The sequence below is a fragment of the Homo sapiens genome, chromosome 6, assembly GCF_000001405.40.
Source record: "Homo sapiens chromosome 6, GRCh38.p14 Primary Assembly".
NCBI classification, from domain to species: domain Eukaryota; kingdom Metazoa; phylum Chordata; class Mammalia; order Primates; family Hominidae; genus Homo; species Homo sapiens.
In genome coordinates this window covers 15,931,093-16,003,181 of record NC_000006.12, presented here as the reverse complement: position 1 = coordinate 16,003,181, position 72,089 = coordinate 15,931,093, and the positions used below count along the sequence as shown (strand labels likewise).

General features: G+C 42.7%; 2 long non-coding RNA genes and 1 pseudogene across 3 annotated transcripts, besides 3 other annotated features; 1 reads left to right on the top strand and 2 right to left on the bottom strand.

Annotated features, from left to right (window-relative positions):
- Positions 1–2,690: 2,690 nt before the first annotated feature.
- On the bottom strand, positions 2,691–8,238 carry LINC02543 (long intergenic non-protein coding RNA 2543). Its single transcript, NR_183311.1, has 2 exons — positions 8,031–8,238; positions 2,691–4,021 (listed from the first exon to the last, which is right to left on the bottom strand). It is a non-coding gene; the product is annotated as a long intergenic non-protein coding RNA 2543 (long non-coding RNA).
- Positions 15,310–15,604: a silencer, noted in NCBI's record as "tiled region #12955; HepG2 Repressive non-DNase unmatched - State 21:Repr". NCBI's record gives its function as "represses a minimal TATA promoter and a strong SV40 promoter by Sharpr-MPRA in HepG2 cells {active_cell/tissue: HepG2}" and the evidence as "EXISTENCE:reporter gene assay evidence [ECO:0000049][PMID:27701403]".
- On the top strand, positions 22,246–46,687 carry LOC105374949 (uncharacterized). Of its 2 annotated transcripts, XR_926532.3 has the most exons (4): positions 22,246–22,329; positions 39,245–39,393; positions 42,163–42,246; positions 46,510–46,687. It is a non-coding gene; the product is annotated as an uncharacterized LOC105374949 (long non-coding RNA). The 2 variants fall into 2 exon arrangements; XR_007059479.1 differs by lacking the exons at positions 22,246–22,329; positions 39,245–39,393; positions 46,510–46,687 and adding an exon at positions 41,685–41,998 and having other exon boundaries at positions 42,163–44,391.
- Positions 40,416–40,485: an enhancer, noted in NCBI's record as "active region_24095". NCBI's record gives its function as "activates an Ori minimal core promoter by ATAC-STARR-seq in GM12878 lymphoblastoid cells {active_cell/tissue: GM12878}" and the evidence as "EXISTENCE:reporter gene assay evidence [ECO:0000049][PMID:35858748]".
- Positions 41,550–41,844: an enhancer, noted in NCBI's record as "tiled region #8871; HepG2 Activating non-DNase unmatched - State 21:Repr, and K562 Activating non-DNase unmatched - State 14:Gen5'". NCBI's record gives its function as "activates a minimal TATA promoter and a strong SV40 promoter by Sharpr-MPRA in HepG2 and K562 cells {active_cell/tissue: HepG2 | K562}" and the evidence as "EXISTENCE:reporter gene assay evidence [ECO:0000049][PMID:27701403]".
- Positions 46,688–67,667: 20,980 nt separating the features above from the next.
- ARPC3P5 (actin related protein 2/3 complex subunit 3 pseudogene 5) lies at positions 67,668–68,439 on the bottom strand (annotated as a pseudogene).

Below are 72,089 nucleotides of genomic sequence, written 5' to 3'. Positions count from 1 at the left end.
TTCACTATCAGCCGGGTGCAGTGGTTCATGCCTGTAATCCCAGGACTTTGGGAGGCTGAGGTGGGCGGATCATGAGGTCAGGAGATCGAGACCAACCTGGCTAACACGGTGAAACCCTATTCTCTACTAAAAATACAAAAAATTAGCTGGGTGTGATGGTGGGCACCTGCAGTCCCAGCTATTCAGGAGGCTGAGGCAGGAGAATCACTTGAACTCGGGAGGCAGAGGATGCAGTGAGCTGAGATCGCGCCTTCCATGCTCTGCCACAATATGGTACTAAGATCGCGCCACTGCACAGAGCAAGTCTCCATCTCAAAAAAAGAGAAAATTTACTATCTGGCCCTTATTCACAAAAAGTTTGCCAACTCATACTATTTCTCGGTAGGGCGTGATCTTTCCCTGGAATCTATTTAAAATATATCAGCGAGACTCCCAGAACATGGCTTGACTTTGGGTTGGGTAGCTTTGGGGATTCTGAATATCTGCTGAACAAGCATGTTTCTCTGTGCTATTCTAGCTGAGCCCAGGGATTGGTCAAACATCCAAATGCTGAGCCTGTGGCTCGTTCTTCTCCTGGCCACCAATCAAATGGTCTATGACTATTTCTCCTTTTCACCACCTGATTGTATTTCTAAGAGATAAGAGGTGTCCCTTTCCCACTAACAAGTATACAACACCAGCCATGCTTTAAAAAGTGGGTTAGGCCTGAAGGGAGCTTCTGCCAGAGATGTAATCATATGGGAGAGGAACTTGACTAATTCCGTGAAGGCAAGAGAGGTCTCATCTTATTTTAGATGATTCAATGGGAACATTTTGGTTAGTTTGATAGAGTTGTTAAGTTACATGTTTGTTTGGGAGTTTCTGAGTCTACGGCCACTTCTGCTGGGCCTGCACCATGTGGTGTGAAAGCTTTGGCTTTCCACATTTACACACAGGTATCGAAAGCACCTTTGCAGCCATTCACATTAAAGGCACCCATTGGCTGTCCTAGGCCATCAAAAAAATATTGTTATGCACCATTTATACCAGTTTGCCAATTTGGATTTTTTTTTCTTTCTTACAAGAAACCATAGTGACACTGTAAATCATTGAGGGTGTTGATATCTTTTAAGACACACTTTGATAACATTCTGGAATATGCCATTTTATAAAGCAAAGGGAAAGGTGCCACTTGGAGTGTATCCAGGAGGCAGGAAGGCCCTGCAGGGTCAACTTTTCCTTTTCAGCTATGTTCATAGTAACTGTTTATATATTCTAGATTTACAGACAAGGTCTTCAGATAGTGTAATGAGTACTTGTTAATCAAAACTCCCATACCTCAAGAAGGTTTTTGCAGGTCAAATAGGTTGGGGTAAAACTATACATATACGTAACTCTTTACAATACCTGAGAACAAAATTCATCCAAATATGCTCCTAACTGTCTTGCCCCAGCTCAACTACAATTTCATATAGGTCATTTAGGAAACTCGGTGCCTTCCAATTGTCCCCCAAATATCTGGCAATTGTATGTGCCTTCTCAACTTTCAACCATAATAAATTGATGACGAAGAATCACCAGTTCAAACAAACAAATCATTTATGGGGAGGTCTCTATTTAGTGGACTGTGTCTAAGAAACAACGTGTTATCCGAAGACCCAAAACTTGGTTACCATTTGATAAAATATTTGGGTTTATAAAATTTTGTCATCTATTGCTTGAGCTTGCTGGGAATTGGTTGGAAGCAAATCTTCCTAGAGAATATACTATTGGTCAATCAAAGGACCCGGACGTCCCTCCTTTGGGGAAGTTTTGGTGGTAACCATGACTAAGACTAATGTCAATCATTGAGTGACAGGTTCCGGGAATCATTACCTGCCACCCTTCCCAGTGGGAGTGTGTTCCTTCAGAAGCTGCCTGGAAGGTGCAAATGATATGCTAGTCACAAAGTTTTGGATTGTTTTGGACCTGCAGGAGAGCTGGTCACACGGGTGAGCCCTTGTGGGGACAGTAATTCTCAGTGTAGGGGTGGAGAAGAAAAGGGAAGGCAGAGGGAAGGAGTATGACCAAATCACTGGGGCTTTTTCGAACAAAACAAGGCCCCTTCCTCCTCATCATCTCCCCTGGATTCCAATACAAAGGCCTGGGGCTTACGTGACACAATTCTTTTTTTTTTTTTTTTTTGACACCTATATGCGTGTGCGGTCTTTTTTTTTTTTTTTTCTTTTGAGACAGAGTCTCACTCTGTTGCCCAGGCTGGAGTGCAGTTGTACCATCTCGGCTCACCACAACCCCTGCCTCCCGGATTCAAGCAATTCTCCTGCCTCAGCCTCCCGAGTAGCTGGGACTACAGGCATGCGCCACCATGTCCGACTAATTTTTGTATTTTTAGTAGAGACGGGACTTCACTATGTTGGCCAGGCTGGTCTCAAACTCCTGAGCTCGTGATCTGCCTGCCTCGGCCTCCCAAAGTGCTGGGATTACAGGAGTGAGCCACCATGCCTGGCCATGTGACTGCAATTCTACTGCTCTTCACCGTGCCCTGCTCAGTCTAGAACACGCTGTACAGACCTGGGCATGGCTGCTCTTTCTGCGGGATGCTGGCAGCCTGTGGCTGGAGCTTGTCAATCATCTGCAAGAACTGAAATCCCTCAGGTATCCTAGATACTTACTGGGCCCGAGTATCAAAAAGACAGGATTTACACACCAGCTTTCCTTCCTCCATTTTTATTCCAACTCCACAGAGGCTTCCCCAGTGACCCTCTTCTTCTTTTCTCTGCTTTGCTTTCTGCCCTAGTTCTTCCAGCTCTTCCCCTTGTTACATTATTCATGGCTTTTATTTCTCACTTAGTAATTTATTTTAATTTTTATTCATGTTTTTATGCTCACTTAACCCAGGTCCTTATCTTGAAAAATGACTACTCTGGAGTGACCAGAGAAGGAAGAAATAGCAAGCTATTAGTCCTTTTTAAAACAAGAGAATTCCAAGATTATTGCATTTAAAAAACTTTTCAACAGCTGCAACTGAGTTTGCCATTAAACAGTGGTTCTTAATCTGGGCTACACATTGGAACCATTTGGGCAGTTTTGGAAAAAAAACCCCGATGCCTGGGTCTCCCCTCCAGAGATTCTGTTTTAATTGGCCCGAGGTAAGTTTTAAAAGCTGCCCAGGTGATTCTAATGTGCAGCCAGGGTGGTGTGTCCTTACCACAGACAACGCTGCAGAAGCGAGGCTGCCTCAGAAGTTCAGACCCCCTCCCACTCCTCTTTCAGCACAATGATCGTCCTTGCAGATTTCCTCTAAGTGAGAGAAGCTGGGCTCATGTCCTTGCCCCACCACTGTGTAACCCTGGGTCGGGGCCTTTATCCTTCTGAGTCTCAGTTTCTTCATCAATAAGAGTAACAAACTCAACCGTGATGAGGCTGCAAGGTGGGCCCACCCACGATGCTGCGGGTTAGAATTCCTGGTCAGCAGTGCATAGGGTCAGGGTGAGCTCAGGAGAAATGGAAGAAAACTGAACCAATTAATGGTGCCTGTAGCCATGCAGAGACCCTGTTTCTATCACCAATATGCCCCTGATGTTGGCACTGAAGAGAAGATACCTTTTAGGACCCCAGACTGACTCTTTCCAGCTTCCAGCTCTCAGAGCCTCTGTGGGCACCAGGTAAGTGTTCAGAAAGCCTTCCTTGACCACCAACATATACATCAGCAAAGCTTTCAACTCCGTCACACAGAGCTTGAGGTGGTCCAGCTGAATTCTTTCCTCTGCTGGTCATGATGTGCACCACAGAATTGGAGGGAAACCAGCATGTGCCAGGGAAGCCAGCTAGGGAGGGGACAGAGGCTCCCCTTCCTTCGCTGCTTAGGGGCCTTCAAGTCAGCGCCCTTCTGCCATGAAGCAGAGGGTCTATGAACATGGACAAGGCACTAATGCAGATTTCCTATAAAGACCTTCATTGGAGAAAATAGAGCCAGATCTTCTAACCAGACCCCAGCGATGTCTCCCCTTGCAGTAAGATGATGCCTTGCTTTACACAGATCCTTTGCCGAGAAGCAGATGTGTTTAATATAAAAGAAAGAAGAGGAGAGAGAAGACATTGTCATGCATGAATTTACCATTCCGTGACACTCAAAATTCAGTGCCTCTCAGGGCATTTGTCCTTGCTTTTCTCCTCCTGGGATATTCATAGTTCATTCCTTCTGTGCTCAAGTATCATCTCCTTACTATCCCCCACCCACCCCCCACCCCCGTCCCTTCTTATCTCCTTCCTCTGCTATTTTTCTCTATCACAATGACCACTACCACTACTTATCATGATATTATTTATTTGTTACTTGCTTACTCGACCCTGAGCTCCATGAGGAATAGATTTTGCTCATCTTGTTTATAGCTCTGCCCCAGTGCCTGGCAAAATAAATATAAGCAAAGAGCATGAATGAATGAATGAGCATGTGCATGAAACCTTGGGAGGCAGAGTGTCTGCTTTCACAGTCCCAGACAACACGGCTTCTGTGCCACTGCCGGTACCCTTGCTCCCCGGCTGAGCTGTATTCTTCTCCATAGGATTTACCACTTTCTGACTGACTTTGTTATTTGTTTACTTCCTATCTTCCCCACTGAAATGTAAACTCCACGAAGGAAGGGACTTTTGTTTTCATCTTTACTAGCCTTTGTTTTATTCCCAAAGTCAGGATGGCACCTGGCAATGTAGTGGGAATTTAATAAATATCTATTGTCAAAGAAATGATTACTTCATTCAGGAGAAGGTGATGCCAATCAATCCCTGGCAAAAGTGGTGTTTTTCAAGTGCCTCCTTTGTCATCAGCCTCTGTTTTTGTTTTGTTTTGTTTTTGTTTGTTTGTTTTTACTGTTTTACTCTTCTTGAGAACACTGCCTCCATCCATAGTTCCCAGTGGCTGTTAGCCCCTCCCTCTCCTCCCAAGTACATGCAGCAGGTCTCCACATCAGTCTTTGACAACACCTCTGCGTTCCCTCTGTACTTTGCTCTCGCTGTTTCATCTTTGAATGCTTTTCTTTCCCCATCCACTAAAAGCCTCCTTATCCCTCCGAGCCAGCTCTTTCCTGGAGCCTTTTCCTGACCCACAGCCAGAAGTGCACTTTTCCTCCTCTGAATCTCTACAGGACTTGGTACCTCTCAAGTGGTTCTTAGGACACATTAGAAGACATGATCAGATCTTTGGAGATTATGTCAGTGACACCGTAACCCAAGACTGTAACCCTAAGACAAGAAGGAGCAGGCTCAGTGGCAGGGAATTAGCTGCCAGCTTACTCTCATGCTCACACAAGAACCTTCAGGCATCACCAACATATTTCTGCCTACATAGCTGAGGCCACTTCAGACTCTGGGCCGCACTGTCTCATCTATCCTGAAGCTTTGGAAAATCCCAATGGCTTGCTGTGTGCAGGGATAGAAGCAGAAGATCCCAGAACTTCCCCAAACTGCAGCTCTCACTTCTCCCTCCAGCCCCTAACCTCTACCCCAGCCTCTCAATCCCTGGCGGAAGGTCTCAGGACCAGAGGACTTTGTTTTTCTCTTTCAGACTGCTCCAATCTTCTCTCCCTCCTCCAGAAGCCCAAATTCTGGCACTCTCTCACAACCTGCAGACAACTCTATGAGCAAACATCCTCCCTCCTCTACTCATCAAATTAGTATTTCATCCCTTCATTTCCTGGTAGCCAACAGCTTACATTGTGAGCTGCAGATTTCTACAGATTCAAAAGCCTAAGGCTTCTGAAGACAGAGTTGCCCACTTAAAACTGACTGTGGAATTAGGGGTCACTAATATGAGTTATTTCAACACTTCCCTGATGCTTTTTCTCCCGTCTCTCCACCCGCAATGTTTGCAGGAAGCGTGATGCAGTCAAGAATGTGGGTGCACATTTCTATCTTCTCAAGAAAAGTGTTATTGGGAGTGGGAACTAGTGACACGTGACAGGATTTTGATAGATGAAGTGTTTTCAGACTTAAAGATTATTCAAGGCAAGCAGATTTCCTTTATGCTTCTTCAGAGGCAAATTTCATGTCTGTATATTGTTATTTCTACTTTTGATGCCCTAGCCCTTTTTAACCCTTTTATGTAGTCTCTTGCCCATTCACAAGTTGCATTCTCAGGGGGCATATTTTTCAGAGAAACAACAGTAATAAGGTTTGTGTGCTGTCCTGTAATATCCCATTTTGCTAATATAGCTAAATTCATATTATTCATTTATTCATGAATTCACTTCTCATTCATTCATTCACTTAATAAATATGCATTGAGCCAGTGCAATGGCTCATGTCTATAATCCCAGTACTTTGGGAGGCTGAGTTGGGAGGATCCCTTGAGGCCTGGAGTTCAAGACTAGCCTGGGCATCACAGCGAGACCCTGTCTCTACAAATAAATAATAATAATAATTATAATAAGCCAGGTGTGGCAGTGCACATCTGTAGTCTCAGCTATTCAGGAGGCTGAGGCAAGAGGATTTGTCGAGCCCAGGAGGTCAAGGCTGCAGTGAGCTATGATCATGCCACTTCACTCCAGCCAGGGCAGCAGAGTGAGACGCTGTCTCTAAATATATATATATATATATATATGTATATATAAAATATAATATGTATGTATATGTGTGTGTGTATATATACACACACACACACATACATACACACACACGTGCATTGAGCAACAACTATATGTCAAGTGGACCCCACTGGTGAACAAGAGGGACACAGGGCCTGCTGTCATGGATCTTACATGGAGGTGAAGGGAGCCAGATAATAATGACCTGCAATAACATACAATTGTAGACTAGAATAGACGCCCTAACTTGAGAAAGTCTACTTTAGATAAGACAGTCAGGGGAAAAAAAATCTTGATTTTTGAGCTAAGAAAAAAAAAGAGCAGAGTTCAAGGAGCCTTCCAGGCAGAATGTACATAGATACAAAGGCCCCAATGCAAAAGATGAGTCATGTGTTGGACGAACAGAAAGAGGCCAGTGTGACAGAAGCTTGGTGAGCTGGCTGCCCTGGGAAGAGGAAGGGGTCTGCAATTGCCTTCTGGTCTCCAGGCCCATGAGAAGCCTTCCCATTTGCAACACAACTCCCTGACTTGCTTGAATGGGTGGTATATTCATTAATTCCAGAATGCCTGTACTTCAGATATTCCAAGCATTGATATGAACCTCTCCTGGAAAAAAAAACAAAACACAAAATTTTGTTCAGGGAGACTAAAAATCTTTGCCTCTTGAAACCTCCTTACAGCCAAAGTCACATTTTTCTCAACATAGGAGACTCGAGTTTCTTGCTGGTACATTATTGGGTTCCACAAAGTACAAAGTAGAATCTGAATTGATAACAAACACAGCTGCTGTCCTTGGATCATGCGGACTCTAAATGTGGTCTTGGAGGAGTAACGAGCATGTTCTCAAAAGTGATCTTGCCCTTCACATAATTACCAGTAGAACAGCAATGCCACATGCTGTATTCAGAGATAACCTTATTTTTCTTTCTTTTATATCTCTTGAATCTTTTATCATACAACAAAAGCAACATAAAATTTGGCTCACCACTACTGTGCTGTGTTTCTGATTAGTAAGAGATAATTCATTGGCATAGTCCTTGGCAAATGCTCAGTTAACATTAGTTGTAGTCATTATCAGACAAAAAAGACAAATCACAACTTAACTCTGAAGATTTTAGGTGCTCAAAGGACAAAGCTCTCTTAAATTTTACCCAAGTGAAATCTCCAATCATTTTTCTTTGAGACGGAAACTACAACCTTCAAATTGTGCGTAAGCACATTTCCTTTTGAAGCTCAAAATAATCCTGTATTTTCAAAACAAAGCAAATAGGCCTCCATCATTAAATGTGGCTTTGTTTACTTGTGTAGTTTCCTTTCATTCTTGTAGGTCAAATGTTATTATCATCATAGTTGACTCAACTTTTGTTTCAAGCTTAATTCGGTTTTAAAAACCTAATCTGTTCCATTCCAGATCTTTCTCAATGAAGTCTCAACCTCATTTACAGTGGAAAGTTTGTAGGTGTAACAAACCTTTTGTTTGGTGGAAGGGAAAACAAAAATACCACGGCCACCTCTGAGGTCTGGCTCAGAGGAAAACTGCTCTGCCCTGCTTCCTCTCTGACCTCTTGTGTGTAACGGGGATGTGGCATGAGTCGGCATTAGCTTGCTCTGTGCTAAGATGCATCAGATATCGTGGGGCCCTTGGGAGCCTTGGACTAGAGGCTGCAGATAGGATAGGAGGATAAGCAATGTAATGAACCCATGAGTCTTCAATCATGCAATAAGCTGTTATATCACAAAGAACTATGACATAGGAGGTCAAACATACCATGAGGTGTTTAGCGAGATTGAGAATCTTGTCATGCTATGTTCATGTCGTGTTTGGAACAGGAGAGAAAGGGCAGGGTAAGTGTCCCCTTATGAAGGTCAGAATTGTGCGGGGCTTTCATCACATCAGATGGTGACTGTTTGTGTACCCAGCCATCTCCCTCCCAAGCCCACTGGAGGAAGAGTCTTATGTTATTCAACCTGTGTCTCCAGAGTTTATTACATTGTCTGTGCTCAAGAAATACGTGTCCAATGAATGAATTTAACTTTTTTTTTTTTTTTTGAGACAGAGTCTCTCTGTCACCCAGGCTGGAGTGCAGTGGGGCGATCTTGGCTAACTGCAGCCTCCGCCTCCTGGGCTCAAGCTCAGGCTCCTGCCTCAGCCTACCTCTTGCCTCAGCATCTCGAGTAGCTGGGATTACAGGCATGCGCCACCACGCCTGGCTAATTTTTGTATTTTTAGTAAAGACAGGGTTTCACCATGTTGGCCAGGCTAGTCTTGAACTCCTGACCTCAGGTGATTTGCCCACCTCCATCTCCCAAAGTGCTGGGATTACAGGCATTAACCACTATGCCCAGCCTGAATGAATTTAACTATTAAAACACTTTCATATATTAGGACCAGCCTGGTTGTCTCACAGAGAACTAAATCAGTAGCTTAATGAGAGTGAACTCTCAAATATAGATGTCTCTGTTTACTGTGACAAGGACAAAAAATGCATTTGCAGCAAAGCCTGCCAAGCAGGGTAGAGGACACGCCATCCATAACCTTCAATGCAACAACTTGCAACTCAGTATAACCACCTAACATCCGGCCTTCTCAGCATTTTTCACACCATGACATACACAGCGCATGAAATCTGTACAGCAAACTGAGATAAACCACTAAGGCTGCTCTCAGCAGGAGGAGACTGCCCTGAGGGTTCCAGGTGCCCCAGGCCCCACCAGCCTCCAGGGAAATTACAGAGTTCCACCTGGACACCCGCCCCAATGCTTCCAGCAAGCCTGGGGCCTGGAATAGCATAGTGGCCAGGATGCTCAGTCGAACTTGTTGCAAAAATGAGCCAACTGTGACTCCTGAACATAAAATCCAAGATCCTGGTACAATCTATTTCTACACTACTGGCACCATCTCAATCTATTTGCCCAGTCACTTAATAAAGATAACCAGTAGGTGGATAAGTGCCTTCAGTTCAGGGCCTAGAAGGGGTGGGCATGGCTGGCTAGCTGGGAAATGCAGGTTGCACAAAAATCAGTAAAGATACTCACACTACTTTATAGCTGTATTAATGCTTTATGGTTTATAAAAAGCTTTTATTGCATTATACATCAATTGATAATAAGATATAATCTGGAACAGGCAGAGCGAAAAATAAAAAATAAAAAGGCTCATATCCATTCCTCTTAAACTGTCAGATGTTCACCAGAATGAATATATTTTTAGTTAACAAATAAAAAATTTTCACAAACTTGGACCCAACTTTCCAATCACTAACAGAGATAAGGGGTATGAAAGGTAGACATATGGCTGCAGGGAGAAGTCACAGCCAGGCAAAGAGAGAAGATGCAGACAAACACGCAGAAATCTGGGACTAAAAAAGAGGCAAGCACCTGTGGTCCCAGCCACTTGAGGGGCTGAGGCAGGAGGATTGCTTGAGCCCAGGAGGTGGAGGCTGTAGTAAGCTATGATCACACCATTGCACTCCAGATTAGACAACTGAGTGAGACCCTGTCTCCAAAAAAAGAGAAAAGAAAAGAAATGGAGACAAACAGCTCTATGCACTTAAGCTGATATTGAGGACATTGTTGTATTAACACAGGACTCTAGAATAATAGAGATTAATATGAATTAATTGAGACCCTGTGGTAGTCTGTTTTGCATTGCTATAAAGGAATACCAGAGACTGGATAATTTATAAAGGAAAGAGGTTTATTCAGCACACAGTTCTGCAGGCTCTACAAACATGGCACCAGTATCTTGCTGCGCTTCTGATGAAGGCTTCGGGAAGGTAGTCCTGGTGGAAGGTGAAGGGGAGCCAGCATGTCACATGGCAAGAGAGGGAGCAAGAGACAGGGGAGGAGGTCCCAGGCTCTTTTAAACAGCCGGCTCTGGCATGAATTAATAGCGTGACAGCTCACTCATTATTGTAAGGACAGCACCAAGCTATTCATGAGAGATCTTCCCCTTTCACTCAGACACCTCTCACTAGGCCCATCTCTCACATTGGAGGTCACATTTCAAGATGAGATTTGGAGGAGCGCACATCCGAACCATATCAGGAAGAGGTTAGATTGTGTTCTTCATACTATGTTTAAGAATGCTTGGAAGCATGGGGTCCATTTTAGAGAGCTTTCCATTCGAAGTCTTTAAAAAAATCACTTCTTAAAGATATAAACCCTGAGCCATACAGAAAAGTCAATGATCAGCTCCTTTCTAAAGAGCTCCAGTAATCAAAATTTTGCAGTATATGGTTTTATTTTTCACTGTATTTGTTTAGTAGAGTTTTATGTTCTGTTGTTTATCTTAATAGCCAATATAGAACATGATTTCTATTTTTCCTCTATTTTTGTATAAATGCTCTACATTTAATTGCTATTTATTTAAATAAACCTTGATTGACTATGAATGGCCCTTAACTAGACATTTTTAAAGTCTCCTCGCCCCTGTTCAGATAAGGAAACCACAGTATCCTACCTATTTTTAGCATCCACTGGGAACTTAGCAACAGTTCTCAGGTCTTTGTCTAACATAATTAAATACTTACCATAGAAAGAGTGGGCTCATGTATGTCAGGTAGATTTCCTATTGTTTGGACACACTTATCCAACTGACAAAATCACTTTTCCCTTTGAGAAAATCAAGTTTTCCCAGTATTCCTACTAAATAGATGTTCAGATCTGTTAAAAATAAAGAGTGAAGTATGAGTACACGGTTTTGTAGATGGCCTCAAAATGTGGCACTGGTTACAGAAGACGTTCAGCAAATTCTATTCAAACATTCCAATACAAGCTGGGTGTGAAGAAATGCTCAGACATTCTTCACTCCAGAAAAGGTATCAAGAAAGGGAAGAACCTGGATGCAGCAGCTCACTCCTATAATCCCAGCACTTTGGGAGGCTGAGGAGGGAGGATCGCTTGAGCCTAGGAGTTCAAGACCAGCCTGGGCAACATAGTAAGATGCTGTCTCTACGAAAAATAAAAAAGAAGATGTAGACAAACACACAGAAATCTGGAAATCATAAGGAGGTGACTACTTGTCATTCTAGCTACTCAGGAGGCTGAGGCAGGAGGATCACTTGAGGCCAAGAGTTCAAGGCTACAGTGAGCTATGATCATGCCACTGCACTCCAGCCTAGGTGACAGAGTGAGACCCTGTTTCAAAAAAAAAGAAAGGGAAGAAACACTAATGAGCACCCACTATGTGCCAGGCAAAGAGATTGATATTGACTCCTAAACATTTCTGTGTGGAAAGTGAATATCCAAGTTATATGCATGAGAAAGTCGAAGTTAAGAGAGGTGATATAATGAGCCCAAACTTGACAGCCAGAAGGGAATCATTCCCAATGAAGTGACCAGAGACAGGAACCTAACAGACCCAGGGGAGACCATCTGGTCATGTCCACTGAAGGCATTCACAGATAGCTTCTTTTTCATGGCTAAAGAATGAAATTCAATGAAGGGAGGAGGTGATAAAACACACATGCAAGAGCACCACTGCTAAGACTCTCCATCCAGTACTTTGCGCGTAATTATCCTAGAGCAATGGCACCCAGCTTCCCCAGAGAATGTCATGAAGGGCGAGGCAGAATAAAATTGTGGGAGCTTCTGGGAGCTGCTGAGCAGAGAAGAAGCAGAGCAGAACCTGTCTTGGAGAACAACCCCTGAGATTTTAGGGTTTGCTGGAAGATAGTGAAGGTCTAGCAGTGAAGGACCTCTCCTCTTGGGCAGTCCTTGATAAGTCAACTATTTCCTCCTTAGAGGATCCTTGTTTCATTAGGTTTTTATGCAATTGTTTATTTGTAAATATGAATAATACCTGATTGAATAGTGTTTGACCCTGTCAGAAATAATAGCATCTTCCTTTTACTGTTTCATTCAGATAGATGTAAAGCCCAGTGTTTTTTAATAAGCTAGATGATATACAATTCTGTAGCAAATTCAAATTTCTCGTGCTCTTAACTCAGGAGTACCAAATATGGGGCATTCTTTGTTTTGTCCTGAATTGAGTGTTTGTCTTGAGCCTGTATGTTTTCTGATGGCAGAAATGACTCGATCTGATTAATTCAGTATTCTTGGCCCTTTTAGCTTTAAATTCTGTCCATTCAGAAATTGTTCCTCCCACTCCTCAGGGTACCATCTAAATTCTGAGAAGTTGATGAAAAATCAAGGCAGTGTGGGCTTGTGTAAATGCCATCGTGTGCTAGTCTACCCACATTTGCTGACTGTGATGTGTCCCTTTGCCCCGCTGCACTGTGCTCACACACTCTGTCACTCAACCTCTTGCTTTTACCAATCTCTAGGACCTTTGAGAAAACAACTGCTGCCCTTGTTCCTATAGGGGAGGGGAAACCTGTTTCCTTTACCCTCTTATGTTCAGTGACTGGGGCCCTGCAAATTAAACTGGCAAAAGACAGATCAACAGAAAAAAAAGCATACATATTTAATTTGACATTAGTATTTTAATTTTTGTTATGTGTTCATAGCACTCTCACAGAAAAGAAAGTGAAAACCCAAAGAAGCTGTGAGGCCTCAGAGCTTATAGACCATTTTAACAAAGAGCAGTACATTTGTGGAGAAGTGACAAGACAAAGGGAGAGGTCTAGGGCTTCAGGGTGACAAATTGTGGGAAGGCAAACATATGAGAGGAAACAAATGGAAGATCCGGGTTATTTCAGTAAGGTTTGTTTATGCAGATTTGAGCTGGCACCATCCCCTGTGATAAGAGTTCTCTTTCTTTATGGGAGAGGAGAGTGGCAACACCTTGACAGAGGGAAATTTATGCTCTGCTTTTAGGCAGAAAGGGGAAGGGTAGAGAGCTTTTCCTGCATCTGCCATTTTCCATTTTCCTTCAACTCGAAATAATCCTTATGCCAACATGGCATATTTTCGGGTGGCATATTCTGATCTCCATCAGCACAATTGGTGGTTTGCATAGGGTTCATGTAACACCACCTCAAACCCATCTCCCATGCTGTCATCTCTTCTTTCTTTGCCTATGTCACAGTGGAGCAGGAGACATTAGGTGTTCTTAGTTCCACTCAGAGCCCCAAGGGAAATTCAGAGCACAAAATCCCCAACCAGTCTGGGGCTTCCCTGACACCTTTCCTTCCAGACTGAGACTGAGGCAGCAGAATACAGATCCCCATCACTGTGTTTCTCTGTTGTTCTCTTCCCTGACTCTTCTTCCTGTCCCCAGATAGACTCAAAACTTATGGGCTGAGACAAATTGGCTCTTACATCCTTATAATCAAGGATTTTCCCCAAATCTGTCACTTATGGCAGAAATATTTGCTTTTAATACCCAAGAGCCAGGCCTTCAGACACAAAATCCCTTTCTGACAACTCATTATATCTTCTGGGAGTTTGAAAGTTTCTTTTGAACCTCAGAAGTGAAAAAGTGATATTCTGAATCTAAATTGTTCTGTTATGGCCTTCCTTCATTGAAGCAATAAGTCCAGGCTCCCTGAAAATATGACCCTCTATAATCCTGGAAAGAGACAAGTGAGGTTTTCCCATAAATAACTCAGCAGAAAACGCTATGCCTGAATCCAACCTCTCATGCACCTGAGGCTCTGTGGCTGCTGAGGCCCCCAGGTGCTGGCTCCAGCTTTCTCAGCCTCCCTCCACCCCATAGCTTGCACCCAAGCTTGGACTTTTAGCAGTCATTGTGTCCACAAGGGTGGAGATGACATCTCTCTGCTTCATATTATGTCCAGTTATTCCCCAGCCTGACCATGCTTCTCTTCAAAATGCTGAGCTCAGGAGCCCACATCCTCCAGGGAACATGTCCCCCCACAAGGTCCAGCCAGCACCAAGCCAGGCCATAGAGGCCTCCATATCCCTCTGCCTGATAACTTCATTATATAACTTCTTCTACACCAAGGGGTAACACCTCCACAAATATTGCAACCTTAGGATCATTGGCCCATAATTACAACAAGACCATTTCAACCAATGGGCTTATGGACTAGAGCTGGGAGCCAAAATTGAGCTATAGTTTGAACCAAGAGGCATCAAGGGGTTAGTTCAGGTCTTCAAGGGTACTAGGACTGTGGGCTACCTAAGTATCTATGTATCTATGACCCCTTCCATCCTTCCATCCTTACAATAGAACCCCTGCTTTTTAAAGAACCACAAGACTATCAGGAATAAAAACTGTATTTCTCTACCTCTTCCGAAACCATGTATAACAAAGTAATTTAAGTACTCGTCAATGAGCTGTATGGCAACTTCAGTAAAACCTCTTTAAAAGAGAGCATACACACATTGCTCCTTCTTCATCATCCCTCCCTTCTCTCTACCTGAAATGAGGCTGTGATGGCTTTGGGACCATGAGGAAGAGAGTGGAGTCGTTTCCTGGAAGGATTCTTGTTTTTTTAAAGGCTTTGTTGAAAGCCATAGGTGCACTGGGCTGCCTTCCTCTCGACTTTCTGTGTGAAGGAATACAACCTTGTAGGTTTCAGCCACTGTTCATTTAGCTCGTCTGTCTTATGCAGCCAAATCAATTTCTCATATATGTAAATTATAACTAGGTCCAACTCTGCAAGTGTTTGGGGTCAGGGTAGTTGAGGAGACTATCAGAGAGCAAGTTGAAGTTGTCACTTGTTAAGTAGCGATATTCATGAATGACTCTTGAACTCAGCAACAGCTTAAACAATCAGGCTGGGTGCAGAAAGGTTTTGATTCTGCAGCTCTGGAATGCGTGTTTGATGGTGGCTTCTCCCTTTATTCTACCTTCTAGCAGTGAGAGGAATGGCTGTGATATAAAGGGTCTGTCTGTTGTGCTTCAAGATGTCAAGTGCCCTTTTCCTGTGACTTGTGGGGATTTGCTGTGGTTGCCATAGAGACAAAGTGAATCCAAGTTCAGCCGCGATAGCGAGGCCCTTTTATTCAAAGGCACATATTTTGAAGAGCAAACCAGTATGTAAGATAGTAAGGTGACTCATCCTCCATCAGCACAGCGAAGCCTTCCTTCAGGATCTTAATGGATGTTATCCCAAGAAGCCCATAATTGTGAGTGAATTATGAAACGATTAATTAAATACATTTTCCCTACCTGCCCAGCACCCGCCCTCCAGGAATTCTCTTCCAGAATTTTGAGGAGGAAAATTAAGTCATCAACTCACCAAATAAATAAATAAATAAATAAATATTTTACCAACTAAATATTTTCTAGGCTTTTTTCTCTCTTTCATGCACTTGCTAGTTGTTCTCTGAACCAGCAGCTTGTGATGAAGATTGTGCTGGACTTGGAGTTAGGAGATTCTGCCCTTAATTAACTGGATGGTTTTGGGTGGGACTGCCCTGGGTCCCAGTTTCTTGATCTGCAACATGAAGGGTAATGTGAGATGACCTCTAAGATTCCTTCCAAACCCAAGAACCCATCCTGATTTTTGTTTTAGTTCTCCTCTCAACCACAGCAGCTATCTTAATCAGGTCTCGTGGGCTCTACCTTCCCCAGCTAGAATGCATGCTGGTGTAACAGGTACTCAATATATGTTTATATAACAAATAGAATGAATGAATGAATGAATATGATTTTAAGACTGGTTTACCTAAACATTATAGTTTTGTTATTTTTTCACCTTAATCAGTCAGACTTAGAAATAAAGTGTCACACACCCAGATCAGTATCTATTGGAAGTGAGTTTGGAACCCAGACCCAAGGGCTACCTCTTGCTTCCTGCCGTGTCCCCGCCCATTCCTTGTTGTACTTCAATTGCAGACATCTTTGACAGTCTCAGGAACCCAGAGGTGCCTCTGTGTCTCTGCTTCTTCCGGAGACAAAATTACATTAATGAAAAAAATAATTCCAGTTCTGGTCCCCAATAACAGCCACACTGAGCTCAAATATTTAACAATCTCCTGCAGGCATTTTTCAAAGCTCATTTCTTCATGGAATCATTTTTCTTTGACAAAAATAAAAAGAAAACAAAGTAATTTAAATTCCTTCACCGCAGTTTCTAGAGAATTCTGGAGAAGAAGGGAAACCATACTGAAAAGGAAAAGGAAGCAGACAGTGGTTTAAATTCTGGGTCCTAGGCAAATGTTTGTGGGGCCCACTGCACAGCACACCCCTTGGAAATGCCCGTCCATGCCCTCTCTGGGACCTCTCTGTTTCTACTGCCCTCAAGTCTAGGAGAACCTAAAGAGCTAGATACGCCACAAAGAAAAGTGTGCTTCCTGCCTGAGCCCCTCTCCTTCCCGAAGTCTAGGTCACCTGACATGGTCACCTCTTGTTCCTGGAATTGGTAGGTCCTTCTACAACAAGGTTGGATGAGACTAATTTTCCACAGGCCAGGTACTAGACTATGTACTATTTCATTTCAGCTTTATAGTACCTAGCATGGAAGGTGTTACTGTGCTCCTTTACAGAGGAGGAAACAGGCCCAGAGAGGTCTAGTTGCTTTCTTAAGCTCACCTCTCAGGGAGGTGAGTGGCCAGTTTAACCCAAGTCTGCCTGTCTCTGGAGCCTGCAATCTTTACCATCCTGCTTCTCAGGCGATCCCCAGAGCTGGCTGTGAGCCTGTCGTTGGGCACCCAGGCTTAGCTCTCATTCTCCATTTTTATCAATCTTTCCAGAATTTGCTGGGTGCCACAGGGGTTGGGTGGTGGTAATAAGTTTTTGGAGAAAAGTTTGACTCAGAAATCTCCCTGATTTCTGATGGTTGTCTAAAGATCTAGTTAGCATGGTCATTTTCTTCTTCTTTTATGCTTCATTATTTTTTTAAGGTATAGTACATTTTTGTGGTTCAAAATCAAAACTATATAAAAAAGTTTTCTCAGAGATGTCTCACTTTTGTTCCTATTACCTCAGCCCCACATCTCCCACATCTGTTATAGGTGACTACAGTTTCTGGTTTATTCTTCCAGTGTTTCTTTCTACAAAAGAACCACAACATATACATAGAAACATATTCATATATGCATGCATAAGTAATATATTTATATGTGCATATTTACATGCTTATTTTCTCTGCTTTCATATGCAAATACAGCACACCGTATCACTGTTTCCCACCTTTTTCCACTTAGCGGTGTATCCTGGAGAACACTCTGTTTACCCAACTCTTCCTCATTCTTTTCATGTGGCTGAGGACTCCATTGTGTACTAGTGCCTTAGTATTTGCTTATGCCTCACTGATAGGCATTTGTATTTCCAATCCTTTGCTATTTCAAATAATTCTGCAATTAATGGAGTCGAGCAAACTTGTTTTGTACTGGCAGAGATGTATTTTAGGGGGCTTCCTAGAAGCTGCATCAAAGGATAAATATGTATGTAATTCTGGTAATTGTTGCTAAATTCCCCTCCACAGAGGTTGCAGCATTTTGCTCTCCCACCTGCAATGCGTGAAGTGCCAGAGGCTCCAAGTCCAGCCAGCAGAACGCATTGTTCAACTCTTGGAGTATTCACCAATCTGTAGGTGAATAATATCTCAGTATATTTTAGTCTGAATCTCTCTTGTAAGCCTGGTTGATTATTTTTTTCATGTTTAAAAGCCATTTCCTTTTTTATCCTGTGAATTCTCTATTCATGCATTTTGCCCGTATTTTTTAATTAGTTTTGTTGTTCTTCTTGATTTTTTTAGAGTGCTTCAACCATTAGGGAGCTTAGTCCTTACTGATATAAGTTCAAAAATTTCTCCCAGTCTTTCATTTCTCTTTTGACTCTGCTTGTGGTCTATTTTGTCACAAAAAAAGGTTTTATTTATACTTGGACAGGTATATTGATTTATTTATTTATTTCTTCTGAATACTGAGTCACAGAAAGGCTTTCCAACTGCTAGGTTGGAAATTCACCCAAGTTTTCTTGGAAAAATGAACAAGTTCAATTGTACATCAAGACTGCTAATCCATTTGGGGTTTTTCTTGGTATTATGTGAAGTTTGGATACAATTTTATATTTTTCCAAATGACTTTTTAGTTGTCCCAATACATTTTGTTAAGAAGTCTAACTTTCCCCAGTTATTTGAGATATCATCTTTATTGTGCAAAGGTGTTCTTGTGTCACTTTGTGGACTTTTAATTTTGTTCTATTTGTCTTCCTATTCATTCTTATGACATTCTTAATGTAAGGTCAATAATTATTATTAATGTAAGGTCAATAGCACCAGTCTTCATCCACATAGATAATCCAATATCCACATAGATATTGGATATCCAATATCTATGTGGATCCAATATCCACATACTGGATCCAATATCTATGTGGATCCAATATCCACATATTGGATCCACGTATTGGATCCACATATTGGATCCACGTATTGGATCCACGTATTGGATCCAATATCCACATAGATACTGGATTATCCAATATCCACATAGATACTGGATAATCCAATATCCACATAGATACTGGATAATCCAATATCCACATAGATACTGGATTATCCAATATCCACATAGATACTGGATTATCCAATATCCACATAGATACTGGATTATCCAATATCCACATAGATACTGGATTATCCAATATCCACATAGATACTGGATAATCCAATATCCACATAGATACTGGATTATCCAATATCCACATAGATACTGGATTATCCAATATCCACATAGATACTGGATTATCCAATATCCACATAGATACTGGATTATCCAATATCCACATAGATACTGGATTATCCAATATCCACATAGATACTGGATTATCCAATATCCACATAGATACTGGATTATCCAATATCCACATAGATACTGGATTATCCAATATCCACATAGATACTGGATTATCCAATATCCACATAGATACTGGATTATCCAATATCCACATAGATATTGGATTATCCAATATCCACATAGATAATCCAATATCTATCCAATATCTATCTTCATCCACATAGATAATCCAATAACTATCTATGTTTGTGGATGAAGCACCAGGCATAGCATTTTCTGCTGAGTAAAAAATTAGTAAACTAATTTTTCTTATTTTGTTGCCTTTCTGCATACACTCTGCTTTATTTTTATTGAAGTTAGAGTTCATGTATTTGACAAGCAATAAGGACCTATCATGCTCCAAATACCATGGCAGGCAAAGCAGAGATGCTTGAGGAGCTCAGTGCCCAGGGGCTGAGACATACAGGTTGTCTTTCACAGGCTCATTTCTGCATAGCAATTATGGGACCTTCCCACAAAGACCCTCTAATATTTCTAAAAACTATTATTGTATGCCTTAAGTGAGTTCATGTTTTTTATCCACTAGAAATTTTTGACCAGGACGCATATCTGCAGATGTTCAGGATAATTTTCTTACTAAGCTCTTTTGATGAACACCCTGATAATAAGGCATCGTTCTGTCAGGACTGATTTTGCTTCTTTCCCTTTGGATTCAAGTTGACCCAGCTTCAGAAAATGTCATCTAGTATTGTGGCAGAAGTCTGTTACTCTTACTCCAAGTGAAAGTGAAATTTTTTCAAATATTCTCCTTCTTATGAATTGAATTGTGTACTCTTTCCAGCTTCTTCCCAATTTCCTGGGCCAGATCTTATGAGGCTTCAAGTGATATGGGATTGGAGTCTGCCTAAAGTCTCCATCTTGCTCTGTGGCCACAGAGTCCTACTAGTGACACTCTTGAGTATCCTCCAAACAAGCGCTCCTAGCTTCTTGAAAGTTGCTTCTCTCCTCTTCTCTCCCTTCTCCCTTCCTCTCTTTCTCCCAGCTTTTATGCTTCATTCATTGACTCATGACCCCAAAGTTTCACAGAAATTTGTGAGGAAATCATTCATAGTTTCACTTGAAAAACACTCTTCAAGAGGTCAAACAGAAGTTCATAGGGGCAAGAGGGGGCATCCAGAAGACCAGTCTCTAAGGTAGATGCTAACTGGTCTTCAAAATCTCACTGCCCTCTCCTCCCCAGCCAAAACCCTCCTCCTCAGGTCCTGTAATCATCCTATTTATTCCTGTGATGGGTTGACTAGCATCCCCCTGTATTAGTCCATTTTGAGTTGCTATAAAGAAACACCTGAGGCTGGGTAACTTATAAAGAAAAGGTATTATTTGGCTAACGGTTCTGCAGACTGTACAGGAAGCATGGTGCCTCATTTGCTTCTGGTGAGGCCTCAGGAAGCTTACACTTGTGGCACAAGGTAAAGGAGAAGCAGGCATGTCACATGATGAAAGAGGGAGCGAGAGAGAGGAGCTGTGCTCCTTTAAACATCCCACTCTCACATGAACTAACAGAGTGAGAACTCACGCATTGCTGCAAGAACGGCACCAAATCATTCATGAGGGATCTACCTTCATCACCCAAATGCCTCCCACTGGGCTGACCTTCAACAATGCAGATCACATGTTAACATGAGATTTGGAGGTGACAAATACTCAAACTATATCACCCTACAAAAGATGCGTTGAAGTCCTAATGCTCTGTACCTCAGAACGTGACCTCATTTGGAAGCAGGGTCATTGCAGACGTAACTAGCTGGGTCCATCCTGGAGCAGGGTAGACTCCTAATCCAATGGGACTGGTGTTATTGTAAGAAGTGGAGAGAGACTGGCTGGGCGCGGTGGTTCACGCCTGTAATCCTAGCACTTTGGGAGGCCGAGGCAGGTGGATCGACTGAGCTCAGGAGTTCAAGACCAGCCTGGGCAACATGGCAAAACCCCGTCTCTCCAAAAAAAAAAAAAATTAGCCAGGCATGGTGGTTCATGTCTGTAATCCCAGCTACTCAGGAGGCTGAGACATGAGAATCGCTTGAACCCAGGAGGCGGAGGTTGCAGTGAGCCAAGATTACACCACTGTACTCCAGCCTGGGTGATAGAGCAAGACTCTGTCTCAAAAAAAAAAAAAAAAAAAAGAAGAAGTGGAGAGAGACACACAGGGAGAGGACAGCCATGGGTCCACAAAGGCAGCAATTGGAGTGCTGTAGATGCAAAGACAAGGAATGCCAAGGTCTGCCAGTAAGACACCAGAGCCAGAGGACACAAGGAAGGATTCTCCCCTGCCGGTGACAGAGGGAGTGTGGCCCTGCCAACACCCTGATTTCAGACATCTAGACTCCAGACTGTGAGAGAATAAATGTCTGTTGTTTTAAGCCACCCAGTTTGTGGTACTTTGCTATGACCACCCCAGAAAACTAATACAATCCTGACCCAGAGTTTTATTTCATAAGGATTTAGATCTACAGAATTCCTGCCCCAAGGTGCTGACACAAGGGAAGACATATGTAGAAGTGATATCTTCTCCCTTTTGATGAGACACTATTTTTATTTTTTCAGACTCAGGATTAGCTCATATGGAATAAGTTGCTTTTACTGGGCCTATTTTCCTGTGGTGAAGTGGGGTGGACAGAAAGAGTCTTCGGTATTGCTAATAGATAACGGTGCTGGCAGACGTAAGCCCTCTTCTCCAGCCAAATCATTCTACCCATTGCCTGTTTCTCTATCTGGAATTAACCTCACCTCTCCTCTCTTACTTGAAGTTCCATCTATCCTGGAGCCTCAGTTCAAGCTCTTCTTCCTCCCCAAAGCCTTTCCTAACTGGACAAGAGCACAGTGACCACTCCCACATCTGCATTCGAGAATACTCTTTTCTGTGATTCTCACTGACATGTGCAGTATGACTTCCTTGTTATCTTCCCAAATATGTCTCTCTTGTTCTAACCTGTGTATACCTGCCTTAAGGGCGGGGATTCTGCCTCTGGCACTTAGTGCAGTACGATGCACGTAGTGAGAGACCAGGAAATTCAGCAACAGAATCACTGACAGAACAGGTCTAGAAGGAGATCATCACAAACTAAACAGGACCCCAATGGCCATGAACAGCAGAGTAAGTAACCAGGGTTTCTATTGAGAATGATGGAACCAAGCAAAACTACCTGGGAGGGAAGCATCTAAAAAAATATTTCTCTCTACAATAAATTTAGAAAGAGCCAATGATTTTAGAAAATGGACTAGTCAAAAGCCATCCCTGGCTGCACTCAAATTTTCTTTCTCAATCTCTCTTTTTTTTTTTTTTTTTTTTTTGTTAGTAGATTCCCTTCTCTATCTCAGTTTTGGCTCAGTGTGTATGGTTTTTGTTTTGTTTTGTTTTGTTTTTGAGATGGAGTCTCACTCTGTCACCCAGGCTGGAGTGCAATAGTATGATCTCGGCTCACTGTAACTCTCTGTCTCCCAGGTTCAAGCAATTCTCCCTGCCTCAGCCCCATGAGTAGCTGGGATTACCAGCACCTGCCACTACGCCCGCTAGCTTTTGTATTTTTAGTAGAGATGGGGTTTCACCATGTTGGCCAGGCTGGTCTTGTACTCCTGACCTCAGGTGATCCTCCCACCTCAGCCTCCCAAAGTGCTGGGATTACAGGCATGAGCTGCTGCGTCTGGAAGTGTGTATGTTTTGATCAATGCTTTATAGTCCTCTCTTTAAAAAGTACTTTGAAATTGTAGAACTGTATTGCCAGAAAGGAGCTTAGAGATTTTCTCATTCATTTTGAGGCAATAGAAAGACAAAGAATTTGGAGTCAGACATATGTGAGTGAAAAGCCCAATCCTCTGTTTATGAGCTGTGGAACTTTGGGTAAGATACCCACCTCTTTGAACTATGATTTCTTTACATTATACTAAACAGAATAGTAATGTCTTCCAGGAGTGGTAATTAGGAAGATTAAAGCTATTGTAGGGCCGGGTACAGTGGCTCACACCTGTAATCCCAGCACTTTGAGAGGCCAGGGCAGGCGGATCACGAGGTCAGGAGATCAAGACCGTCCTGGCCAACATGGTGAAGCCCCATCTCTACTAAAAATACAAAAATTAGCCAGGTGTGGTGGCGCATGCCTATAGTCCCAGCTACTCAGGAGGCTGAGGCAAGAGAATCGCTTGAACCCGGTAGACAAAGATTGCGGTGAACCGAGATCGTGCCACTGCACTCCAGCCTGGCCACAGGATGAGACTCCGTCTCAAAAAAAAAAGAAAACTATTGTAGACATTCGTCTGGCACATAAAGAAGACACTTAAATCTAGTAGCTTTTTGATGGAAACTGGAGAACTCGTCCTTGGAATAAGTCAGATCAATGGTTTTCAAATGCTGCTCCTCAGAACTCTAGAGCAGTGGTCCCCAACTTTTTTGTCCCTAGGGGCCAGTTTCATGGAAGACAATTTTTCCATATGGGGGGTGGTTTGGGGATGAAACTGTTCCACCTATGATCATAAGCCATTATTAGTTAGATTCTCATAAGGAGAGCACAGCCTAGATCCCTTGGATGCAGAGTTCACAATAGGGTTTGCACTCCTATGAGAATCTAATGCCGCCGCTGATCTGAGAGGAGGCAGAGCTCAGGGAGTAATGCCCACCCGTGTGCCACTCACCTCCTGCTGTGAGGCCCGGTTCTGGTCCATGGCCGGGGCTTGGGGATCACTGCTCTAGAGGGATAAAGATGTGGTTCTGCAGCCTTCCCACTGGCAGCTGCTGAAGGGAAAGGGGATACCCAGTGGGCAGATTCCAGGTCCCCAAACCCCCTTTTCAACCAGAGCAGCCCCTCCTTTGTCTATTTTATATATCGAAATTCTGTGTTGGACTGCCCCATTTTTAAAAGAAAGAGATTGTTGAAAAGAAACTCTTAGCTTAGGGCAGTGCTTTTCAACTCTCCGGTTTCCAAGGCACACCTGCCAGCTCTTAAAACTGAGTATCTCTATCATTTAGAACATGGGCCCCTGTATTGTCAGAAATATATTTGATTTAAATGTGTCTTTTAAAAATCCTGTGTTAATTGGGAAAACAATTGCTCTCCCCTACAACAACAGGTGCCCAGAAAGTTAACTTGCTCAAAAAAGTTTATTGGATAAATGTCCAGTAAATACCTAAACTACATACATCATAATATTTTGCAAGAACAAGTGAGAAAAATGCTGGAAAATCTTTGCTGTTTAACACTGGGCATTATTATTATATTTATGCTGTTCCATCATCTGTATTTAATTTGTACTCCTTTATCTTTGCCATACTTTCTGCAATCTGGAAATTAAAGCAGAGGCTGGGATTGAAGGTCATCCAAACAAAACTGAAACCCATAAAGGTCTTATAGCTCTGGTGAATTAGAACAATAATATCAAGGAGAAGGTAGAATAATTACAGGGAGAATGTCTCATAACTGGGATGATAGTGCTAGTATTGCAGCAGCTGCTGCTACTGCTACTATTAGATTATTTCATGCCAGGTACTCTGTTGAGTACTCTGATCTTTATAACACCCTGCAAGGAAGGTATCATAATCTCTATTTTACATATGAGAAAACTGAGGCCAAGAGAGTTCAAGTAATTGCCCATTGTCACCTAGCTAGTAAGTAAAGTAACCAAGAATCTATTCTAGGTTGTCTGACTCAAAGACCAAGCCTTAAATAACTATGCTACTCTAATTGTTAGAAAGATGATTTTTGTAATAGTTCGTTCTCTCATTGCTGTAAAGAACTACCTGAGACTGGTTAATTTATCAAGGAAAAAAAAGGGGTTTAACTGACTCACAGTTCTGTAGGCTGTACAGGAAGTATGGCTGGGGAGGCCTCAGGAACCTTACAATCATGATGGAAGACAAAAGGGAAGCAGGCACATCCTACATGTCTGAAGCAGGAGGAAGAGAGCAAAGAGGGAGGTGCCACACACTTTTAAACAACCAGATTTTGTAAGAACTCACTCACTATCATGAGAACAGCAAGGGAGAAATCCACCTCCCTGATCCAATCACCTCCCACCGGGCCCCTCCTGCAACATTGGGGAATTACAATTCGACATGAGATTTGGATGGGGACACAAGTCCAAACCATATCAATAGTGGACAAGATGATTCTTCTGATTTTTGAATCCACAATTTTTCCATTAGAAACAGTAACATAATTCTGTCTTCTCTGATTTAGGGAAATGTAGAAATGCTTTATTGCCTAAATAAAATATTTTTAGGTAATTTAAAAATTGAGGACTTTTTTGGACTATCCCAGCTCAACAAGGCACACAGAGCATGCATATTTGCCTACTCTTTCTTCCAAGATCCTATTGAAATGAGAATAAAGATATCTAAAGGATGAATAAGTCTATTAGAATGCTGAAACAGAGTGTCATGAGCAGAAATTTTAATAACTTGGATAAATTTCCGGGAGTCAGAAAGCATATGATCCATATCGATATAACAAAGCAGAGTGATATACAAGCCATCAACATGCAAGTGAGGTGGCTTCACTCATAGTCCTTGCCTAGAGAGGCTCGAAGCTTGGAGCCAATGAGTAAAAAAGAACAAACATGGACCTGGAGCAGTGATCAGGGTAGGTAACCACAGAAGAGATAAACCACAGAACAGCTGGGCCAGCCAGGCCCACCCTCCCCACTCCATGTATAGAGAAGCTATTTACCCACAGCTGGAGCACCAATGAGTATATTCTGTAGAAAGTAGACTCTCTATAGGAGGGACTTGGGGCTTGAGTGGCGACAGAAGTATTGTCCAGCCTGAAAGGCTTTAGAGCCTCTACAATAAACAGAAACCCAGCTCCAGTCCAAAGTGTAGTTCCACCCTGCATATAGATAAAGTCCTTCCCCTTTGGGCAATTGTAATAGCACTGAACTTGCTGGCTAGATAAAGCTTGACTGTGGCAGAGCCATCCACTTACACAGAATCATGATCAGCCTTCCCATTCAGAAAATGGCCTTTCAAATAAACACAGCTCTTCATGCAATACATCTTATATGACCTATGTAATCAACAGAATTCTTCAATTATACATATGAACGATTGAGAAAGGATCTCCAGGCATTTGATGAATGAGAGGCAAGAGAAATATGGAGCTGAACACCGATCATTTCTGAAGAAACAGAAAAAACAATAAGATTAAACTGATGTTTATCCTCAGAGAGATTTGAGAGGCTATTGCATCTATAAAACAAGCACTGGCTGCTTTGAAGGCAAAGGGGATCAATTAGAGAACAAGAAAAATTTATTGCAAATTTAAAATGATGGTCAAATTCTTTTTAAAATCAATGATAAATCTAAATAGAATGAAAGCTGAAGACCAAATTAGGGACATGGTTGATAAAAGGCATTTCCCAGAAGGCCAGATATAAAAAGAAAAAGGCAAAAAAATATAAAAGAAAAATTACGTCAGTGAAAATAGACAGAGGCCCAGTGTTTATCTTAAGGGAGTTCTAGAAGCAATGCAAGGGAGAATGTAATCCAAGACACAATAAAGAAAATTGCTTTGCTCTGAAAAAAGACTCAGGTCTTCAGATTGAAAAAGCCCAACAAATGTCAAGCATTTGAATAAAATGACAGTCGCCCATACTTAGACATGTCTGTATAAATTTTAGAACACTAAGGCTAAAGAGAAAATCCCAGAGTTTTTCAGAGAGAAAAATAAATTACCTCCAAAGAACAAATATAAGATAGACAATAGACCTTGTCCTGCAACACTGAAAGCTAGTAGACAGTGTAGTCATGTCTTTAAAATATTGAGGGAGAATGACTGGGGACTAGATGATTGGAGGCTAAGCAATGAAAAGTGAGGGCAAAATTGAGAAGATTACAAGATATGCAATGATTCAGAAACTTTATGATTCATGCATCCTTAAAAATTAGTGTTATTTTTTATTTATTTTTATTTTTAAATTTAAAAAATTATTTTTAGAAATAAGGTCTTGCTCTGTTGCTCAGGCTGGAGTGCACTGGTGCAATGATGGCTCCCTGCAGCCTCCAATTTTTGGGCACAAGTGATCCTCTCACCTCAGCCTCCTGAGTAGCTAGGACAAGTGTGCACCACTATGCCCAGCGAATTTTATTTTATTTTTTTACAGACAGGGTCTTGCTATGTTGCCCAGGCTGGTCTCAAACTCCTGGCCTCAAGAAATCCTCCAGCCTCAGCCTCCCAAGGTGCTGAGATTACAGGCATGAGCCACCAAGCCCAGCCCTTAGTGTATGTTCTAATAGAACAAAGGAATCCAAGAAAGAGACCCAAAAATACTAGGTGCTAATCTAGAGAGTACTGAAATGAAATCCCAGTTTGATAGCAGCTATGTAGCAGTCAGTATGAACAGGTCAGAGAACTCTGTGAAGAATGCCTTCAAGAAGAAGGTAGAATCTAATACAAAATATAAAGCAACTATCTTTCCTGTTTACAAAGAAAAAGAAAGCCAGATAAAAACTGAAAAAAAAAATTTTTTAAGCTGTACAAAGCAATTGTTTTCGGATATGAAATAAATGAAAATGTGGCATAGTTTTGAGTAGAGTAAGAAGAGAGCATTAATTTGATTTTGATGTTTAAAATATTTTTCTGTGAGTGGCACAAGTTTAATAAAATAGAACAATATTCATTTTCCTCTATGGGTTCAACCATGCTAACTGGTTTTACAGTAAGTGATTGTTCTAGTTATCTACTGCTACCTAACACATTGCCTCAGAACTTAATGGCTTAAGGCAAAAATCATTTACTCTCTCTCATGGTTTCTGTGGGCAAGAAATTTGGGAGTAGCTCAACTGGGTGATGGTTCTGGCTCAAAGTTTCTTGTGAGGTTGCAGTTCAATGGAGGCTGGTCCTAGAGTCATCTTGAAGGCTTCTGTGTGCACATGTCTAGTGCCCGTACTGGGAAGAAGAAGAGAGGTGGACAGCTGAGGGCTGGGACAGCTGGGAATTCTTTGGCATCTCTCTATGACCATGTGGGCTTTCCAGCATGCAGCTTCAGTGTAGCCAGACATGGCTCAGCTCTCCAAGAAAGAATCAGGCTGAAGCTATGTTGCCTGTTATATCTGGACTAAGTCACAAAGCATCACTGGCACTGGACTTTATTAAGCCAGGTAGTCAGCTGAAACCCACCGAGGCTCAAAGGAAGGGGAGATAGATTCCAGCTCTTGATGGGAGAGTGGCAAGGCTTTGGAAGCTCATGTGGGACTGAAAATACTGCTGTAGCCATTTTGGGGGATACAATATGTCACTGTGATCACATGATCATATACTGTTCATTAGTTTGAATTTTTTAAACCAGCCTATAGATAAAACATGGAAGGAAACCATAATATAGATCAAAATGTAAATTTTACAAACCTTCAAAATATAAACAAAATTATATTACTGACATAAATGCATAGGAACGGGGGAGAAAAATATGGATGTACTCCTCCTTTCTACTCTCTTATCCTTTATCTTCCTCTCTTCAGCAAGTATTTGCTGAAGCCCTGCTATGTGCCAAGGACTTTTCTAGGTGACTTATTTTTTATAGTGAAGAATCAACAGACTCTATATTTGATCACAAAGCAAAAGTTTAAGTGTATTACTTAAAATTTTAAGACAAAATCTGGAATAATTATAACTAACACAAATTTTGAGGTAGAGGAAGAGAATTCTAGAGATAGGTGAGATAAAATTTTCATCTTTGATAATGAGTAGACAAAAACACTACCTTTAACAAGTGAAGAATTTAAAAAATTTAGAGAAGAGGAAATCATAAGTGGTTTTTAAAATTTATTATACATATCGAGGTAAAGATAATCCAACAGAAAATGAGATTTGAACAGACACTTCACAGGAGATAGACAAATGTCTCAACCTCATTAGTCACCAGACAAATGCAAATTAAACTCAAAATGCAATACCTGTACACACCTCACAGAATGGATAAAACTTGAAAGACTGACAAACCAAACCAACACAAAGCTGGTCTGAATGTGGAGCAAGGAAGACGCTCGTACTCTCCTGGTGAGCAAGGTGGAGATGGTAAAAGAGCTGGTGTAACCACTTTGGAAAACTGTTAGTATCTATTAAAGTCAAACTTATGCTTACCTTTTAACCTAGATATTCCCCTCCTAGATATATAGCTAAGAAAAATGCCTCAAATACACCAAAAGACAGGTTCAAAAATGCTCACAGGGCTGGACGTGGTGGCTCACACCTGTAATCCCAGCACTCTGGGAGGCCAAGTTGGGTGGATCATCTGAGGTCAGGAGTCTGAGACCAACCTGGCCAACCTGGTGAAAAACCATTTCTGCTAAAAATATAAAAATTAGCCAGGTGTGCTGGCATGCTCCTGTAGTCCCAGCTACTCAGGAGGCTGAGGTGGGAGGATTGCTTGAACCCGGGAAGCGGAGGTTGCAGTGAGCCAAGGTCACACCATTGTACTCCAGCCTATGCAACAAAGTGAGACTCTGTCTGGAAAAAAAAAAAAATGCTCACAGTACTATTATTAATAAGAGCCCTGAATTAGTCAGAGTTCCCCAGAGAAATAGAACCAATAGGATTTGTATATATAGAAGGAGTTTTATTATAAGAAATTGGCTCATGCAATTATGGAGGCTGACAAGTCCTAAATCCGCCCTAGGCAAGCTGGAGACTCAGGAGAGCCAATGGTGCAAGTTCCAGTCTGAGTCTGAAGGCCTGAGACCCAGAGAGCCAATGGTGCAGTTCCACTTAAAAGGTTGGCAGGCTCAAGACCCAGGAAGAGTCGATGTTTCAGTTCAAGTCCAAAGGCAGGAAAAAGCCAACCTCTCAATTTGAAGACCAGTAGGCAGGAGGAATTATCACTTAGCCAGGGGAGGATCAGCCTTTTTTTTCTATTCAGGCCTTCAACTGATTACATGAGGGCCACCCACATTAGGGAGGGCAATCTGCTTTACTCAGCCTAATGATGCAATGTAAATCTCATCCAGGAATGCCCAGAATAGTGTTTAACAAAATATCTGGGTACTCTATAGCTCAGTCAAGTTGACACATAAAATTAACCATCACAAGCCCCAACCTGAAAATAACCAAAACGTCTATCAATAGTAGAATAGATAGCTTACTTGTGGTACAGTCATACAATGAAATTAAAATAAAGATAATAAATGCAATTACCTACACTCGTGATACAAATGCATTTTACAAACATTAGGTCCAGTGAAGAAGTCAGGCATGAAAGAGATTATATAGTATGATTCCATTCATATAAAATACAGACAGAAAAAACTAAAGTGTTACAAGTCAGGACAGTTGTGGGTTTTTGTTGTTGTTGTTTTGTTTTGTTTTTTCAGAAGAGGGGAAGTTTTGAGGAAAGAGAATGTAGTCATTGGAATGGGCACGATGAGAAATTTGGGTGTGCTGGTAATATTTTTTACCTTGACCTTCATGGTTGTTCATTGGGGCATTCAATTTGTTATAATTCACTGAGCTGTACTCTTACGATTTGTGCATTTTCTGTATGGACCATACTTTAATAAAAACAGCTTTTAAAAACTTTATTAAAAGAGAGTGATTCAGGGGCAGTTTAAAACTTTTTGAAAACATAAGCAAATATTTTCTAATTCAAAATAATCAGAAAAGCAAAGCCTCATCAAGTCATTATCATGACAATATTGCAAAATGCAACTCAACATAAGCAAAACTATTCTTCAGTTGAATTCGCCTTTAATAAAATAGTTATTTAAAAGTTTCATTATGATAAACACTCCGAAGGCACAAAAAATTTTCGAGTGTGTAAAGAATCATTTATCAAAGTATTACTGCTTTGCATAAACTCATGAACAAGTGATAGTGAAAAGATTACAACAATCTGAAAATCAGATGAAACATTTATTATAACATAGAGTGGCATGTACGTAAGTTTTACTAAAATATGTTCTTTCATTGTTATTTTATCTACAGCAAATGTTCTTTCTCCAAATTAAACCAATTTAGAAACTACAAAAAAAAAAAACCTATAGGATAATAACCATTAACAGAATTAACTTTAGTCAGCAGATACAGTCAAGCGGCAGAAATACTGGAAAACCTAGTAAACCAGTTGCACAAATCAGAATGAAAAACACCTTCATTTAAAAGATGTAATATGTGTTATTTGGATCAAACATTGTCTTTGCTTATCGTTATTATATTTTTGTCTTCAACTTTAAAGTTTTAAGGATATTTAATGTTGGAAATGTGTTTGTATTATACAAAAACATTTTTTCAAACATTGGAAGGAAAAAGAAAATAAACAAGTTAGGGTATATATGTAATTCATTTAAAAATCATTTGAAATCTTTTTTTTAATTTGTATAAATGTAAAAAGTACAAGTGTAGTTTTGTTACATGGATATATTATGTAGTGATGAAGTCTGGGCTTTCACTGTAACCTTCACCTGAATAATGTACACTGTACCCATTAAGTAATTTCTCTTCCCTCACCCCCCGACCCTCCCACCTTTCAGAGTCTCCAGTAACTATTATTCTGTACTCCATGTTCATCTGTAAACATTATTTAGCTCCTATTTATAAGTAAGAACACACAGTGTTTGACTTTCTGTTTCTGAGTCATTTCACTTAGGATAATGTCCTCCAGTTCTACCTGTGTTACTGCAAAAGGCATGATTTCATTCTTTTTTATGGCTGAGTAGTACTCCATGGTTTGTTTGTGTGAGTGTGTGTGTGTATGCATAACAAGGACATTGAAAGTCAAATATACATATATTTATATATATACATATATATATCACATTTTCTTTATCCAATCATCTGTTGAGGGACACTTAGGTTGAGAGAGAAGGTATTATGCAGACCAAATTAATTTTTGTCTTTGTTATAATATTTAATGTAAAGAATATTTTATAGCAAAATTAAGGGAGAGTACAAGAGCTTCTTAAGCATATAACAGAAAATTGAAAGAAAAGAATAAGATATTAGCACATTCTAAAACAAAGACCATCTTTTTTCCCACTTTTAACTTTTGAAAGTGGCAGTATATTGATTGGTTCATGTGGAGTAGTAATATTGCAATTTTGCATAAATACTCCTTGAACAACAGACAATAAACTAAAACCAAGTTCTTCATTTTTTTAACAACTTAGTCTCTGATGGAATAGACTTTATAATAGTGTCAGGAGACCCACAGGGTAAGTCAACATTTGCTCATTGGGGAATCCTATAGCTGTCCATGGCGTTCTGGAGTGCTTGACCAGATGCAGAGTCAATAGGTCAAAGTGATTGACCCATACTTGTGGAAGATAAGCCTGTGCAGGCTTTGGCTTCCAGGGTTCAGGTTAAAACAATAAAAGACCTGTACTCTGACCCTCTTTATTCTGTGTCACGTTGGAGAAGGGAGCAGGGTGAGCTTCTCTGGATTCAGCCTTCATTCCGGAACAGAGTGAAAGGTGAGTCTTGGACATATTTTCCAAAGGCATCAATTACACAAATTTCCAAGGAGTATAAGTCATAATCTTAGGAGAACACCTTGAGCAAATTAATCCAAGGTGGAGGAGCTTCCATCTTGTTTCCTTCTCAAAGTTCTGAGAGGGGCTGAGCAGCTGATGGGAACTCTAGTTTTGTCTCTTGGGTGCCTCAGTGTCTCCATTACTCGCAGCATGGCAGGCACAGTAAGAATGAAGAATTTTCTCTTTCCCTCTCCATATCTCCTCCTTTAAGTTCTCTGGTTAAATAGAGGTAGGGGAAGAATAAGCAGGGCTGGTATTCAACCAATAAGCCCCTTACCAATTATTTACCTCCCACTGGTGGTCAGATTGGTCAATGTCCTGCTTGTTATGCATTTTTTAATATTATCCCTGGAAATAAACAACCTTTTACAGTGGCCACTCTTCTCTGCCTTCTGTTTTTTGGTTTTAGGTTTTGTTTTATTTTGAGACAGGGTCTTACTCTGTTGCTCATGCTGGAGTGCAGTGGAACGATCACAGCTCACTGTAGCTTTGACCTCCTGGGCTCAAGTGATCCTCCCACCTCAGCCTCCTGGGTAGCTGAGACTATAGGTGCCTGCCACCACACTGGGCTAATGTTTTTGTTTTTTTTTTCATCTTTGTATAGACAGGGTTTCACCATGTTACCTCGGCTGGTCTGGAACTCCTGGGCTCAAGCAATCTCCCTCCCTCTGCCTCCCAAAGTGCTAGGATCACAGGCATGTGCCACCACGCCAAGCCTCCCTTCTGTTCTTGAGTAGCTGTGAGATAAAACTGTTTGCAAGAAATAAAGGAGAGAACTCTTTACTGAAGTTTTTGAAATGAAAAATCACCTAGCTTACCAAAGTAGGAGTATAAAGCAGAACTGGAGTGAGTGGGGCTGGTAGGAAGTCCCAGAAACACAGAGGACAGCCATGGGGGAGGAGCACACAGCAGTGGTTCTCCACCTGGGTTGCACATTGGATCACCTGAAGCTGGCTGGGGCCTGGGCAACAGGATTTGTAAAACTTTCCCGGTTGTTTCCATGTGCTGCCCAGGTGGAGAACTACTCCGCAGAGCTATCTTGGCAGAGGGAAGGCTGAGAACCACAAATTAGAATAGACGTATAAAGACATGTCTGGCCAAAGAAATCTCAAACATGTAGGCAGCAATGCCTTAGAGGCACAGACTCATGACAAGGGCATGGGTGCCTTTTCAACAATTATACTGTAGCCTGTGGTTAAGGCTATGATAAAAGGAAGCCAAGAAAGTCCAGTGAAAGCAAAGATAAATCCTTTCAACACAAGGTGGAACGATCAGTGCTTAGAGAAAATAATCAAAGGGTACTTTTAAAATTATATTCTTAAAAACTCTTTCATCTTAAAAGGATTTTAGATTTACAGCAAAATTGGGGAGCTAGAGCTTGCACATATTCCTTTCCCAGTTCCCTGTTATTAACATACCACTGTAGTCCATTTGCTACACTCCATGAACCGATATTGGTGCATTCATATTAACTAAAGTCCATACTTTATTCAGATTTCCTTAGTTTACAGTTAATGTCTATTTCTGTTCCAGGGTCCTCTCCAGAATGCCACGTTACGTTTAGTCATCATGTCTCCTTAGGCTCTTCATGGCTATGGCACCTTCTGTGACCCTTCTTGTTTTTGATGGCCTTGATGGTTTTGAGGAGTGCTAGGTATTTTGTAGGCCATCCCTCAGTTGGGACATGTCTGATCTTTCTCCTCATGGTTATATGTGGTTGTGAATTTTGGGGAGGAAGATCACAGAGGTGAAGTGTCATTTTCATTGCATCATATCAAGGCTACGCACTATCGACATAACTTATCACTGTTGACCTTGATCTTGATCTCCTGGCTGAGGGGATGTTTGTCACGTTTCTCTGCTGCAAAATGACTCTTTTTTTTCCCCTTTCCACACTTTGGAAGGAAATTATATGCATAGCTTCTACTTAAGGAGTGAGGAGTGAAGTTCCCTGGTCTTGAGGGAAGAGTATCTACATCAATTAAAGAATGATACATAGTTGTGTTTGTAGCCACCAACAAAATGCACAGAACCTTTTCCCAATCCAGCCAGGCCCCATCGTTGAGGTTGGGCTTTTCAATATTCTCACTCCTCTGACAACTAGAACCTGACCGCCTCTGACTCAGACCTGCTGCTGTGGGTCCCATTTTTTCTGCCATCTTCCTTCTGCAGCCCCAGCATTCTTACCACAGGGCAAGGTGGAGAATCTGGGATTCAGAACCCAAAAATGAAAACACCATAGAAAATGGTGGGAGGCGCCATGTCACGGATTGAATTATGTCCTTACCAAAATTTATGTGTTGAAGTTTTTAACTCCCAGTACCTCCGAATGTGATCTTATTTGGAAGTAGGGTTGTTGAAGACGTAATTAGTTAAGATGAGGTCATACTAGAGTAGGATGGGACCTCATTCCAATATAACAGTGTCCTTATAAAAGGGGAAATTTGGCCACAGAGACACGCGCATAGGGAGAATGCCGTGGGAACATGAAGACAGAGCTCAGCATGATGCATCTACAAGCTAAGGAATGCTAAAGACAGCTAGCAAACCACCAAAGCAGGGAAGAGGCCTGGACAGACCCTTCCCTGGAGTCTTCAGAGGGAGCATGGCCTGGGCCACCTTGATTTTGGACTCTGGCCTCCAGAGCTGTGAGAGAATGAATTTCTCTTGTCTTTATTTTGGCCTTAATAATAATATAGCCATAGGAAACTAATACGGACTCCAAAGACCTTCCTCCCCATTACAAAGGGATATAAAACCTTTTTTGTTTGTTTGTTTTTTGAGATAGAGTCTTGCCCTTTCACCCAGGATGGAGTGCAGTGGCACAATCTCAGTTCACTGCAACCTCCGCCTCCTGGGTTCAAGTGATTTTCGTGCCTCAGCCTCCTGAGTAGCTGGGATTATAGGCGCACTCTACCACACCTGGCTTTTTTGTTTTTTTGCTTGTTTGTTTGTTTTGTTTTGTTTTTAAGTAGAGACAGGGTTTCACCATGTTGGCCAGGCGGGTCTTCAACTCCTGACATCAAGTGATCTGCCCACCTCGGCCTCCCAAAGTGCTGGGATTACAGGTGTGAGCCACTGTGCCCAGCCTCAAAGGGATAGAAAACCTTTTTAAAAGCCCATTTAGTTGATTCAGGGCCAAAGTAAATTCCTGAACACTTGTCCATTACCTTATTCAACAGATGTCTACTGAGAGCTGGCGCTGTGCTCAGAACCCATGAGAACCCTGATGAGCTGTAGACCCTTAAAGGCTCAGCCATTAGTCTGGGGACGGAGACACTGCAGAGACAGGGTGGCATTTTATTTTACTTCCTGTAGCTCTTACATTTCAGATTCTGTACCTAATAAGTGCAGTTAGTGTATTTCTCACTTACATAGGATCAAGCAGAAGGATCTTTTAGATCAGTGTCCCCAGAAAACAGACCTCGAGACTGAGATTTGTGTGAGGGAGTGAGTGCGCACTGAGGAGTGACTGTTCTTAGGAAAAAGACCTGCAGGAAAGCAAGGGAAGGAGAATTGGGCAGAAATCAAACTGTGATGTAGCTGCAATAAAGATCTCAGCCCATCCTGTGGGGAGCTCTGGAGGAGGGATGACCCTTGAGAGAGGTCTTACTTGAGGCAAGGGGACTGGGCCTTTATACTCCTGCATTGGCTAGTCATTAAATGGAGAAAGTGCCCAGCAAAGGACATAACTTTGGGCCAGGCAGCCTGCTTCAGGCAAAGCTTAAGGAGAGACTTGCCCATGAGCTCTCAGCAGCCAACACTCCCAACAGCTGGAATAGTAAGTGCTTCAGTCCTGAGCAGAATTCTGGATAATGCACCACAGCGTTCATGTCATTGGTTTTCTGGATGCAAAAATAAACATTTATTGGCCAATATTTATTAAGCACCTAGTGGAATTAGCAGACTAAAGGTAACTAAATCGGCTCCCTGAACTGTCTTGCTGGCAGGCCATAAACACAGAGACAGGGAATGCTTAGGTTGGAAAAATCAGAATGGGCAATGTCAGTTAACCCTAAGAAAGGTGGCGCAGAATCAAACAGGCCAGGAACAAGCACCGGGTACGTTAACTCCTAGATTTCACAGAAGCAAGTTGATGTGTTCTGTCTTTTTTCAGGGAAACTGGCCCTGAGCACAGCTGTGAAACAGACATTGTTGGGAAAACTCTTCTTTCTTCTGGCACCCACCCAAGCACCTGATCCTTTGCAAACTGTGCTGTGCTGCTCGGTTAGCCTGGGTTCCTCCTGAAGGCAACAGCCCAGAGCCTTAGCAGAACTGTGGTTGGCTTGCAGGAGCTTCTCCCACATGGAATGAACCCCAGGCCTGAAAAATTACCCATACAGAGCTGCCGGTGGCTCCTGCCTCTAACTTATAGCCATCAAGGAAGACAGTGCCTGCTTTCTAATTCCATGGAAATCCATAACCCCTACACCAGGGCCAGCCTCTCCTTGCTGTCTGTAGGAGCTTCCTAGAGGTGCCATAGCAAATTACCCCAAACCAGATGGCTTCAAACAACAGCAATGTACTCTCTCACAACCCTGGAGGCCATAAGTCCAAAATCAAGGTGACAGGAGGGGCCATGATCTCTTCAAAGGCTCTAGGGGAGAATCTTTTCCATGCTTTTCTCTTAGCTGCTGGCTTTGTTGGCAGTCCTTGGCATTCCTTGGCTTGTGAACGTGGCACTCCGATGCCTGTGTTCATTGTCGCAAGGCATTCTCCCTGTGTCCATGTCTTTTCTCCTTTTCGAAAGACAATGATTATATTAATTAAGACCCACCCTACTTCAGAATGACCTTGTCTTAACTTGGTGATATCTGCAAAGATCCTATTTCCAAATTAGGTCACATTCACAAGTACTAGGGATTAGGACTTCAACATATCTTTTGGGGGGACACACTTTAACTCATACATTATCTAAGGCTACACTGCCTACTCTAATTCACTAACATGTACTAGTAGAAGAAATCTTGACAATTTCTTCAGAGCTTCTCAGCATAATGTCTTCATTCTTACACTTTAGCAAAAAATCGAAATCCTGTGGCTCAACTTCTGAGATCTGTTGTATAAATAGTATCTTGCGTGGTGCCCAATAAATAAACACCTTTCTTTCTCCTGCTGCAAAACTTGGTGTGTATATCTGGTCTTACCGCACCGGGCAAACAGACCCTAGTTTAGTCTGGGATATTGGGAATAATCTTATTGCAGGTAATAGGACCAAGATAAGCCAAGGTGAAACAAAAGGAAAGGTATTTTGAGATATCTGGGGTCTCAGTGGAGTCTCTCCAATAAAAGGTACCAGCTTCAGCTATTCTTGGGCAAATTCCATGTATTAATTTTACTGGTTGAACAGATTATATCACTAATTAGACCAAGACTTGATCTTGATTCAGAACTACCATTCCTAGACTACAAGCCTAACCCTCACTGGCCTTGTCACAAAGAGGAAACTGCTCAAAGACGCCAGTGCAAAACCCATCCCGGCCACTGAATCAACCAAGCCAAGGATCTTCTGATGAGATTAGGTCACAGAAGCCTCCATATTGATGAAGGATCCCATCCTATCCTCAGCAGTCTAACTTTAAGACTGTCACATTTTTAGGTTTTTAAATAGAAATGATGATGAGCTACTCCAGCCAACCATGCCTTAATATGAACCACTGTGAAACTGACACTAGAGGTTGATGAGAGGTGCTGTAGATTTCAGAAAAAATGAAAACGTGAAACAGAGCGGGGACTCACCTCTTAGGGACCTGTGCCCACCCTCCAAGCATAGAAATGAAGGAAAATCTTGAGTTTCTTCAAGTGAAATTCTAGGTACCTAGCTAGCCCAGAAAAGTAAATAAGCGACTTGATAAGCAAGAAGGTAATTGTAGCCTAAAACGATAGCCATGGAAGCTAGAATCATGGGATGTTTGGTTCCCCTACAGAAATTAAGATAATATCTTAACACATGTTTCCAGAGTTGCTTTTCAGAAACTTGACCCCCACCAGAGGGATCTGCCCACCATAGACCTCAGATAAGGGGGACCTAGGGACTGAACTTTGAGCCCCATTCTTTGTTCTAAATTTCTTCCTGAGGGGCCTGGAGAAAGTCACACCCACGAGCTAGAATCAACATTCTTTTCTGCTGACCCTAAATTTTTAAATAAAGCTTTTGCAAATCAGAAAATCCTTGAATCTACCTATGACTTATAGCCACTCCCCAAAATATCCCACCCCTTTAGTACAAAACCAAGGAATAAGTGCCATGTATTGATTTATAATTGTGCCTGTAACTTCTGCTTTCCTGAAATGTGCCCCTAACCTACAAGCCATCAGGGAGGTCAGGATTTAAGCATTGGCTGCATAGTCCTCCTTGCTTGGTGCCCGATAAATAAACACCTTTCTTTCTCCTGATGCAAAACTTGGTGTGGATATCTGGTCTTACCGCACTTGGCAAACAGACCCTAGTTTAGTTCTAAAACAAAAAAAAAAGGGACTCACATTTATATTTTATAGATGAAAGACTGAGGAAGAGAAAATAATCAGTTGTTTTTAAATTTGATTTCACATGTAATTTCAGACCCGCTTAACTGCTGCCTGAAACGTATTCAAAGAGATGAAAGTACAGAAGAGTTCTAGCCTAAAGCCCAACAGCAACCGTGGAGAGTCCAGGAACCAACTCATCAGCCCTGTCAGAGCTCATCAAAGATGAGATGTCTTCCAATTGTGGTGAGGTTCATGATTGTCTTGAAAACCAAAACACAGCCGAAAACAAAGACCACAGAGAAAAGTATGGCAGCTGAGCAAGCTGTGAACTGTTCCTGTTCAGAAACCTCCTGCAGGTTAACCAGAGTTGGAGCCTAATTCCATCACTTATAAAAGTGGAGCTGCTTCAGACCTTTCCGAGGAGCAGGAAGTGTAATGGCCAGGTCAAAAATCCCAGTTCTAAAACTGCCCAGACCTTGGGCAAAGAAATTACTTAATATCTCAGAACCTAGTTCTCTCATCTATAAGATGAAATTATTAATGTAACAATATGTATTCTTATAGGATTGCTGTAAGAATTAAATAGTGGTACAATATGCTAAATGTTTGCTATTATGTATATACCATGTGCTAGATATGCAGTTGCTGTTCCCGCCATGTACAAGATAAAGCACCTCTGAATTAGAGATGTTTGTATCTGTTGCATCTTTAATCCATCTCATAGACATGTCTACCACCTGGACACACACTTGCCTTGTCCAGTACAATTAACTCAAGCACTGTGGATCAAGACTGTTGCATGGTATTAGGTTAAATCTAGAAGTAAATGGAGGCTTATCACCAATGGGTGTCGGAATTCTCATATTCCTCAGGTTAAGAATAAAAATGTAGCACAGCTCCAGAAGACTTAACCTCATTCCAGATATGAATCCATGCCATGTGACAAGGTCAGAGCAATACGGTTTCACATAGGTAAATATAAATACCAATTAAAACAAGTAAATAAAGAAAGAGGAGAAAATACCCTTTGTTCTTATTGTTTTCCGTTTTGTGTTTTAGTTCAAAAATTTTCGAGGGTCTTCTGACTCTGGTGACTTAGGGTAGAAGGGACAATTCAGAGAGCTCCAAGAGGACATAGAAGAGCCTTGTCCCCTTGGGAGGCAATGGCTACCAAAATACTTAGTAACTAACTCGGTGCTTTTAGGGGGAAATTTGGGATTATGTCTGAAGAAAGCAGCAGAGGAGATCTACATTAAATAGGATGCTGGCGCTGAAATTTGGAGACTCTCCTTCAGTTCTTAAGGTTTAGAATTACCCAATAGGGCTTTCCTTCTCTCCTAACTAAAAAGACTCATTTCACAGCCTGATTTTTGAAATTCTTTCACATTTAATCACCTAGGAGTCAGGGCCTCTACAGCAGATCAGAACATTTGCAGGATGTTAATGACCATTTCCTGTTCATTTTTTGACTCTGCAGTGAAGGCTTTTGTTTCTGTAGCTTTTCCTGCCGTTGGCAGCCCTTACACACACACATACACACACACACACACACACACACACACACACTCACTCTCTCTCTCTCTTTCTCAGGGGTTAAAGTCAGCCTCTACTCTTTGTTGAGGGAAAGAATACATCTCTCTCTCTCTCTCTCTCTCTGTCATTCTCTTTTTAGAGGTTTTGGCCAATTCTGCTCTTCACCTCCATACTCCCTACAGACTGCTCCAAGCCACCCCCAGGAGATGCAGTGTTTGTGAAGTCAAACTACTGGGTAGGCCCGCCTTACCAGGGCAAATTATATCCTGTAGACACACACATGTTTGCATACACATACACAGTTTTGTCCAAATTATTTTTTTTAATTGCATAAAGGGCAGTCTCAAAGGGAAAAATGATCACAGAAGGGCAGCAGGTAGCCAGAAGGGTATGTCTGTCCTGTTACATGGCCTTGGTGGTGTGGTGCCCCACTGTTGAGAAGGAAGGGGAATTCCTACATTAGACTTACTTTTGACTCTAAAGCAAGAGAAGTGTGAATGTATAAGCCTTGAGACAATGAGCCCACACCCTCTTAGATTTTAGCACAGACAAAAGAAGGGAAACAATGAATTTCATTCAGAACAACAATGGATCTGATCCAATAGCTTGAGAAGGGGACATTTCAGAAGAGCAGGAGCTCATGGGACCTACCAAGGACAGACAGGACACTTTAGCTCTCATCAGAGTCACAGGGAGCAAGAGGGGAGTAGCCCACTGCTGGGTGCATACAGCACAACGCTAGCGAATAATGGAGAGAAAGCAGGATTACTCTATCTATTCACTTTCTATTTTCTCTACCAAGGGAAATAAACTTAAAGTAGAAAGGATAAGATGAACATTATTAAGAAAAAATAGGTCACAAGATAGTAGGAGGATTTCAGCCTTAAAGACTTCAAATTGACAGCTTTGTGGGGCCTTTTAGCTCAGCTGGAACTACATTTCCCAGAATCCCCTACCCTGCATGGTTCCCGGCAAGGGCCCAGCAAAGATACATTTGCACCACAGTTGGAAGCCAAAAGGGAAGTGGCAGCCTTGTTCTTTCCCCGCTCTGAAGGTGGGAGGAGGATCACCAGGGCATCTGAGGCATGCCGCTAGTCTGCTGGCTCATGTTGTGGGCCTGCAGAAGCAGCCAGATGATCCACTCCTTCAGCTCTCAGACCCAGGCAGCACATGTTTAGGTCCTTGAGCCAAAGGGGCCAGACTTGGAGACAACACAAGGCAGAAGATGGCTCCAGTCTGTCCTCACTTCCCTGCTCTGCATCTGCCTTGCCACCCTGACCCGCTGCCCTGCAGAATTCAGACTCCAACACCAGATGTAAGACAAGCGTCCGCAAGTGCCTGAAGTCAAATCCCTAGAATGAATTCTTGATTCCACCTAGTATTTGTGTTTCAGTTTGAATCCCAATGGATATAGATTATAACCCAAGGAACTAGAGAAGTTGCAATTGTAATGATGAACTTCTTTTGATTTTATTTCAGAAATCAGCTCAGCACAGAAGAGATGAGCGTGTGTACTACTTTCCAAAAGAGGAAGTGGATTCAGAAAACTACTTATTTTGATGGGTCAGTGAGAAAACAACAAAAACAACAACTCTGTAAACTACTTAGAGGTTTATTCTGAGTGAATATGAGTGACCATGGCATGGAGAACAGTATCAACAGGTTCTGAGAAAGTATGCCTGAAGTGGTCAGGTTACAGTTTGGTTTTTATGTTTTAGGGATACAGGAACTGTAAGTAAAATCATAAATAAGTGCATTAAAAATGTACATTGGTTCAGCCTAAAGAGCCTGGATGTTTTGAAGGTGAAGTGAGGCTGACAGGTTGTAAGTGGATTCAAAGATTTTCTGATTGTCACTTGGTTAAGAGTTAAGCTTTGTAAAGCCTTGAAGTCAGTAAAAAAGAATGCTTGAGTTCTAAGGGTAGCTGTGGAGACCAAGGTTCTTGTTACGTAGGTGAAGCCTCCGGGTAACTGCTTTCAGAGAGAATAGGTGGTAAATGTCTCCTTTTGGACCCTTAAAGGGGTCAGAGTCTTAATCTCCTCTAGACCTGGGAAAGGCTGAACCGTATTAAGCGAGATTCTCTGCAGTTCTCTGCAGTTCCCCCCAAAAGATGGCTTCACAGTGCCATTTCAAAATATGTCAAAGAAATATATTTGGTAGTAAAATATTTTTATTTCCTTCAGTCTGCCATGTGATGCTACACCAGAGTCAGGCTGGAATTTGGAATTTTATTGCCACGAAGAGTCTGTTGTGTCAGTCTTATGATGTCTGTTTTAATGTTAATGCTGGTCAGTGCTGCCTGAACTCCTAAAGGGAGGGAGTACGATGAGGTGTGTCCAACCTCCTTTTCCATCATGGCCAGGAATTTGGTTTTCAGACTTCTCTGGGATCCCCTTGGCCCATAGGGGGATTCATAATTGGTTAGGGGGCTTAGGATTTTATTTTTGTTTTACAGATTTTAGTCCCCCCAAATTCTCAAATAGAATTTAAACCTATGGATTATGAACAATCAAAGGAAAAAATGAACATGGTGATAACTAGACACAAACATGGATTTATTACAGATAAATTTTGTCTAACTCATTTGATTTGGGGTAAGAGTGTTAAGTTAGTATATCAGAAGAATTAGATAGTTATTACTATAACCATAATACTCACAAGGAATTTAACAAAAATTTTCTCACATTCTTCTTAAATATAGACTAGATTCTAGTTAAGTAAAATGTACAGCATGGGCTGGGCATGGTGGCTCATGCCTGTAATCCCAGCACTTTGGGAAGCCAAGGCAGGTGGATCACAAGGTCAGGAGTTCAAGACCAGCCTGGCCAACATGGTGAAACCCCATCTCTACTAAAAATACAAAAATTAGCCGGGCGTGGTGGCACACGCCTGTAGTCCCAGCTATTGAGGAGGCTGAGGCAGGAGAATTGCTTGAACCTGGGAGGCAGAGGTGGCAGTGAGCCAAGATCACACCACTGCACTCCAGTCTGGGTGACAGAATCTCAATGTTTTCAAGTCTTCCTAAAAGGAAGGGGTCCCATTAAAACCACCTTTGCAAAAATTATAACAGTGAGAAAATTATGGCAGTCGGGGAGATCTGACCTAGCCAACCCCATCTTGCCTTTTGCCTTCAAGCTGCCCTTAGTTATTCCTGGGCTTAGACCAAACTAACTTTGGGGGACATTTAGTTTACAGTTTAAATGATAATAGCCCTTCCCCCAAATTCAACTGCCTTTGTAAAGCTAATGAGAGACCACCAGTGTAGGAGGATAGAGGAGCCTGAATTCTGCTAAGGTGTAGACATGAATGAATGCCAGCCATTATTCTGGAGGTCACAGGCTATGCAACTTCCCATATTACTCCTGCAGATAACATCACTATTGTAGAACCTAAGATTGGCCCTTTAAGATATCTTTTCAGGTTTTTTGCAGGTCTGACAATCGTTGGCTCCACCTGGACCCACTAACCACTCCTGTGGCCCCACCAGAATGACTGAGTGCATAGGAGGACCATTTCCCACACCCCTGTGATTGCACCCCCAAACAATCAGAGCAAGCACCCATTGCCTAGCCATCCCCACCCCTTAGCCCAAACTACCTTTGAAAAATCCTGGCCCCTAAATTTTCAGAGAGATTGATTTGAGTAATAACTCTGTCTCCCATGTGGTGTGGCCAGCTTCATATCTATTAAACACTTTCTTTATTGCAATGCCATGGTCTGATTTTATCTGTACACTAGGCAGGAAGAATCCATTGAGTAGTTACACACTTTGCCTCTATCCTTCTCCTTCCTATTGGTTAGATTAGGGATGTAATGGCTGGAGCTCCAGCAGCTATCTTAACCCATTGGGTGGTCTTAAGATCATGTTATGAAGCCGAAAGAAAGTAAACCCTTGGGTCCTTAGTACCTGTCACAGTTGCTATACTAGCTGTGTACTGCTGGTTTGCAGGTTTACTTTAAGTGAGAAAGAACTAAACTCTTATCTTATTTATTTATTTATTTTCTGTTACATGCAGCTGAACTTAACCCTAAATGATACTGAATGTAAACGATGCTATTGTGTCAAAAAGTATGTCTCAGACTAGAGGAGGATTTCCAATGGCTTTGTATTTGGCCAATATTTTTATTAGTTCACTTAATAAACACATGAAAGATCTTGCTATATTTTCAGAGGAAAACTCTTGGAGGCTCAATTATATTTTAAATAATAGATAAGTATTAAAAAGAGATCACAAGAGAGGGGAACCATGGGTCAAAACTAAAAAGATAAAATTTCATAAGGATAAATATGAAGTCTGGCTTAGGGCTAAAAAATGACTACAGCTTGTTTGCAAGTTGAGAGAACCTACCTGAGAACTCTTAATATTCAAAATAAGCAATATAAATACAGAGTTCCACTATCCTTGTGCTAGTATTATGTTAACACAGTCCTGGATATTACATTTTCTAAAAGGTCATTGTTGGCTTAGAGTGATAACTTGAATGCACATGTTTATCTCTTCTCCCCCATGGACCTTGGTGTATCAAGCAGAGCTGTGTATACATATTTTTTTTTGTCCTTTTTAATGGTATACGCTGGTGTTTTCTAATCTTTTGTCAATTGGGACACACCTATTGCTGAGTTCCAGTCATCCATTTACTCATAAATTCATTCATTCACTTAACACTTGTTGAGCACCTATTTTGTGTTCTGCCTTGAGACTGTATTGATATATTAGCACATGGCCACATAGGGCATCAAGGATGAATAACAACAGTATTTATGAAGGAAGACTCTTCCTTTCCCTCTAATCACGCCTTTAACAACCCTAATCCTGGAGGCATCAGAAATAGTGGAGAGGAGATAGAGGCACAGGGAAGTAACAAACTACATTCCACTTCTTTGCTGCTGGTGCCTGGTCTGAAGGTCCAGTCTGAGCTGCAGGGGAGAGAGAAGCATTGTGTCAAGTGTAAGACTAAAACTTAAATCTCATACTAAAACAGGCATTTGAATGCCTAAAAGATTTTGGCTGATATGCTGGAAAAAAGAAAAAAACAAAAAACAAAAACCGTCTGCTGAGTTTAAAGATAGTAATGAGGAAAAAAACAACCCAAAGCTGTTTTCTGGTTGTGCCCTGTATGTTCAGCCTATTCAATGAACCTTGACTATATACAGAATAGGAGGAAGAATAAGACAATAAGACACCAGTAAGAGTGATTGGAGGAGGGGAGTGGGTGGCTGGAGTTTGACAGGGAAGGAAACACACTTGTATCTTTTGAATTCTGTACTGCATGCAGGTATTGCCTATTCAAGAACCAAATGATTTTTTTTTTAAAGGACTTAGATGAAAAGGTGGACAAAATAGAGCCTCTTCAGAGGAGAAAGCCTGGAAGGGCACAGGGTCTATTCCTCATGTTAAGAAGGAGTGGTTGATAGATTGGAAAATGTTTGCCTAGACTTGGGGGTGTGGGGATGGGAAAAATGGGTGGTAGATGGAAGGTATTTGAAGATCCACCTTAGTCTATGTTTATTTAGAAGACAGGACTGTCACAGTAGGTAGTTAGGCAGACTTGAGCAGGGCAGGAGAGGGTCCCCTGAACCAGGATTATCAGGCGACCATCAGGTGATGGTCAGGCGGTTGTTTGTTAAACTGCCTCTCTAAAATAATAATGGGTTGCAGCCAGCGTCAGGGAAAGGCAGTCTCCCAATACACAGAAAACACCTGAAACTGGTGATCAGCAGCTTCCCAATAAGATCTCAGGAGTTGAGCAAGTGGGCTTAAGCATGCACACTAAGAGGCAAAATGGAGGCGTTTACCCGGTGTATGACCTCTAGTGTTCCTCTAGGAACACTCTGCTGGTAACGGAAGAACCTCAAGTGATCATGAGCACAGCTTCAATAAACACACTGCACGTGCAGCCCCTCCCAGGTGCTGGCAGGCCACCGGGCACACGGACAGCCCACCCCAAGGGAAGAATCAGGAGAGAAGTAATGCAACCCCCTGGAAGCATGCCAATGTATACAACCCCAAGTCAAAGGTCAAATCGTCATGCACTTGAATCTCTCAAGTCGCCCACTTGGCTCTCTTCCAAGTGTACTTTACTTCGTTTTGTTCCTGCTGTAAACTTTTTAGTAAACTTCCACTCCTGCTCTCAAACTTGCCTCCGTCTCTCCCTCTGCCTTATGCCCCTTGTTGAATTATTTCTTCTGAAGAGGCAAGAATTGAGGTTGCTGCATACTCGTATGATTTGCTGCTGCTAACAGGACTAAGATCAAAGAGAAGACACCATAGAGTTGTAAATATTGAGTCAATTTCACTTTCCTTTTTAGGTATGAGCTTCCATCATGGAGGGATTAATGACAAGAGGTTCTATTAAGTTTGCCCCTTTGAGTGGAAAGTAGCCTAAACTACTAAAGTCACTTTCAACCTCATTCAATGACAGTGGGGTTTCAACTCGGTATACACATGAGCCTCAGGTCTTTTTGATGTTAACATCTGCTTAACACTGTCTTCCTAAATCCCCACTGTCCATTCTAGTGACTGCTCAGGTTCAGTAATCGCGGCAAAAGGGACAGAGGAAGAAAGGGAATAGTGGGACGATTCTAACACACCAACTCCAGTCAGCTAGTTGCGCTCACTCAGAACCAAGGAAGTCTGAAGGAATTCCATGTGCTGCTACATACACTAAGGAGGAGGAATCCATGTCTATCAAGGACTGTGAAGGGTCTGAGATTTTACCCTGTTTGCAAGCTAACAAGTGAGCCTGCCACAGTTTCATTGATGCTGGCAGAAGACATGAGACTCCTAGGTTAGAGATAAAGGACTTTATCACTCATGGCCACAGTGGTTTCCCTTGCCTCTTAAGTCCCGTGAGGGCAATGCGGAGGCAGGCCCAGGTGGATGGGTGTTGTACACATAGTGGGTCTGAGAAAACTCAAGCAGAAGTCCTCAAACTTATAAGGGGGAGGCCGTAGTAAACTTACCCAACCTTTGTCCCAGAGAGATATGTTATCCATTTTATCATAGTCAGAAAACCAATCTGTCCTCTTCCCTGGAGAGACGTATATCTTCTGTGGCTCTTTGCTCTATAAACATCCTTGGAAAGATAGTCTGGGATAGAATCTATCACAAGATACGTAGAAGCACCATAGAGAATTGCCCCAACAGTGTCTCCTTGTATGGGTGAAGTTCTGGACTAATCTATTTGTGTCGTGGTTGGATGTAGAACTGCCAGCTGGCTACACAAGTCTAAGCTCCAGTTAATATTTTTTGGACCAAGGAAGCAAAGAAAGGCCTCAGGTTTGGACGAACCTGGATTAGAATCTTAGCTCTGTCATTTAACAGATAAGTTATTTGCTTAGTGTCTCTGATCCTCGGTGTTCTAATTTGTAAAATCAAGCCAATGATACTTACCTCATAGTGCTGCCATAAGGATTAAAATATATTATATGCGCAACTGAATACAGGTTAGTTCACCACCTAATATTCTTTGATTTTTACTTTGAAAAAATAACATTTTGGGGCCTGGGCATGGTGGCTCATGCCTGTAATCCCAGCACTTTGGGAGGCTGAGGCAGGCAGAGCACTTGAGGCGAGTAGTTCAAGACTGGTCTGGGCAACATGGTGAAAATCTGTCTCTACAAAAAAAACACAAAAATTAGCTGGGTGTGGTGGTGTGCACCTGTAGTCCCAGCTACTCAGGAGGCTGAAGCACTCCAGCCTGAGTAACAGAGCAAGACTCTGCTTCAAAAAAAAATTAAAAAATAACATTTTGGATCCCCAAATTGTAAGAGACTTATAAAGACATGTACAAAGTCAGCTGTCTTTTCCTGTGATTTGGTCCTGTATATTGAAGGAAAGGACAGGAGATGACAATCTTTGAGCTTCCCTAATACAAAAATACTCATTTGTGTCTCTCAGTAACTCTTGGGTCAAAAGATTTTAGATGCTCAAATTTAAGTAACTCTCCAGATGGGAGAACATGTCATCTTTGCTTTCACTTCTCTTGGCTCAGATTGCTGCTGATCACCCTCTTCTCTCTGCCTGGCTTCCCATCCTCCAGTGTTGACACAAACCCTGCTTAATTAGAGTAAATTTAGGTTCTCTACCCCCAATTCTACACAATAAACACCCCAACCTATGGTATCATAGATTTTCCTCAGGAACTTTAACTCAGTATCTCTCTAATTAAACCTGTTTGGGCCACATTTTTTTTTTTTCTGGCAGCTCTAAGCTTGATAGATGAAGAGACAGCAGAAGACTAGAAAGTTGTACCCTGTAAGACAATGCTAAAGCAGATGACTTAATTAGAGGAAACCAAATAATTTGCCTCCACTGCTTCATATGGCTATTCATAAGATTGCTTTGTTGGTTCCCAGACCAGAAATAAGCATAGAGACCCAGGTGTGTCATCTGTGTTTTTTCATCCCAGGTGAGCCAGGAATAACCATGTTATTTCTGACAGTCATCAAAAGAGAAATTTGGGTTTTGCTGCAGATAAGAAAATAAGAGGCAACAGCTCACAGTGGAAGTATCCCAGCAGATTAAAAAAAATAATATTACAGCCTTGTCATCCAGACTGGTTCTCAATTTTATCATGCCTGAGAATTACCTAAGACTTGTTAAAATCAATTGCCGGGGACTATCCTCACAGTCTCTGATTCAGTAGGTCCAGGATGGGCCCTGAGAATGTGCATTTCTAACAAGTTGCCAGGTGATGCTGATGCAGCTAGTTCCGAGTCCACACCTTGAGAATCAGTACTCTAAAGCAGTGATTCTCAGCCCTGGCTATATGTTATAATGCCCCGGGGGAGATTTCAGAAAGCATTTCCTGGTTCCCACCCCCAGAGATCCTGACCTAATTGAATGGGGGTTGGGCCTGAGCATCTGGATTCTTAAAAGCTTCCCAGCTGATTTAATATGATACCAGGGTTGAGAGCCACAGTATGTCTAGAAGTTTCCCAGGTATACATGCTCTTCTTCCATTCCCAGCTTGGCAACTCAGGAGGAAGATGATGGATATAAACAAGGCATTATTACAAGCCTTGCTGGATGTAAACAAGTCACGTGAAAGTCAACTGAAAAGTAAAGAAAGAATATCTGCTCTGCTTGGTATTTCCTGCTGGTTAGGGCTGATGACAGCTCCAGCTCACAGTGACCCAGTTTGGAATGCTGGGCTCCTGAGCAAAACATCTCCCCCAGAGTCTTCTTTAATTATAAAATAATCAACTCCATATTCCCTCCTTACTTTAACAGAGGGGCTCATTGTGTGGATTTCTGCCCAGTGAGGGGAGGAAATAGCAAGCTGCTCCCAGGAACAGTGACTCTTTTGGGGCCCTTGAAGGGAAGGCAAGGCACCAGTTGGCCAGGACTCATTTACAGAGGGTCTCTTTATTAGTAGTAGTATGAAAAAAGAAATCCTCTACAAAAGAACAATATTTTCTCAAGTTTTAAGTTACTTGTCCTCAGCATGTGGGTTAAAGTTGAGAAAGTTTAGCCCAATGGTTCTCAACCCTCACTGCAGAATAGAATCGCCAGGGACATTTACAAAAACAGCCTGTCTCCACCAGGGTGACTAGCTAGTCCCAGATTCCTGGAATCTTCTGTGTTTTAGCACCGAAAGTCCTACATCCTGGAAACTTCTCAGTCCTGGGCATATAGGGACAGTTGGTCACCATGCCCTATCCAAAACAATTAAATCACAACCTCTGGGTTGTCAGTCCTGGACATCAGAATGTTCAAAAGGTAGCCATGCTCCCCAGGGGATTGTAATGTGCAGCCGAGGTTGAGAACTAGTGGTTTTTTAATTAAATGAAGTGGTGTGCAGTGCAGTGTTTTGGTGCTTTCTGGAGTTCTGATAACATCTGTATATGTTGGAGGTGTGTGTGTGTGTGTACCGTGGTGCTTTCAAGTGGAGGGGAAATGGGCTTCGCCCAGGTGGATGTGATTTCAGGGTCATTTTCTCAGGACTGTTTAAACAATTGTGACATTTCAAGTCTCACAGAGGCTGTGTCTTTAGCAACCACATTATGATCATTTGAAAATGTTTGACCCTCGTGGAGCGTGGTGCTAACAGGTTCACAGGCGTAACTCACTAAGCACTTCAAAAGTGGTCAGCAGTGGGAGTGGCCAGTAATCTCAGTCCTGTTTGAAGGCAGAGTAGAGGTTACCCTGATACTCACAGTCTTTTATAAGGAAAAACCATTTTCCACTTTCATGCAGATTTAAAAAGTGGTAATAAGCTGTGTTTAAAAAAAAATCTAAACTAAAAACAAATAAAACTACAGAGACAGTCAAGTGGGAAAAAAAAATGTAGCCCACAAGATGGTAGATGGTGCTCTTTCAGGGATAATTGCAGAAATGTTCTCTTACAAACCAATAATTTGATTCCCACTGGAGCAAACCAGGAGGCCTCAGCCAGGACAACTTTTCCTCAATGTAAGAAATGTCTAATTCCTGCAAAAGTAGACTATTTGCCTAATTGGTGTGTGGGCAACTTGTGTAATAGTGTGTTGCATCCTCTTGTCCAGAATAGGCTGGACATACCCCACATCAGCTCCCCTCTGGAAACTCAAGTCAACACGACCATGGGGCAGCAAAAGTGCAGGCAGTCAGCACCTAGACAGGAGAGCTTGGAAAAGAAGACTCTGCCTCCAGGAGTTTAACACACAAATGTCCAAAGAACAGCTGGCCAACCAGAAAGGCCAAGCAAATGAAGGCTTCTGGTGGTTTCTTCCTCTCTGATTAATTACAAAAGTAAGCATTTTTATGGAGGAAAGTGAAAAATGAATTTTAATTGGCGGGGGTGGGGGGCGCTATGCAACTCCCAAGAGCTTAATTTAAAAAAATAGTTGACACCTGCCTCTTATGCTTTGGTATCTCAGTTTGAGATGCTAAAACTTGGCAGGTGTATTAGCCTGTTCTCACACTGCTATCAGGAACTACCTGAGACTTGGTAATTTATGAAGAAAAAATATTTAATTGACTCACAGTTCCACAGGCTTAACAGGAAGCATGACAGGAAGGCCTCAGGTAACTTGCAATCATGGCAGAAGGTGAAAAGGAAGCAAGCACCTTTTTCACGTGGTGGCAGGAGACAGAGCAAAGGGGGAAGTGCCACACACTTTTAAACCATCATATCTCATGAGAATTCACTCACTGTCAGGAGAACAGAAAGGGGGAAATCCATCCTCATGATCCAATCACCTCCTAGTAGGCCCTTCCTCTAATTCAACATGAGATTTGGGCAGTGACACAAATCCAAACCATATCAGGAGGACAGCATGGCATAGTAAAATTAGCAATGAACTTGGACATTGAAGATTGAGAAGGGACTTCCTCAGAAGGTCACGTGACCTCTTTGAGCCTTCATTGTTTCATCTAGAGCAAAGAGGTGTCAACGGGGCTCACTGACCCCATGTTTGTCAAGTTAGGTCCAATCTTGGCAGAAAGGGATGCCACAATCTACCAGCCATGAAACACAGTGTGGTGATTAAGAACACAGACACTAGAGCCAGACCATGTGAGCTAGAGTCCCAGCACACCACTTAATAGCTGTGTGACCGCAGGCACATTGCTTAACCTCTTTATGCCTCAGTTTCCTGATCTGAAAATAGAGACAATAACTCTACCCACCTCATGGTGCTGTTGTGAGGATTAAATGAGAGAATGCCTTGAAACTGCTTACAACAAAGCCTAACATATAGGCATGCCCCATTAGTGTTGTGTTATTATCAATTATAGTTATTTGGCTTATTCAGAATACTACAGAAAAGGAGCTAGATCCTGGAACGTCTTGGAAGCCATGGAAAGGATGATGGAGAGAATCGAAGTTAGTTGTAGGGAGCAAGGTTTTTCCTAGGAGAAACTGTCCAAAAATGTGCCACCCTGAGTACCTCTGTCTTAATCAGTTTTATATTGCTGTGAAGGAATACCTGAGACTGGGGAATTTGTGAAAAAGAGATTGACTTGGTTTACAGTTCTGCGGGCTGTACAAGAAACAGGTGCCAGCATCTGCTCCTGGTGAAGGCCCCAGGCTGCTTTCACTCATCGTGGAAGGTGAACAGGAGCCAGAGCTGGCTTGTGCAGAGATCATATGGTGAGAGAGGAAGCAAGGGAGAGCCAGGGGCTGGGGTAGGCTTTTTTTTTTTTTTTTTTTTTTAATAACCAGCTGCCGAGGGAACTAACAGAGCAAGAACTCACTACCTTGAGAACAGCACCAAGTCATTCATAAGGGATCCACACCTTGACCCAAACACCTCCTGTTAGGCCCCACCTCCAACAATGGGGATCAAATTTCAACATGAGGTTTGGAGGGGAAAAATATTCCAAGTATAGCATCCTCCCAGCAAGTGCATAAAATTCAATATGTGCAAAGCAAATGCATGATCTTTTTTATTCTTTTGGTGTCTGTTCCCACTGATCATCCTACTTGTAATGTACTTAAAACAGTGCATGGAACATAGAAAGCTGTCAGTAAATCAGCTGCTATGGTTGGGGTGGTGGTTGCTTTTAATATTAATATTAATAACTAGGATCATCCCTAGTCTGGCTAAGAAATAACACCCAACAATAAAGAGCAAATTAGATGATATGGGTGAAAGTGCTTTGCAAATAGGAAGCATTTTACAAAGATAAGGTATTATTATCTCCCTGCCTCAGTGAAAGTGATTAATTAGACAAATATTTGTAAAGTACAAACCACATGCTCTATTTTGTGCAGAAGAAATTGACGTGATCAGTGTTACCTTATCTGAACTTGATTCTAACAGACTCTTTCAGTCTAGAGAAGAATGACTGGCAGCAGCTTTCCTCAAGGCTGAGAGATTTTAACCTGCCTGGAGTTTGTGACGTCTGTTGTGATCCCGACAATTAACCATTGTAATGTTCACTGAATCAGGCAGTTGACACGGCCCTCTTCTTAACAGCCTGTTTAAATATTTAGAAAGGAGAACAATGAAACCTGAGAAGTGTGAGGACCTGCTTGGTTTATGATCAGCCCAATGTAAACATGAGTCTGGTGCAGGAGAGCCCCAGGAGGCAGGTCTCCAAGGTCCCCCAGCCTATGGGACGACTCCAGGCTCAGCTTTGCACCAAGCAGACACTTGACACTATGCCAGACGCTATCTAGGCAGCTCCTTAAGCTGAGTAATGAGACTTGGTTTTTTGGGGACCTTTAATTACCAGTTTAATGTACAAACACATTTCTCTCCAGAGATGTTCATTCAGGCACAGGCTTTGTTCAAAAGGAAAAGCAAGTTGCTTCCTTTCCCTGGCTGAGAAGACACGGATCCAGGGTGATATTTATCTAGGATTGGTGAAACCCACCCTCCTCCAGCTCTGACACACTCACAGAGTACTCACATTCTTACTCTCTCACCCAAGAACTCATTAAGTCTCTGATAATGTCTGCGGGGTGACTCTCCCCTTGTTTCATCTTTATTCTACCTATATGATGTAAATAATAACTGTGTTTAGAACATTGTTCGGGGCACTATGATGATTTACAAAGCAAGAAAACATGGATTCATCACTTTCCAGGAGCACGGGGTCTAATATAGAAAGTGAAAAAAAGTCTAATATAGGAAGAAGTAACGTAGTCCAACTGCCTGAACATGTTTCTATTTGTTCTTAAAAGGTTTTCTTGCAAAAGATAATGGAAAGGGGCAGAAATAATCATACTACTAGTAGTTATCATTGATTGCATACCATTTTCCAGATACTGTGCTGGGTCTTCTTCCTAAAGTCTCTTTAAATCCTCACAAAGACCCACAGAGTAGGAGCTATTTATCACCATTCCCATTCAGTGATAGTTTTCCTAAGATGAGTTAGTAAGTGGTGGAGCTGGACTGTAACCCTAATGGGAAGACTTTATCTCTATGCTCTACTCTCTCAGTTTCTTGACATATATTCATTAGTTCATTTGACAAACTTTTGAATGAAATTTGAATGTGTCAAAGCATTAGGGCTAAAATATGAGAAAAGGCAAAATTTTAAAAATACACGGGCCGTGGTGGCACACACCTGTAATCCCAGTACTTTGGGAGGCCAACGTGGGTGGATCATCTGAAGTCAAGAGTTCAACACCAGCCTGGCCAACATGGTGAAACCCTGTTTCTACCAAAAATATAAAAATTAGCCGAGTGGTAGTAGTGCCTACCTGTAATCCTAGCTACTCGGGAGGCTGAGGCAGGAGAATCGCTTGAGCCTGGGAGGTGGAGGTTTCAGTGAGCCGAGATCATGCTGCTGCACTTCAGTCTGGGTGACAGATTGAGACTCTGTCTCAAAAAAAAAAAAAAAAAGAAAAGAAAAGAAAAGAAAAAAAAGCTAGTCCTGCTCTTTTGGAGCTTCCGTTACCCACACACTACATCTGCTACCCCCATGTGGTGGCCCTGGTGGTGCATTGCTCAGTCTCACTTCAGAACAATCTGCTTGGTGGAGGGGGCTGGTGGACAGCCTCCATCAGCTGCATCTTCAGATTGGCTGCAGTTTTGTGCAAGGCCATGATGAACACTACAGGGTACCAGAGGCCAACCATTCCTGCCCTCCTTGGGACCCCCAGTGGGCCGTCTTTCCTCTGGAGCTCCCCCATCAGTCTGGGGCTGCTCTCTGAAGCTTCTCCCACCCAACCCTCCTTCCTGTGCCTCTCCTGTCACAGGTGTCAGCCCTGCATCCTGGTCTGAAGACTTTCCCCACCCACTCCTGCTACTCTCCCCTTTACCCTCTACAATGTTACCCCAATAAATCTCTTGCACATCAAACTCTATCTTGACATTTGCTTTTCAAAAGACTCAAACTGGAGTCCTCTTTCATGCTGCATCACTGGAAACTGCCTGCTTCTGAAATCAGGGATTCAGACACCCACCGTCTGACCACAGACACTAATCCTGCCAGCTTGCATGCTCAGCCTTTCCTGATTTGGTCTGATCTTCACCTGCTCAGGTCTTCCTACTCTTAACCTACCTCCACCTTTCTTTACCTCCCTATTTGTCTGGCTTAGTTAGCTAAGCCCACAGTCCCTTAGTTTCATCATTTATCATTGGGTATGATTGGCAATTTGCAGGGGATGATTATTTGTTGTTAGGTACCCTCTTCCACATTGAGGGCATTTAGCATCCCTGGGTCCTGCCCACTAAATTCCAATATGCTCCCCTTCATTGTGAGAACCCAAAACAGCCTTGCCTACTTCCAGACACCACAGCAGGGTGCTACCATCCCTTCTGTCACTGAGAACCTCTGATTTATTCTCTTGTCCGTTTCCATTGCCTATTGTCCTTCCATCATAGCGACCTGAAAACACCCCAAGCCTGCATGACTAGAGCTGACCACCTGTTCCCTGGCTGTGAGCAAGTGCCCAAGTACTGCCAAGCACAATCTTGCAGTTGTACAGATTGATCCCACTGTCAGTTCCTGGTCACTAAGCCCAAGCAGGGCCCCAGTGCTGATGGCAATCTAGTGAGCTTGCCCTTTCATTCTCCAGGATGACCATTAAGACCTTCTCCACTCTCCCAAAATCTCCAACTCTCACCCCCTACAAACCTAGAAAGAGAATTGTGTCTGTTACTGCACAGACTAAATACCACAGTCCATCTGTCCTCCCATTCCTGCCCACAACAGCTAATCCCTAATGCATCTGCTCTCTCTGCCTCATCCTTCCCTCCCGGCGCAGTGGAAGAGTTGTTCTCTCTTCTCTCTAGAACCATCTCCCCCATCTGGAGCCCACTACCTCCTACATTTGCACAACCATTGAGGTGTGTAAGCATTCCCTCTTCCCTAAGTCTTCCAATTTCACCTCCTAACCATTCAAACATGTGCTTCTTTCTCCCATATAAAAAAAAAAATTAACCAAGCGTGGTGCCTCACCCCTATCATCCCAGCACTTTGGGAGGCTGAGGCAGGTGAACCACTTGAGTCCAAGAGTTTGAAACAAGGCTGGGCAACATAGTGAAACCCCATCTCTACAAAAAACACAAAAGTTAGCTGGGTACGGTGGCACGCACCTGTGGTCCCAACTACTTGGGGGGCTGAGGTGCTAGGATCACTTGAGCCCAGAGGCAGAGGTGCCAGTGAATCATGATAGCACCACTGCACTCCAGCCTGGATGTCCTGGATGACAGAGCGAGAATCTGTCTAAAAAAAAAAAAAAATGCAAAAATTCATCATTTAGGTAAAATATGCAATACTACCTCACATAACACCTCACTAACGTTTCATGATGAGGAGTGGCTTAGCTTGACTAAAGATTCTTTATAAACTCTCCTCCTTAATCCTTCGTCACTTCCAGAGATGGTTAAGCCTCTTTTAAGACTGCCTCCTCTCATGGTATCTATTTTCTTATCTCTCCCTCACCCCTGGATCTCCATAATCTGACCCTGTTGTCATCACTGCAACCAAACCTGCTCTTTCCAAGGTTACCAAAGACCAGACTCCACAGGCACATTCAGTCCTCAGTTTGCCTGACCTCCTAGCAGCACTTGCCAGGTTAATCCATTCTTAAAGGACCACTTTCTACCTCTGGTTTCTATAACACCAGCACCTCCTGGTTTCTTCCTACCTTCTGTCCCTCTTCCTATGGTGGCCAGCTTGCATTTCTAGCCAGCTCTCAAAAACTGGTGTTTCCAAAGCTTTTGTCCCAGGGCCTCCTTTCCTCTCAACCTTCAAATTCTTTCTTGGCAATATCTCCCAGGATGATCTCATCCTATATCCGCATGCTAACATTACTCATAAATTGCCAGCCCAGTCCTCTCTCCTTAACCCCAGACCTATATCATCTGAGTGCCATGCGTGTATTTGCACCTGCATTTCTTGCAGGCTCTACAAACTCACTACTTTCATATTGGTTAATTTTCTGTTGCTGAGAGCATAATGCATTCTAGACATTGTAAGCAGAAAGGGGCTTCTACAGGAAATTGTGTGCTTAGAAGTTGTAGGAAGGACTAAAGAAGGCCCTAGGCTTCCAGGAATGGCACCCAGGATACCACTGCAGAATTAACCCTCTAGGGGAAGTTCTAGCTTTGCCACAGGCAGGAAGCTAAGGAATTAGAAACCTGCTGTTCCAAATGTGGGCCTAGCTCTGATGCAGATGTCAGGCGGCTATAGCCTGAAGTGTTGGACCCAGAGTCATTTAACTCACTAGATTTGCATCAGCAGAATGGATGCTCCAGGCTCTGCTGCCTCTTTCTCCACCTGACTCACTTCTGGATTCAAGACTCATGCAAGTGTAGCTGATTGATGACCTGAACCACATTTGAATCCTGAATTATAAGAGAGTGTGGGGAATGTTGTTTTGGCTTTCTAGACTCTATAATATGAGATGGACCATGAGAAGGAGCATAGAATAGAGGTCAAGTGAGCCAATCTGCAGTGTCCCTCACAACATCTAAGAACTCTTGGTTTCCCCAACAGATACCTTCTCTCCTAACATCCTCTATTTCTGTAGAGTGCACCCCTCCACCAGTTGGTCAAGTCTGAAACTGGAAGTGATGCCCCTGCTCTATTCTCAGATGCATACCCAGGTCACGCCAGTTCCATACCTAAATATCTTTTGATTCTTTATCATTTATCTCTTCCACACCTCCATCATCTCTCACCTGAATGACAATAACAGCCTCTTAAGCAGTCTTTCTGTATCCATCTTTGTCCTTTTCTAATGCATTCTCCACAACATAGCCAGAGAAATCTTCGGAAAAATAAATATGAGTATAACACTTCTCTGAGGTTTTGAACCTCAAGGACTCGTTTAACATGTGCCCTCCGTGCAGACAGAGACTAAGTCTCACTGATAGCCACGTGCAACCCCAGAGCCTAACGGGGTACCTGGCACAGAGTAAATATTATGGTTATTGTGGCAAAAGATTTCGCCCTTTTCTAGCCAAACAACTCCATCTACATCTGCTAATCTGCAAGGTTTCTTTCCGTGTGGTTGTAAGCAGTAGCTTAGCAAGAGAAGTGCAGCATTTCACACTGTGAGTCAGACTGCATCCTTGCTATGTGAAGTTAATTTCCCAAGATAAAGTTGCCTCTTAGAAATGCACATATTTTCTTTCTTTCTTCCTTCCTTCCTTCCTTTCCTTCCTTTCTTTGGTCTCACTCCGTCACCCAGGCTGCAGTACGGTGGCATGATCACAGCTCATTGCAGCCTCAACCTCCTGGGCTCAAGCAATCCTCCCATCTCAGCCTCCCGAGTAGCTGGGACCACAGGCATATGCCACTATGCTTGGATAAATTTTGTAGAGAACGGGTTTCGGCGTGTTGCCCAGGCTGTTCTCAAACTCCTGAGCTCAAGTGATCCGCCCAACTTGGCCTCCCAAAGTGCTGGGATTATAAGCGGGAGCCACCAAACCCGGCCCTTATGCTCTTTCCTTTTCCACTCTACTTGGCCTCTTTTCTCTCCCCAACTCCCACTCCTTCTTATTTAATATCCATTTCCTTGCAGCCTAGTGGAAACCTACAGCGCCCTCCTGTTGGCCCTGCTCCCCTGGAAACCAGGGATTTTTGTGTCAAAATTTGCACTGTATGAGTGAGGATTAATTTAATGCTTCTGCTATAAAATGCTCTCCTTCCTCCCAGAAGCTGTTTTCATCTGAAACTTGTGCTCCATATCCCAAGATTTTGCTTAGAGCCAGGATTCCTCCAGCCCCAGACAGCTATGTACTATGGTGGCAGTTTCTCTCTGACAGTGTTTTTTGGGAAGTCTTTTAATAATCTCAAAGCATATTGTTGGAATCAGACTCAGAATGTCCCTGGAGGAATAAACAGGCTGTGAACAGGCTTCAGAAGAAAATGACAACTTTATTCCAAACATTCTTACTTTTACGTCATGATCAAAACAGTACCTCATCAGCACCAGACACACACAGACAGACGTGTGGGCCACGGGATGCCTGGAGGGAGGGATCCTGAGATGTCCTCATGGTGTTCATCAGCCTCCTGCGTGGAATCACTGCCTATTGCTTGTTAATCTCTTCTTAATCCAATCTTTTGGGCTGGATGTTGCTCCAGGAGGTGAAAGCAAGCACAGGAGCTAAAGGATTCCAAAGGAGCAATTCTCCTCTCCTGCTTTTATGCTTATTAATATGATCTATGATGGATGCTCCTCATGGCTAAGAGGGCTGCTTCCTGCAGCTAGGAAGGGACTTCTTGATCCTTAATGACTTCCCTGCTCCACTTCTTATAGCAGGGAACTTTGTGCCATAAGCAGAACTGTCATGCATTTCTTCTAAACACCTTGAGTTAAAAGGTGTGTCCTTTTAAGGTTAGGTGCTATTTTATGAGCCTTTAGTTTTCTGGGACTCACCTATTAATTTGCTAAGGTAAGGTCATTTACTCATGCATTTACTCTTAATTTCATCAATTCATTTACAAACAGTTACTGATTATTTACTCTAAACTCTACTGTAAGTATCCATTGATAAATAGAACATGATCTAGGCTTAAAGGTGAGACACAGACCCTAAATCCAGGAATTATAATACAGTATGAAAAGGGGTCTCCTTGGAATGAGTATGGAAGGTGATCAGTGTAAGTGCACATGGGCAGGACACCTAACCTAGTGTTGGGAAGGGAAGGGAAGCCTTCAGAGAGGATGTATCCTTGAAACCAGGAGCTAAAGCACTTGATCAGAGAGACCCTACTCAGAAGTCCAGGGCAGGTTTGGAGTCAGATGGGCTGTGGGTTTGAAATGCAATTATATGGTTTGGATGCTTGTCCCCTCCAAATCTCGGGTTGAAATGTGATTTCCAGTGTTGCAAGAGGGCCCTGGTGGGAAGTGATTGGATCATGGGGGCGGATTTGTCCCTCGCTGTTCTCATGATATTGAGAAAGTTCTCACAAGACCAGGTTGTTTAAAAGTGTGTGGCAGCTCCTCCCTCATGCTCTTGCGCCTGCTCCTGCTTCACCTTCTGCCATGATTGTGAGCCCCCCGAGGCTCTCACCAGAAGCAGATGCTGGAGCCATGTTGGTACAGCCTGCAGAACTGTAAGCCCGTTAAACCTCTTTTCTTTCTTTTTCTTTTTAAACTTTATCCTTTCTTTTAAAATTTTACAATAAGTTCTGGGATACATGTGCTGAATGTGCATGTTTGTTACATAGGTATACATGTGCCATGGTGGTTTACTGCACCTATCAACCCGTCATAGGTTTTAAGCCTCACATCCGTTAGGTATTTGCCCTAATGCTCTCCCTTCCCTTGCCCCCAACCCCACGACAGGCCCTGGTATGTGATGTTCCCCTCCCTGTGTCCATGTGTTCTCATTGTTCAACTCCCACTTATGAGTGAGAACATGCGGTGTTTGGTTTCTGTTCCTGTGTTAGTTTGCTGAGGATGATGGCTTCCAGCTTCATCCATGTCCCTGCAAAGAACATGAACTCATCTTTTTTTATGGCTGCATAGTATTCCATGGTGTATATGTGCCACATTTTCTTTATCCAGTCTATCATTGATGGGCATTTGGGTTGGTTCCAAGTCTTTGCTATTGTAAATAGTGCTGCAATAAACATATGTGTGCACGTGTCTTTATAGTAGACTGATTTATAATCCTTTGGGTATACACCAAATAATAGGGTTGCTGGGTCAAATGGTATTTCTGGATCTAGATCCTTAAGGAATCACTACATTGTCTTCCCAGTGTAAACCTCTTTTCTTTACAAATTACCCAGTCTCAGGTATTTCTTTCTTTTTTTGGAGACAAAGTCTCGCTCTGTCGCCCAGGCTGGAGTGCAGTGGCTTGATCTTGGCTCACTGCAACCTCCGCTTCCCGGGTTCAAGCAATTCTCCTGCTTTGACCTCCTGAGTAGCTGGGATTACAGGTTCATGCCGCCACACCCAGCTAACTTTTTGTATTTTAGTAGAGACGAGGTTTCACCGTGTTGTCCGGCTGGTCTTGAACTCCTGAGCTCAGGCAATCTGCCCGCCTCGGCCTTGCAAAGTGCTGGGATTATAGGCATAAACCACCGTGCCTGGCCTCAGGTGTTTCTTTATAGTGACACAAGAACGGCCAAAAACACCCAGCTCTATCCCTTAATGCCTGGGTAGGTGAGGCAAGGCCTCAGGCCTTACTCAGCAAGCATAAACTGAGGATGTCACACCACTGTGAAAACCAAATGAGACCATAGTCTGTTTCAGTCTTTCACAAACAGGGTGGGGTTGGCAGAGAAGATCTCAAAGTGACCTATAAGGGCCTGTGGAATTTGGTCCCCCTTTACCTCTGACCTCAGCACCTGCTACTCTCCCCTCCTCCCTCCTCTGCAGCTCATCAGGCCCTTTCTGTTCCTCAAACACTCCAGACCTGCCTCTCATTTGTGGCCTGGTGTGCTCTTCCCTAGCTAACTGCATGGCATACATCCTTGCTTCTCTCAATGTCACCTTCTCACTGGGGTCTTTTCTGACTATCATGGTAGGTAGAATAATGGCCTTCCAATGATATCCATGTCCTAATTCCCAGAACCTGCTACCTTACATGGCAGAGACACTTTACAGTCATAATTAAGCTGAGGATCTTGAGATGAGAGATGATCCTGGATAATCCAGGTGTGCCCATTGTACTCATGAGTCTTTATAGGAGGGAGGCAGGAGACAGAGTCAGAGAAGGAGATATGATGGTGGAAAGAGCATCAGAGAGAAATATGAATCTGCCACACTGCTGGCTTGGAAGATACAGGAAGGGGCTATGAGCCAAGGGATGGGGGCGGCCTCACGAGCTGAAAAAGTCAAGGAAGTGGATTCTCCCCTAAACCTTCCAAAAGGAACACAGTCCTGCCGATACCTTTATTTTAGGACTTCTGACCTCTAGAACAGAAAGATAAAAATAAATTTTTGTTGTTTAAGGACTATGTTTATGGTCATTTGTTTTAGCAGCACTGGGGAACTTACCACTCTATTTAAAACCATCTCATTCTTACCCTCTCCTCATTCCTCATTTATCTATTTCATTTTTCTCCATAGCCCATGTCATTATCTGACTGTAATTTTTTTTTTTTTTTTTTTTGAGATGGAATCTTGCTCTGTCACCAGGCTGGAGTGCAGTGGCGTGATCTTGGCTCACTACAACCTCTGCCTCCTGGGTTTAAGTGATTCTCCTGGCTCAGCCTCCCGAGTAGCTGGGATTACAGGTGTGCACCACCACACCTGGCTAATTTTTGTATTTTTAGTAGAGACGGGATTTCACCATGTTGGCCAGGATGGTCTTGCTCTCCTGACCTTGTGATTCGCCTGCCTCAGCCTCCCAAAGTGCTGGGATTACAGGCGTGAGCCACTGCGCCCAGCCCTGACTGTTATATTTATGTTTCACATGTTTATTTGTTTATTGTCTCTCTCCTATCACTATAATAGAAGCCATGAATCCAGGACTTTTCTTCATTTACTCTCATGTCTCCAGGGGCTGGAATAGTGCCTGGCACACAGCAGGAACTCAATGAACATGTGTTGAATTAATGAATCAATGACCCTCTCCTCCTTCCCTGCATTTCCAAGATATTAGAAATGAAGGGATCAGACTCTTTCCTGATGCTGTATTAAAAAGTTTAATTAGCATAACAGTAATTCACTCACTTGTACCGTACATGAAGCTGCCAAAGCGCCTTTGCTGTGCTGCCAGATGCCCATGATGCACCAAGTCCGTTATTGGCTGAAATGATGGCTTCCTCCTGCAAACACCTGCAACTCCCTTTTCCCCCACCCTCCTGAGGCCTTGAGTTTTTACTGGTTATCTCAACAGTGGGTCAGACCAGACATTTAAATGCTGCTGAATTTTACCCACAGTCATCTAGAGAAAGAGAGTTTATGTCTGCATCTATAGGCAACTTCTTTTTCTCCCTTTCTCTCAACTATTTTTCTAGAGAATAATAGCTCACATCTATTGGGGGCTTATTATGTGCCTCTGTGTAAGCTGTCCTAAGTGCTTTATATGCATATATTTATTTAATCCATACATTTATTTAATCTAGGAGAGAGGGGCTCCTATTTGGCCCTATTTTACAGATGGGAAAACTGAGTAGGGGAGAAAAAACTGATTTGCTCACAGTCATGCAGCTGGGAAGGTCTGAGCTCAGATCTGAATCCAGGCAGTCTTGTGTCAGAACTTGCCTTACTAATTTCTTTTCTTTTCTTTTTTCTTTTTAAACAAAAGAAGGAGGTTTATTGGACTTATACTTCCATGTGGCTGGGGAGGCCTCACAGTCATGGTGGAAGGGGAAAGGCACATCTCACATGGCAGCAGACAATAGAAGAAAGCTTGTGCAGGAAAACTCACCCTTATAATCACCACTGGATCTCGTGATACTTACTATCACGAGAACAGCACGGGAAAGACCTGCCCCCATCATTCAATTACCTCCCACCAGGTCCCTTCCACAACACGTGGGAATTCCAGGTGAGATCTGGGTGGGGACATAGCCAAACCATATCATTCCACCAACCTCATGTCCTCACATTTTAAAAACCAGTCCTGCCTTCCCAACAGTCCCCCAAAGTCTTAACTCATTTCAGCATTAACTCAAAAGCAAGTTAGTTACTTCCTAGACACAATGGGGGTAAAGGCATTGGGTAAATACAGCCATTCCATATGGGAGAAATTGGCCAAAACAAAGGGCCTATAGGCACCATGCAAGTCCGAATCCAGCAGGGTGGTCAAATCTTAAAGCTCCAAAATGATCTTCTTTGATTCCATGTTTCGCATCCAGGTCACGCTGATGCAAGAGGTAGGTTCCCATGGTCTTGGGAAGCTCTGACCCTGGTTTGCCTTACTAATTTCCACCCCTGACTTTTCTTTCAGGAGGATCCTGACAGATCACATCCTGTTTACAAATTTTTTTTTCTCTCCAACCAGTCCACAGATATATTTCCCATGCATTCTCTTGGGGTTTTAAGGGGATTAATAAATAACACCCCTCTCTTCAGAATCCCAATTCAGAACTGTCTTAGTCTGCTTGTGCTGCTCTAACAAAATACCATACACCAAGTAGCTTGCAAACAACAGAAATTGATTTCTTACAGTTTTGGAGGCTGGGAAGTCCAAGAGCAAGGCAGATGTGTTACATGGTAAGGGCCACTTCTCGGTTCATTGATGGCCATTTTCTCACTATGAACTAACATGGTAGAAAGGGCAAGGGATGTCTCTGGCACCTTTTTTATAAGGGCACAAGTCCCATTCATGAGTAATCTTCCTCCCTGACCTAATCACTTCCCAAGAGCCCCACCTCCTAAAGCATGACACTGGGGATTATGATTTGACCTATGAACTTGGAGGGGAGGGACACAAACATTCAGACCGTAGCAAGAACTGATAGAGAGATAGAGAGGATCCGATAGGTGGAGATCAAAATTTGAGCTTCATCCTAATGAATTCCAGGTTAGAGGATATGGCTGTGGTATAAGTGACCAAGCAGGCCTGTGAATACTTCAGCCATACTGCTTCCTGACTCTGCTCCCCAGTCTAGACTCTGGGACACTCCACATGAAAGAAAACTCTGGTCTGCAGAGCTGACACTTTTACCCAGCATTACTGCTTCATCCTGGACAGAGAGAGACAGGAAAAAGTCAACGCTCCAGGTGTTAGGTTTCAGTCTTTGAACAGCACCATTCAATTGTGTTCATTTTGGGGGGCTGCTGTAACAAAACTGGGTGCCTGATAGAAAGAGGAACTTATTCCCTCATAGCTCTGATAGCCAGAAGTCCAAAATCAAGATGTTAGCAGGACCACACTTCCTTGTTCAGCATCTAGTGGCTGCCAGCATTCTTTGGCTTACGGTTACATCACCCCAGTCCCTGCCTGTGTAGCCACACTGCCTTCTGTGTGTCTTCTCTCTGTGTGTGTCTCAAATCTCCCTCTGCCTCTCTTTTATAAGGGTGCTTGCAATGAGGTTTAGGGCCCACCTGGATGATCCAAAGTAACCTGTTACGGAGTGAATTCTGTCCCCCAAAATTCATGTGAAAGCCCTGACCACCCCCGACCCACCGTCTGACTATATTTGGAGATAAGGCATTTTAAAAGGTAACTAAGGTTAAATGAGGTTATGTGGGTGGGGCCCTACTTCAACAGGACTGGTATCCTTATAAGAAGAAGAGACAGTAGGGGTGCCCATACACAGAGGAATGGTCATGTGAGGACACAGCAAGAATGCAGCTATCTGCAAGTCAAAGAGAGGTCTTCAGAGAAACCAGCCTTGTCAGCCCCTTGATCTTGGACATCCAGCCTCTAGAACTATGAGAAAATAAATTTCTGTTGTTTAAGTCCCACAGTCTGTGGTATTTTGTTACAGAAGTCCTAACAGACAAATAATACCTCTTTATCTCGGAATCCTTAATCACACTGCAAAGAGCTCTTTCCCAAATAAGGTAACATTTATAAATGCCAACGATTAGGACTTAATATGTTTGAGTTGCTGTTATTCAACATACACTGAAAATCATGGACACAAGCCGTTAACTCATTTCTCCTCCTGGGGAGAAATGGATAAGGAGAGAGACAAGAAGTGAGGGCTGTAATAACTTGCTGATCTAGTCGTAGTCCTGGGAATATGAGGAGCAGGCAGTGAATGCTCCCCCAAATGTCTCCCACAAACCACTGGTGCACCAAAAGTTTTCTGTTTATTTATATCCATTTGGAGAACTCCTAACCTGATGCCTGACATAGTAAGTACTTAGTAAATAATAGGTGCCCTCCCTGATTAAGCCCATTACTAAAAATCTGCTGAACCAGGTCCTCTTTCTCCAGCACACTCACAACCACTTCCCCTTTTCAGCACACAGGCTCTGCCCACCAAATAACAAAAATGAAGGTGAGAAGACCTAGTAGAGCATGATACACGAATCTTGCCACAGAGTCAGAAATCAAGGTAGTGCATGACCAAGGCTAGAATCTACCTCCAACAGGATATACAACTGCTGAATCAGCAAATAAACATTTTTTGAACCTGGTACTTGGTACTTGGCATTGTGCCATTGATAGTAAGTCAAACAGACATGGTCCCCAGCCTGTAGCAATCAGAAGTCCAAGACAGACAGGATTGATCTGCATAGGCATGGTAAGAACAGGGCAATAGCTGTCATGTATTAACAAGGGGAGACCTGTTACAAGCTTGTGTTTGTAACACCCAAAGCACAAATTAAGTAGAAATTGCCTTTAAGTGAGTTTCTGGGAGGCTTATACATTGCACAAGGAGAGGAGTGAGTTTTTCCTGGCATAGGGACTGACTGAAATCAGGAGTGGGATCAATTATTAGTTCTGTCTCAGCACCTAAGTACCCTTTCTCCCACACCGCCTTCCAAAGTAGCCTACACAAGAATGGTGGGAATTCTATAGATTTGAGGAAAATAAATGAACCATATTTTTTAGCATCTGCTATGAGCAAAGCACTAGGCAAGCTAGAAAACACCAAGCAATACAGACTCGGCAACAAACAAGAGCATGTTGAACCCCTAAGTCGGTGTCATAGGTGCAAATAAATAGCCGATCTGCTTGCCATGTGGCCAAAACCAAAAAAAAAAAAAACCAAACCCAGGCATCCAGTCTTATGTGTACTGTTCAGTGCTTTATCTGTGTTATCTCTACCCATGAATTGGGTAGTATCATCTCCACCTTGAAAATGAGGCTGGGAGATTCAGAATGACCATCACGAGCAACTGACATTTGTTGAGCTCTTACTGCATGCTAAGCAATTTCAGTGCATTGTGTCAGGTCACTGTGTGGTAATGTGGTGGTTAAGGAAGCAGACTCAGGGAGCTAGACTGCCTGGTTCAAATCCCAGCTATACCCCCTTGACAGTGGGGTAACTGTAGGAGAGTTACCCCCATGTGCTTCAGTTGAGTTATTGGAAATGGGATAATAATACTACCTAGTTTGCAGGATTGTTAAAAAGACCAAAAGAGTGAGTACATATAAAGCACTTACAACAGTACCTATCCCATGGAGGGCACTTGGCAGACACTAGTAATCTCTGGAATAGGTATTTTTTTAATGTTAGAAATCTCTTTATTATTACTTATTCTTATTAAGCACCAGCTTAATGCTGTAGAAAATTTCAGATCACCTTTGATACCTCACTTTCTTTTCCCCCACCCGAATTCTTGATCAATAGTTTTTCAAGTGAAGACATGCTCTTCTCTCTTCTGTATAAAACTTTATGAGATAAAGGCAAAAGATTGTGTACATCTTAATGGAAAATGCTGCCCAGGGCTCTGGAGATGGTGGCTGCCCAGGCTCCCTTCACTGTCCAGGTCCTGAAAGACTCTTGTTCATGAACTGTCTCTTCACAAAGCAAGCCCACCACTTGCTGGGTTTATCATTCTGAGGGTCAAAAACTTTCTCACAAAGTCTCAGTCCAGTCTTTCTCCTTAGCTGTTGTAAATAGGCTCTCATCACTTCATCTTCCTGTTTGTTCGCAGGTTTGGCATAATTGCGTTAAGTGGAAAATGAGGCTCTCCAGGAATAGGAAAATTCGTGATTCCCAATGTATACATTTCTTTCTCACCTTGGATTTTGGAATTGTACTTTTGGAGTTTCTTCGAACACTCAGAAATGTAGAGAGTTATATATATCAAGGTCCTATCAGCTTCATTCTTAATTTCATAGTTTTTGAAGAAGACATTGGCCTTGAAGTAACAGATGGCTTCATCCACAATATCTGTATCTTTTGTCTCTCTGGGGGCAGGTCCTTTGAATTGGCTTCTGATGGGTAACAGTGCCATGTTTCCAGTGAGTTTGGTGTCAGGGTCCATGAGAGAAGATTGGTAAGCCAGCATCTTGGGATCACCTGAGTTTCAACCCAGAGCAGCAGGATCACTAGAACAGGTATTTTAGGAGAGAGGTAGCTGAGGCTTTGGAGACTTATTAATGCCCAAGGTCACACAGATAATAAGAAGAGGAGGGAGCTAGGACATGAAGCTGCTGCCTCTCTCACAGCTAATACATGGGAGAGCCAAGCTTCACATTCCAACTCTACTATGCCATACAGACATGCCTTGACTGGTGTCCTGTCCCACAGATTGTTGGTGGTAGAGCTGGGATTAGAACCCAGGCTAGCTCTAAGTTTCTCTCCTCAAATTCCCCCTCTCAAATCCCCTTCTTATTTTTGGCCTACTCTGGCTTTCCCCAGATAAGACCCTCCTAGCACAGTGAGCTCTTGAGGGCCTGGTTCTAACCACATAAATAACCAGCATCCTTGTGACCAAAGCTGCCATCAGAGCCGTTGGAGACCTGTTCTAACTTTCTGCAACTCAGCTTTGATGTTTTAAAATTACCAACCATTTTGAGAATTATATGCAAAACGTGGTGCTAAATACTGTTTAATATACAGAAAAATGACAGGTCGTTGTTCTCAAAATTTTATTAGTTAGTAGAGGAGATAAGCAGGTACCCAAATAACACAGAAGCATGAATAAGGTTGGAAGGGGAATTGGAAGGGGCTGAGTATGGTGGGACAAGCCAACCCTTCCATGGGCTCCTAGTTCTGCTGTGGGATGGTTGGGCTCACAGAGCCCATCCTCACAGAGCCTTCAGCTCTAGGGAGAGTGGGAAACAGGCTGCTTTTCAGTTCCAGTCCTGTCCCCTGAGGAGTTAGAGCATGCTGGGACCACTAGGGACCTCCCTCTAAGACTTCCGGATGGCTTCAAGGACACTGGGGTCACAGAACAACACCATTTGGCAGATGGCAGAGGCTGCCTCGGGGAAGGAGAAAGGCTGTCTCTGATGCCAAGCCAGAGATAGAAAACATTTTCTCTGAGTTAGAGAATGGGAAGCATGCCCTGATCTGTTTGGAAGAAGCAAATTGGCCTAATATACCTGTACTTCCTCATCATTTATAGGTCATAACCCCTTTTGAACTACGGACCAATGCTGCAGAAAAAAGAACCTGGACTCATACAACACATTGCATAACTCCCATAGTTTCTCAGATGCTTTGGAAGCCATGTATGGATTCCCAGTGGGTCCATAAACCCTAGGTTAAACATTGCTACATGAGGTGGTTTTTAAAAATGTCTGCAGAGGAATTTTTAGGGCACTGAAACTATAATGGTGGATACATGTCATTATGCATTCCCATGAAATGTACAACATCAACAGTGAACGCTGATGTCAACTGTAGACTTTGGGTGATGATGCATCAGCGTCAGTTCATCAATTGTAACAAATGCACCATTCTGGTGGGGGATGTTAATAATAGGGGAGGCTGTGCATTTGTAGGGGCAGGAATTATATGGGAAACCTCTGTACCTTCCTCTCAGTTTTGCTGTGCACCAACCACTGCTCTAAAAAATGAAATCAGCCAGGCATGTCAGCTCACACCTGTAATCTCAGCACTTTGGGAGGTCAAAGCGGGAGGATCACTTAAGCTCAGGAGTTTGAGACCAGCCTGGGCAACAAAGTGAGAAGGTGAGACTTTATCTCTTACAAAAAAAATTTTTTTAAACTTAGCCGGGTGTGTGGTGCACACCTATACTATAGACCCAGCTACTTGGGAGGCTGGGGTGAGAGGATCAGGATCATTTAAGCTCAGGAGTTTAAGGCTGCAGTAAGAGTACAGTGATGGTGCCACTGTACTCTAGCCTGGGTGACAGAGCGAGACCCAGTCTCAAAAAAAAAAAATATATATATATATAGATATATACATATATACAAACACACACACACACACATACATATGTATATGTATAATGAAGTCTGGTTTTTGTTTTGTTTTGTTTTGTTTTAAGATACAGGGCCTCGCTATTTTGACCAGGCTGGTTTCAAACTCCTAGGCTCAAGTGATCCTCCCACCTCAGCCTCCCAAAGTGCTGGGATTACAGGGTGAGCCACTGCACCTGGCCGAAGTCCACTTTTTAAAAACAGTGGTGGCAAATTATTTGATACTCCTCTCATTCAAAGATAAATTCTATGCCCCTCATCTTGAATTTGGGCAAGCTTGTGACTGCTTCTACCAATAGACCATGGCTTCCAAAGCTAGTGCATAAAAGTCCATGCAGCTTCTACCTGATTCACTTAGGCTCGCTTCAGGGATACTCCCTCTCAGAACTCAGCTCCATGCCAGATGGAGTGTTGCGGGAAGTCAGGAACCCTGAACAGAGGGACTGGCTGAAGCCATGGCAGAAGAACATAAATTGTGAAGATTTCATGGACATTTATTAGTTCCCCAAATTAATACTTTTATAATTTCTTATGCCTGTCTTTACTGCAATCTCCGAACAAAAATTGTGAAGATTTCATGGACACTTATCACTTCACCAATCAATACCCTTGTGATTTCCTATGCCTGTCTTTACTTTAATCTCTTAATCCCATCATCTTCGTAAGCTGAGGAGGATGTATGTCACCTGAGGACCCTGTGATGATTGCGTTAACTACACAAATTGTTTGTACAGCATGTGTGTTTGAAAAATATGAAATCTGGGCACCTTGAAAAAAGAACAGGATAACAGCAATGTTCAGGGAACAAAAGAGATAACCTTAAACTCTGACTGCCAGTGAGCTGGGTGAAACAGAGCCATATTTCTCTTCTTTCAAAAGCAAATGGGAGAAATATTGCTGAATTCTTTTTCTCAGCCAGGAACATCCCTGAGAAAGAGAATGTGTCCCTGAGGGGAGGCCTCTAAAATGGCCGCTTTGGGGGTGGCTGTCTTTTACGGTCATCGCAGTGGGATGAAATAAGCCCCGGTCTCCCATAGCACTCCCAGGCTTATTAGGATGAGGAAATTCCTGCCTAATAAATTTTGGTCAGACCGGTTGTCTGCTCTCAAACCCTGTTTCCTGATGAGATGTTATCAGTGAAAATGCCTGCCTGAAACTTCATTAGTAATTTTAATTTCACCCCGGTCCTGTGGTCCTGTGATCTCGCCCTGCCTCCATTTACCTTGTGATATCTTATTACCTTGTGAAGCATGTGATCTCTGTGATCCACACCCTATTCGTACACTCCCTCCCCTTTTGAAAATCACTAATAAAAACTTGCTGGTTTTATGGCTCAGGGGGCATCATGGAACCTGCTGATGTGTGATGTCTCCCCCAGACACCCAGCTTTAAAATTTCTCTCTTTTGTACTCTTTCCCTTTATTTCTCAGACCAGCCGACACTTAAGGAAAATAGATAAGAACCTATGTGAAATATCGGGGGTGAATTTCGCCCAGTAATGTAGAGGCTATATGGAGGCACTGTGTAGGCAGTCCCAGCTGAGCTCAGCTTCTATGGGTTGAACTGCGTCTCCGCAGAAATGTTAAAGACCTAATCCCCAGTATCTGTGAATGTGACCTTATTCGGAAACAGGGTTTTGCAGATGATCAGGTGAGGATAAGGTCATTAGGGTGGGCCCTAATCCAAAATGATGGGTGTCCTTATGAAAAAAGAGGATGTGGGCACAGAGACAACACACACACAGAGAAAGAACATCGTGTGGAAATGAAGGCAGAGATCAGGGTGACTCCTCCATAAGCCAAGGAAT